This window comes from Eublepharis macularius, chromosome 6, assembly GCF_028583425.1.
Source record: "Eublepharis macularius isolate TG4126 chromosome 6, MPM_Emac_v1.0, whole genome shotgun sequence".
Taxonomy (NCBI): Eukaryota; Metazoa; Chordata; class Lepidosauria; order Squamata; family Eublepharidae; genus Eublepharis; species Eublepharis macularius.
The window spans coordinates 40018875-40089196 of record NC_072795.1 but is presented as its reverse complement, the minus strand read 5'-3'; the positions used below and the strand labels follow the sequence as shown (position 1 = coordinate 40089196).

The following is a 70322-nucleotide window of genomic DNA, read 5'->3' as shown; positions in this document are numbered from 1 at the left end:
CTTTCAAGCCTGATTTGTTCAATTCATGATGCCAGACAGACTGGTATCCATCAACTGATTCCCTAGGCAACATAGGCCCGGAATGTCTGCAGACCTTTTGTTGCCACTAGAAATCCCAGTCTTAGCCCACATAAACTTGATAGGCAGCTCTGCTTGCCAACTGGAGAGCTTCCGTTCTGCCCTATACAGCGAGGAGCAGGGGGGTTAATCCCCTAGGCAACTGAGGAGATGGGCCTTCTGTAGCCATGGGAATGCCAATGTCATCCCTCCAAACCCTGTTAGGCTGGTCTGTTTGCCAACCACAGACCTCCTGTTCTGCTCTATGTATGCATTTGTTATACAAGCCAGAGCTGTCTGTCTTGTGCTTTTCAGTCCCAGTAGGGAGAGGGAGAGGGAGGACCTGTTGCCGGGATTGCAGTGAGAGAGAGAGTAGAATTGAGCTTTTGGCTGCTGCTGCTTTAAAAGAGACTGAAAACATCTTATTTTCAGCTCTTGGCTTGCTGGGAAGGTCTTTTGAGTGAGGATGCCTTTTTCCCTCCATCCTGCCCCACCCTAGTCTCAGGCCTTTGCCTGGTTCTGGGGCTTAGCTTGACTGAGGCATCCCTTATTTTTTCTTTGCTTGTCTTTGTTTCTTCTTAATTCTTTCTCTACTCTTTTGAGAGCTCACACTCTTGTTGTTTCCTTTGGTTTTATTTTGTGCGCCTCTCCCTCCTGGGCAGGTATCTGTGTGGTGGTTTTGGGGCCCTCCCCCCAAGCCCAGTCTCTCTGGGTATGAAAGGGGCCATTGAAGTGCCCCGGGTTCTAAACTAATGAATTGTATCACGAATCAGGACAATTTCATGGAAGTTCATGTTTTGTGATTCATGAAACATGATGAAATACGAAACTCTTGTTTCTCCCCCCCCCCATTTCATGCCCATCTCTATTCTTCACTACACTGATGAAAAGAATGGTTTCAGATTCAATTTCCAATGTACTTTCATTTTGAGTAGAACAGTGGCTGGAGTTTAGTGTTCCTTGGGCTTTCCTACACAATTAAAAAATATGTCTAGTAAGTGGGATAATCCTGCAAACTCTAATCAGAACCCAAAAGCGTATTTCATGTCCCTATATAAACTGTGATAAGGGACTTAATTGTTTATTAGTCAATGTTTGGTGAATTGTGATGGCTATAGACAATAAACTCTTTTGATTGATTGATTGATTGATTGATTGATTGATTGATTGATTGATTGATTGATTGATTGATTGATTGATTGATTGATTAATATTTCATGTTTACAGAATGAAAATGTGTCTGTATGAAAAAGTCTGCTATGGATTGACTAGGATAGGTGAACTGTTGTTGACCCCTACTTTACTATGCCTTCTAGCACTAGAGATGGGATAATATTAGGGATGTTATCAACTTGTGTGGCAACTGTGGTTCCATTTGAAAGTTTAAGTTTCTTTTATACTTTTTCCACACTCTAGATGAAACTCTGGTTATCTTTTCCTCTGATTATATCCATGAAATCTTGCTGCTGATGCCTGTTTTTCTGCCAATGGCATAAAAATGGTACATAACATAAAAGTAACATTAAAATAGTATAAAACAAACAAAAACAGGATATATAGATGGGGTGAAAATGGTCTTCCCAAACAATAGAGTTAATAGAAATGGGGAAAAGTTTATTCATACATCTTTAGGTGGTATGCAATAATTAAGAAATAAAAAACCCATTTGAGGAGTTAATTTTTGACTGAAATAGAAGATAAAATACAACAAAGTATATAAAATAGATCACGACTTTCAATAGTTGTACAGTCAAGCAGCTCTATGTATTAACCATCATAACTGGAATGCAAGCAATATGTGAGGAGAACATGTGCAGACCTGCATATATGTTGCATTTTAAACATTGATTGCATGGCTGCAAAGTCCAATAAGGTGTGTCTTTTTAAATTGCAATAATTTATTCAACCTGGTGGCATGAGCTTTCAGATCCACCAATAAACCACTATTGCAGTGACTGTATGAATCCTGTATGCCACAGCAATGAAAATTTTAATAGATTTGTAAAAGCACTTAAACAATGAACAAGAAGGCTGAATTCATTCAAACAGAACTGCTGCTCTAAAAGCTATTTGCCACCTGCTTCTGGTATCTGGGGATACAACTGCTAACATTAAACTCAACAGTTTTCCTTATAAAAAATTTAACATTCTTTCAATTTCCCAGACTTTGTTCCTCAGGCTTGCCAACACTTATACTGATTTTTGTTTTAATGCAAGCAATTTATGGGACTATAGCCAGTGGAAATGTCTGGAACTGGGCAAGCTAATCCTATGGTCTTGCTATGCCATGGTTACTTAAGGGTTAATGTAATGTCACTGCAATCGTATGTTCAGACAGCAGTACAAGGCAATGGCATAATAATATCTGTAGATAATGAAACAAAAGTCATTTTTGCAGCCTTCATAGACATGCTTGTTGTGTTCCTGATAATTCTGTAGTCATCCACAATTTACGAGGTCATTTGTCAATAATCCTTGGATATTATGTAGAAAAGTCACCAATCACTACAAGCATAATTCTGTCACTACCTAACCAAATACATCTTTCACACACCACCACCAGGCAGCCAGGAAGAGACTACTGTACTAACATCTAAAATTGTGAACTCCAGAGCTCACAGCAAAGAAAAAAATTAATCGCCTGTTGGCAGGAACAAAGACAGTGGCCGTTTCCACACATCCTTAGAGGTACAGTTAACCCTTGGAATGCCGATGGCTTTTCCCCAAGCATGCACACATTGTTTGCCAAATGTATGTGTATTTTTACTGGGTTTTCTGCATCTTTACCGGGACCATACTTGCACCGATGTTCTCTTTTGTTATGACTTTTTTTTTTTTTGCATTTTCGGGCATATGAATTTGAAACGTTTCTGAAGAAACCTCCTATTCTCCTCATTCTCCACCCAGTTCTTCCCCTAAAGCTCCTGACCTTCCTTCTTTACATTTCCGTTCAGCCGTAGAAGCCTGCTTGCAACAGTAGCTGCATGCAATCATGCATGTGCAAAGTTTAAAAAAAAAATTAAAAAGGGGACAGGCACTTTTAGTCTGTTATGACAAAAGTGCCCAACTGCCCCTCCAAAACTGTTTGGAGGTTTTCCTGCAACCTCACAACCAAAGGTAAGCATTTATGGGTATTGCATGTGGAGAACTAAACAAAACACAGATCTCAAGAAAAATAAAGACGGGAACAATGGGCTGTGTCGAAATGGCGAGTGTGCATTAGCTACCCTTTTGCATGCTAAATAACCACAGCCATGTGTAGAAGAAAGAAGTGCCATTCCACTCCTAATACTTGCCGGCTGCATAGCCCATTGTATAGGAGGTATATATGCTTTCTCGTAAGAATAGTTCAAGACCTACTGCAGAAAACAGTGCTCCCTTCTGCCAACTCAACTGTATCAGCATGAAAGGAATAAAATTTTTGTAGGTGAGAAATGAACATGAAAGAAAGAATGGAAACTACAAGAGGCTCACAAGAATGAACACTAGAACTCAGTGGGAAAAAAGTGCACTGAAACAGGTAATTTAGGTTTAAGTCCCATTGTCTAGTAAATCCCACAAGACTCATCTCACCCATATTCTGCCAGTGACATTTATTTTAGAAACAAGACACTCTTGTCCCACAAAACCCAACCTCACCCAACAGCACAACAACTTAACTGTGCAGCCAAAGAAATGGTACACATGATGGGCACTCATGATGAGCAAAGAGACGGCACACATGATGAGCACAGACACAACACTATGATACACATTCTCTCTCCACAGCAACAATAACAATTACAGTACAATGGCTCATTCCTTATTATTTGAACCTTCTGTAGAAGTACTCTCTCTATTAAAGACTTAGCTCTTGTTAGGAACCTTTTATACATATGACCCCACACATATGTATTTACAGCTCAATGGATACCAGGGCTCATTTCGAGGGGGAATGCGCAGGAACGCAGTTCCGGCAGTTTCCCAAAGAGGTCACATGTCAGGTGGCCCCAACCACCTGACTCTCGGCCATTTGGGGCATGTTTCAGCCTGGATTGGGGACAAAACGGCCCAGATTGGGCCTCTGATGGGTGGTGGATCACTCTCCCACTCAGCAGCGGCCCAATCCTGACCATTTGGGGCCCCTTTCGGGCCATTTTCAGCCTTTTTGGCCATGTTGGGCCCAATTTTGGCCCTGAATGGCCAGGATTGGGTCCAAAACAGCCAGGATAGGTGATGTCAGGGGGTGTGGAATATGCAAATCAGTTGTGCTAATGATTATGCTAATGAATTACGCTAATGAGCTAATGAATTACGCTAATGAGTTCCTCCAGCTCTTTTTCTACGAAATGACCCTTGAATAAAAAAGAAAAATCAAATGTTCATAACAGTGAGACAGAAGGAAAAGGAAAACAAAGAAAAGGGAGTGACACAAAAATCTCTGGATGATCTTTAATGTTATATTTTCTACACTCGGTAAAAAGTTCCACATAGTTTCCTATTTTTGATTGACTGATTAGAAAAATTTCTGTCTCCTCTCCAGGGAACCTGCCCAAGGTAGCTTGCAACATGATAAAAACAAACCCCAAAAAGCATAAAAGTGATGAAATTGCAGCATTCAGAAACACATCTGGAGCATAAAAGAACATAAAAGGGAACGGCTTTAAGAATCTCCTCCTTCTTCCCTAGCCACCAGGTCTACTAATCTGATGTCCTGGGCAGAAGTAGCAGATTTCCTCATCATATTGAGTACAGCTGTATGTGTCTGTGACGCACTTGGAAAGACAAAGGAGCCCTGAGTGGATAAAATTAACAGGCTCACAGAGATCTAGCTAGTTCCACTCAGTTGTAGGTTTTGCTTGTTGTTTTCATGCATGGGAAGGAGAGCATCTTTTAATGTGTAAATACTGGAGGACTGCTTGGTTGCCTGTAGAGAGACAGGAAAGCCATTGGAAATATGTTCAATAAAGGTCAGAGTTACACCCTTTTAAGACAAAGTCTGCTTAAAATTCCCAAGTTGGAGCAACCCTATCTTAACCAGTGGGCATACTTGCTTACAGGATCGCTCTGCTAGACTTCAATTATTCTTGCAAAACAAACCTTGGCTTGTATCCAATGAACCACAAGTAGAATACTGATCTTTTTTTTAAATGTCTTGTCTCTCTACACAGTCCCTCTCAACCCCTGGAAAAATTATTATACAAACATACTCTGAATGTTCTGTATAGTTATATCTGTGTTATTTGCAGATCAAGAGAACAAGCCACATCCCCCAAAGTATTTTTTCTATCCAAAAAGTCCAATTGTATTGTTTTAAAATAATGTAATATTTAAATAATGCTTGACACTTTTGATCACTTTGTAAACTGAACATATAGGACAGTTTGGTTTTACCTTCACAGATAACTTCTGAAGTGTTGATTTCTCCTCCTCCCCCACCTTTATGAGAGACACATTAAAAAAGGGGAAAGATGTAGTAGTTTTAATCAGGGGCTATGGACTATAGAACTGCAATGAAGAAGAAATAACTGCTGTTGTGCATCATAGTAACCATAGTAATGTATTCCCAGAGTCACTTAACTGTTCATTTAGAACAACAGCAGCTTTAAGAGAATGCAGAAGTTGCTGTAGCATTTTTAAAAATTGCTTTACAAGAAATTGAGGAATGCTTAATATAGAACAGATGCTTGTCTGGAGGGTTAGATGATAGGCTTCTTCTAACATGGATGAAATATTTGCATATAAGCCCATGTAGAAATTGAAGGGGCAGTTAAGTGTAAAACAGATTCTGTTTGTAGTCGAGAAAGAATTGAAACAAGTCCAGATGAAGACTTAGTTTCCATTCTTTTAACTAACCAGGATAACTTTGATTAAGCCATATGATGTATTTTCTGCCTGTAAAACTGCAGTAACATTATTTATTCCTCTGTGGACCTTCTAAAGTCCATTCAGCAAGATATATGGAAATCTTCTCCATGCCACAAGTCCTGAAGCACTGTAAGCTACAAGTTTCTGAGAACAGACGCATCTGCTGTATGCAGAGTCTTGGATTTGTTGGCTGATGAGTTCCAGAATAAGGAGTACACTATGAGATTTTAAGAAAATATCTTAAATGTGGCATAGTATTAACAGTCCTTTATTACAGTATACCATTCTTGTGAAGTGTAAAAATTAAAGTTGCTTTTTGCTGTCAGTGTTCATCTCTCCTTCCCCCATATACTTCTATTAATGCTCAATAAGGAACAACCGATAAACGTTTTAGGAGGTAAGCCTAACAGAGTTAGTCTGTTGTGTGTAGCTCAGTATTATCAACTGTAACGAGCAGCAGTTCTTGAGGGCATCGGGCAGAGAATGGCTCTGGAGAATGGCTGCAGGAGGTCCTACATCCCATCCTTGCTATCTCTGGTTAAAAGAATTAGGCAGTAGGTGATGGGAAAACATCTGCCTAAGACCCTGGAAAACTGCTGCCAGTGAGAGTAGACAATAGTGAACTGGTTAGGCAAACAGGCTGATTCAGTGTAAGGATAGTTCTTCCATCTGCCTTTCTCAACATCAGTTACCTGAGATCCTTGGAGAATGAGCCCAGGACCTTCTGGATGTGAAACATGCGCTTTGCTACTGAGCTATAGACTCTCTCCTACACAGAGTTCAGGTAGAAATGCCAAGGCTCCTATAATTTATACATGTGTTTGTCCACAGAATCATGTTGATGGATATAGATTTGGAGGTTTTTTATATACTTATTTTTATATACTAAACCTATGCTTTTTCAGTATTACATGCTTTGCACTTTTTCTATGCTCAGGAGCCAAAGTAGTACTTGTAATGTAACCTGTAAGAATTTGACACTTAAAACAAGAAGACTTGAAACTCTGTAAGAACTGATATACTGCTTTTAGGACTGCACTTATATTATATGTTATATTATTCTATAGATTCCAATAGAAATCAGTACCAGAGAGCCTTTTGTAGAAAACTGATTTGATGCAGCAAGCTGGTTTTGGCCACCTGTGGTATTATCTTCCTTAAAGCTGAGAAGAAACTGGGGGAAAGGGCACGCATAAGAAAACATCCCTTCCTATCCACAGATTTCAGTTATCAGAAGATATCAAGGCACCAGATTGAGACTCATTGGCGCCCTTGAAAGTATTATGCCCAGAAGAAAGTAGGTAAAAGGTTAGACAGTGTCCTTCCAAAATGAGTGCAGAGAGAAAAAAACTGTGAAGACTGGAATTCCCCCAAATAGAGGGGCCAGCCCAGAATTGCATCTTCAAATCAGAACTGACCCTAGATATGTTACGAGCCAGTAAGATATCAAATATTAGAATATTGTAATATTGTTATGATTATCTGAAAGTATTAATTGCCTGTGTTTCTATTGTAATTTTGATGAGCTCTGGACACAAGGAGACCACCTACTCCTGTGAAAATGGGCTCCTCCATTGTTTAAATTAAACAATCATATATTGCTTCACTCTACAGGACTCCGTGGTGTGTGTGTCTCTTATTGTGATTGGTGAGAGGGACACCTAAGGCACAAGTTTGTGCATAACAATGTCATGGTTTATGTTTCCCTCCTAGATCCCCGAGCACCCGCAGTCAATTCCACACTTTCCTAAACAAATTAAATATAGCATGCTTTAAATTTTAAATTGTACTTTTCAGCTTTTAGCTATATATCTTCTACACAAAACTTTTTGGGAATACGTATTTTTTATTTAAAACATTAAAACTTACTTGCAAAAGAGTTAAATCCATTATCCTTGGGAGTGTACTTCCTTTTCCTGTGTTTTTTGAAAAAAAAATCTTTAAATTTTTATTAATATCAAATACTGATCAAAACTGTGAACTAGAGAGTAGGAAGATCCTGGTTTTGCAAACCCCTGAGGCCTAGCTGGCTGTCGGGCTGTAGGAGACCTCTCGCCCCTGTGCTCCAGCCTCCTGCTGTTGCTCAGTGGAGAAGGAAGAGAAAAGCAGCATCATGGTGATGCTCCATCAGTTCTGGAGATGTACCTGGAAGTAAATCATGGCAATGCTCTAGCAATTTCCCAAATCTCTATCATTTAGAAATTCCTAGAGCATCGCTATGGGGCTTTGATGTCAGTTCTTGGTACATAACTGCAGGTGATGTCACGGTGTAGTGCACAATGACACCACCCTGCCCTGCTCCCTAAAGCTCCCAGGGGTTGTCAGCAGACAGCCGGCAACCCTAGATTTCTACCATATCATGCCACTTCATAATTGGAGACTAGTTGTTATAGATCCCATTGCAGGAGCTATGCTCTCAGCTCCTTTGAGCTGGGACTTTTTTTCGATTTATTTTCTCTACTAAGAGAGCCTAGAATAGCAACTGCCTGAGCTAGAATCAGTGAAGCACCAGCATCCACAGCTTAGGACTGAGCATGTATTTTTTTCTTTTCTTTACACATTGAAAGTAATCAGACAATTCTTGCAGTGCCTCCAGGTTGCCCTTTTAGTGTTTTAAACAAAGTAGCCTCGTGATATTCATCTTGAATTTTGTTTCAAACTTACATCATTTCAACATAGTTTTCTTTTCTTTCACTGCTTCTCCCATGCTATCCTAAAAGTGCAGCTTGCATGGCATCTAGTTACTATATGTTCTTTGCTGGTGATTCTTACCAATAATATTTTTGATAGTATATCTGATTATACTCATTCATTAACCTTCCCAGTTTTATATTGCACAAAACCACATGTGAACCTCCAGTTATTTGTATTATATGTGATTATTCTTTGGCTTTCCAGTTGCCAGTTTCTCTCTTATCCTATTTTTTTTCTTCTATTTTGTCCTTATTTTTACCTTTTGTGGTTTTTCTCCACTTGGCATATTTTCTCCCACATCTTCCTAGTTCCTGTCTTTCCCTTGTCAGAATGTCCCTGACAGTTCCTCAGTGTGCTACGTATGCTTCTCCTGTCTCCTCTACTGGATTCTAATTAAGCCTCATTCATTACCAAACTTATTATGGGACACTGTCAATGCACTCTGAAGGAGACCTTCCTGGGAGTTCTTCTCTGTCTTGAACTACAATCTGAGCTTTCAGGGTTCACCTTGAACTGGAGGGAAGCATTGTGAGAAACCAAACGATTATATACCAAGCCTACTAATTATAAATACCAGTGGCATTGCTATTTTGATTAGTTTTTTTGTACTGCTGTTTTACAGCTTGGAGCATCCAAAAATACATCTTTTTGCTTTATTATCATTTCAGCCAACGGAATGAAAGTGGTCCTCAGTTATTTTCATCTCCTATGGATTTGCCTGTGCTTTCATAGAACACCCACTCTCTCGTACTATTTCCTCACTAATGGACTCAGGTATTTTTAAGATGGCATTTTTTAAAAGAAAAAACACATTATTTATTCTTTACAATCCATAGTCATAACTTTCTTACAGAGACATTTCTTTGGAAACAATCTTCACACAGCTGGAATTCTTGCCACAGTTCAGTTGCATTTGATAGTTGCTCCAGCTCAGAGATGTATGCAAATATTTTCCATAATTGGAAAGGCATTCTGAAATATGTTTTTTCTTCAATAGCATGTCCCCATTCACTGTCTTCTGCCAAAATACCTCTTTTTATAGCTGCATCCTTTAATGTGTCAGAGTTCACTTCTGCTGTTCTCAAATCTTCAAATGAGTTTGCATTTGAACATTAAAGAGCAAAAGTCTCAAGTAAAATAGCCAGTATCTATGGAGATACAGCACATATTCTTCCATTTCCTTTTTTCAGTTTTCCCTAAATCTTCCCCCATTCTTTAGCTCCAGTGATTCTTTCATAATATTTAGGCATTTTCAGTTGGAATGTCATAACTCTCTTCCAACCCTAAATCTTCCAGCCTTTCCCAACTTCCTACATTTTGTTGATTAAATTTGGAGGCATACTATTAACAAATGATGATGAGTTTTGAAGCATACTGTAAACAAATGATGGTAACAGTATGATGATGTTCTTGCTACCTGTCATCTCTAAAAACTGTTTGCTGTTTCATTAGCAAATATATAGGAAATCTGACTACGATATAAATATTCTCTGTGTAGGTTCAATAGTGGTCTTGGAGAGGGGCCAATACTCAATGGCAGGGCAGAGCATCTGCTTGGCATGCAGAAAGTTCCAGGCTCAATCCTCAATATCCAGATAAAAGTATCAAGTTGTAGGTGACGTGAAAGAGCTCTTTCTGCCTGTGACTCTAGAGGGCTGCTGCCAGTCTGAATAAACAGTATTGACCTTGGTGTACCAGTGGTCTGATTCGGTATAAGGCAGCTTCATGTGTTCAAATATATCAGATTTGCACAATCATATCCTTTGTAAGCATGCGTGCGTAAATATTCCATGAAGATAATGTTTGAACAGACTTGCAAGATTCATGCGCACCTGAAAGTATTTTAATAAACACAGGTTATGATAAACTATATATTAGCTATTTGCATTTGATAGTGTTCCCTGTACTTTTCTTAGGGTCATCTCATTCTACTAATATTTGAAAACTCTTTGGGCATACTACATCTGAATTAATGTCACCATATGAATCTTAATGGATGTGGATCCTATGCAGAGTAAGCAGAGATGTACTGCAGAAATAGTAACTTGCCCTTATCCTTTTCCTGCTCTTGTCTTCCATGACCCCCCAAATTGTCCCCCTATGGATCAGTAGCCCCCCAGGAACATCATGGGGATCAAAGTGTGGAATGACAGAATGACAGAAATTGTCATCTTCCCATAGTGGCTACCACAAATGGAAAATATACTTGAGATATCCAAGTCACATTCCTTCATACATTTGTGAAGTATGGGGATTGCTGAAATTTCTAAATTATTAGCAGTACATAATTTAATCCCAAGCAAAAAAAATGTGAGCATTTGTATCTCCACTAAATATTTTTGATGTTAAGAAATGTAGCATTTCCCTTATATTTGCATGGAAAACATAATATCCAATTTGTGTTCAGGATGCTAGGATTGGGCAAACTTTTCTGAAATTATCCACTATTTTGGATTATGGGTAAAGGCAATAAATAAAAACAGTTTCCAAATTTATATGCCATAGCCTTAGTATGCTGATACAAATGTATGCACTTCCCAAGTAAGTGGATTGCGATGCAATAATACATTTTTCTCTCCCATCAGGGTTTAGGAATAAGCTTGTTTCAAATGGATTACATTTCCTCTTGAAGAATCAAGTCCACAGATCAATGTGTCATTAGATCTCTGCTTTAAAATGGTGCTTCTGGTCTTTGTGACATATAGCACTTTTCACTAGCTTTTCCTTGAAAAGTGTGGTCTGGCCACCATTATCCATGGTGTGATCACATGCAGGTTGAATTACTGAAATGCACCCTACATGGCACTTCTCCTGAAGACTGTTCAGAAACTTTCAGTGGTGCATAATGCAGCAACAAGGTTGTTGATTGCCATGAGATACAGAGAGCTCATTCTGCCAGTTTTAGAAGACTTCAAGTATCTTCCAATCTGCACAATTAGAGATGTTTGTTAACTCTTACTTTTAACTACCCAACTGGCCTTTTCCTGTATGGAACTGTCTACCAATTATGATTAGTATCCTAAATTCTGCTCTATGTGCTCACACCTTCTGAAATAAGTTAGGTGCACAAATAGAAAACAGGACTTCGCTATGCCCCTTCTTTATTTGCTGGGCACCCAGTCTTAGAAGCACTAGACTGAAATCAGGGCAATTTCCAGATGATATTGCTGTTTTGTTCTTTGCTCCGTGTCCTTCATAATTTTATTGATTACTTCTGAATTGTTTAAATTGCTGCTTGGTTGATGCTCCTAAATGTTTTTAATTTTAATAATTGACTGATATTTGAATTCAGTTGTTTTAATGCAGTAGTTTATCCTGATGTAATGACTCTATTGATAAAGTGTTCATTTGTATTGTTTTTTATGCATTATAATTTCTTGGATGCTTACTTCACTGTAAAGTGCTTCAGGCATTTTGGAAGGGAGAGCAGCTAACAAATCTCTACAAAGAAAACTTTGATCATTAGAATCATATACAGAACAGAGGATGACCAAAACAACCTTTTTAACCAAATATCAATAGAAATATATCAAAATGTCATAGATACGAAGAGATCTACACGAAGACAAGTGTTCAGTGAAAAAATACATCTCTGTAGATTGTATAGGAAGTAGTCGTGTGATTTTTGAACATGAAAAGAAAATAAACTTGGTGTGCTGAGAGGAGTTACAGAATTCCCATCAGAAACTAATCCAAGAAATCACTTCCAAGAACAAAATTACTGTGCTTTTACTACAATTTTTTTAAAAAGGAGATGCTACATGTAATCTGAAAGAAAAAAATACTGGCTTTCAAGAACAAAACAACAATGATTTTCTTTGATCTAAGCTTGAAGGTACAAAAGAGAAGAACAAAATCAGAACATCAAATGTGTTTTTGGAGATTGTGAAATCCCAGCCTATTCAAGCAGTGCATTTCTCATTATAATAAAACACAAGTGTCTGGAATGCTGACTACGCAAAATGGCTTTCAACAAAAATCAAACCTGTACAAATTGCTTGGTGCTCAGAAAACAATCTGGAGTTCAGAGGCAGAAAATATTTTGAAGAATAAGAAAAAGTTATTAAAATGCTGACAGGCCAGTGATGCTAAAAACACATACAAATTGGCACTTGGAATATATAGTGTGTATTTGTAGGGAAGAGAAATGATAAGGAAATCCCGTCCCCAGTTCTACAACATTGTTGAGCTTTAAAATATCACAATTGCCTGAACTACTGGACCTTGGTGAACAGGGGTAATTTAGCTGTGAAACTTGAGTGGTACAACACTGGGAAGGGAGAAGTAATATTACCACTTACTCCTTGGTGTGTGTGGGGGGGGGGTGAGTTGAGAATCCACACCTCACAATACAAATTAGCAATCATAATTCCACCCCCATCCATTCCAGGATACTATGAAATGCTAGTGGCCCTGCAATTTAAAGTCTGAAGGATCAGATTAAATAGGAGTCGAGAAAGCACTTGTCCACTGATCCTAATTATCCCATTCATCAGGATTCTTTTAGCTAGTGGTTAGAACCCATAAAAGTCTATAACGTTCTGGACTGATGAGGAATAAGACGTAGGAATGCTGGCCTAATGACATATGCACCCTAACCCTCATCTTGTCTAGATAATGTAAGCATTTAAGGACATGATCAGACCAATACTGTTTCTCCTCCTCACCTTCCTCAACTCCATTTGACATTCCATATAAATTCTGAGGGCAATGAGTACGTTTTTACGGTTCTCCCACTTTTTAAAATTTAGAAATGAATATATTTTTCTATGTCTCTAGATTGTCTGTGGATTTTTATTTTTATCATTTAATGTTTGCTGTTTTGTTATGTGGGGTTCCTGTGACAAGGACCCATATTCCATTTCTTAAAACGACCACCTCAGGGCAACCCCTTCTTAGGTTGGGGGAGAACCAGTCACTAGTGCCTTTCTGAATAATAAAAAGTAATGGGAGCAGGCATCAAGGATGATAGGCAAATTCCAATGGGTAGCCATCTAAACTGCTTTCTGAAAAACTATGAAAAGGTAATGATAGAAAGATGGAACATTCTGCTGATGCAAAAAAGAGTGAGCAGAGGGTCTGTTTTTGGTATGTACCTTGATAACTGTGTTGCAAGGTCCAGTGCATGTGTTCCCAGTTTCCATTGACTTCACCATCACACATCTGTGAATTCATTCTTAATAGCATACTGATGCGATGCCACATCACTCAGTAATAGCAATGGAGTTGCATTTTGGTGTCATTGAATAATGAAAGTTTAAAGAGTATTTTCTACAAGGTGAATGTAAAATGATATCGAGAGAACATCTGAATACAAAAGGATATATTTGTCAATGGTTATTTTATACACAATTAATAGAGAGATTTAAAGCTGATAAAAAGATGTATGATTTGATCAATTTATGACAGTATTTGAAATGGAATTATGTATGAATGATGAACATGTTATAGTTAAAATGTATAAACTTGTGTTGAGATTGGAAACAGAAGAACACATGAAAGTATGCATGATAAAATGGGCAAAGAACTTCAGATAGAATGTTATATGCTCAAAAATGAAAACCTACAATATTACCTAGAATAGAAGATGATGAAGTCTGCTGAGATGACTAAACTTACATCTCTGATTAGGGAAAAGTCATTGGATAAATATACTGTTACCTGGAAGCCCCTTATTGACTGTTTGCAGGAAACACAGAAATGAACAGATGGTTTGTGCATCTGAAGACTGAGAAAGGAGATGTACCTGTAACTTAGGGTTAAGTTGGAGTTAAGGTACATTATTTATAGTAAAGGTAAATTTGGAGTTAAATTTTGAGTTAAAGTATAATCTGCAATATTTATATATCTTTTCACAGATATACTTTTTCTTTTTTCGCTGTACTTTATAAATTTTTTCTCTTTGCTGTTTTTAGTAATCTGGAAAAATTTCTCAATAAAAATGCAAAAAAAAATTTTAAGTAAATGGCGGGAATTTATGCTTATATACATACATATGTCTGCAGAAGGAGCACCTGGACTATTAAAAAAGCAATACAGCTCCCCATAGTAAACACCATGAAAAATCTCCCTTATTATTGGTTCACAAATTCATCTCTCTAGATATTAGCTGGGGCATATTCACAGACAAGCACTTCTGATTAATAAATAAGGGGGAAATAAAACATTGTGGAAGATAATTATTGGACAAGACAAGGATAATTGAACTACTCAGATGATTTTAATACAGTCAAATGCCAAAGAATGATTTCATAATGGTGACATGAAAATTATAGTGAATTATATTAATCTACAAGGCTTTAGGATAAAGAATTTCTCCTGACAATATTTGGGTCATCTAGAAGTAAATATCATTATCACTTTTGTGTGACATATTAGGGTGTGTTTCATCTGTACAACAGCAGAAAACACAGACTACTAGTTTCATCTGAATATATTTAGCCTACTCTCATTTTAGCTGTAAAAAAAATTACAATAATGATTGTCATGTAGCTATTTTGTATGTAAGAAGAGCTATAAAAAAGGACTGTGCATATTTTTAATTTTTTAAAATATATATATATTCAGTAATATTTCAGTAATATTATATATTAGCCATTTCTTTTAAGATGTTACTAATCATAGTATTTTGCCCTTGAGATTCAAATTTCCAGACTGCAACTTTATTTGCTGAAGCTGGAAAGGTAGAATATACACAAATGAACTAAACACTTATTTGAATATTCATAATTAGGGGCCCGCCCCTGCTCACTGCACTTGTAATATTATTTCATAGAGGCTGTACTCATGCATGCTCACTGGGCTAATACCAAAAATAGTGTTTGGTCCTATAATGATAAGTATTTTCAAGACACTTTGTCTGACAACAGATAAGTATTCTTTAAAGGAAATCAATTAGAAACACCTGAATGTAAAGAAAAAGGCAGCATTTGGACTTAATTCATTCTATTAAGAAACAAGAAAATTGTACCCACATACATTTTCTTAAGCAGCATTCTTGGACACTGTTCCAGACACATGATCATTTGAACACACTGACTCCTCTCACAGTTCTTTGCAAATCCTGCAGTGTGCAATCTGAAGCTTCTAATGCAGTCTTGTGAGGCATGGTACATTCATCCCACACTATGAGTCTACTATATTCTTGTAATAATTTGGTTTCTGCTATTTCTCTACTAATATAGCAGGTTTGTTGGCCAGCAGTTAACATTCTTAATGGTAGTTGTAGCTGTAGGAAAGTGTGTATGACTTAAGCACTTTTTTGCTTCTTTTGCAAAACATTCAAACAGGCCGCCTTCTTCTCCTTCTATGTAGCAGTGGCTAAGGCTTCACTTCAGTTTGTGGAAGACTTTGATCTCGGCATGAGTCTGTAAAAACAAATGCCTGGAGGAGTTTCAGTGATTGTCAGGACTAGACATGGGCACGAACAGAAAAAAAAATGAACATGGTGTTTGTTGTTATCCATGAACAACGAACAATGAACATTGATGAATATGACCTGTTCACGAACATGTTCGATGTTCATGGGAGCCAGCAGGCTCTCCTCCAGCCATCAAGATCCCTACCACACCACTCCCAGAAACCCTACCTGAGCAGGCAGCAGGAAATGTACCAATAATAAATAATAGCTTGGCCCCAGAGCCTGGCAGCAGCCCTGGAACCTGAAGGGGTAGATCCCTATCCCGCCACACACAAAGAAAATTCAAGCTCTAATGCACTCTCCCTGTCTCTCTCTCAAAATGCCACAGCAACTGTCTCTCCCTCACTGTCTGCAAAACCAGAGTTGGGAGCCCCTCCCCCCTGCTCTCTGCTTCCTTGTAACAAATTTGGAGCGCCACACTTGAAAGGAAGACCTGCCTATCAAGCTAAATTGGGCTTAGATTGGGGTTCCCAGGGCAACAGCAAGAGTTCAGACAGAGTTCAGGCTGTCCCTGCCTCCGGTTGCCAAGGGAATTGATTGCAGGTGCCAGATTGTCTGGCTTGACAAACAGCAACGGACGAGGCTTGCAACGACCACCTGTTCATTTAGAATGGGGCCTCATAAACAGCTTGTTCGCAAACAGCTGATTGGGGTGTTTGTGGGTTTTTTTCGTTTGTATTGCTTTTCGTGCCCATCTCTAGTCAGGACAACCACTGATTAATGAAGTACACTGTAACAGAGATAGGAGTGGCTTTAGTAGTGTAGCTCAGAGAAGTTAACTGCCTTTGTTTTGTAAAGGAGAGATTGTTCTTCACTCTCCCTGCCTTTGCTGCCTCCATCTTCCTAGTTTCTAGAGAGTGAGCTGTCACTTTCATTGCAAATAGCCAAGGGATGTGCTGAAGACAGTCTGGGCTGGGATGTTCCAATTCCTCTAATTTTTGGCACTGCTATTCCTTCGATCATCTTGAAGCCGATAGCTGGTTTTGAGGCTCCTAGCTCTATTTTCTGATGAGTTCTGCCTGCTGCAAATGGATGGGGACACGCATCCTTTTGTTAGTACAAATTCAATGGACCTACTGCATTTACTGATATTAACAGAAAACCATTATTTTATCTTGGCTTATTCATCTGATCATAACTGTATATTGTCATTGTAGTAAAATGAATGGTTGGTTTGTACGTAATGGCACAATTAAAACATATTTTAACAAGTGTGGGAATATAGGTTCAGCTGTAGCATTATTGACATCAGCCTTAGGCTATTGTACAGAAAGACAAAAGATATACAAAGGTAGAACACTTGCAGACTAACAAGAGGCCAGATGGGTCAAGATACTAGATTCAGATTGAAGCCCAATAACGTTGCAAAAGTACAATTAATAAAGTTTATGAAGAATTGTACAAATGATTACATATATAGAAACTCTGTAAGATAGAAAATAACAAAGTCTGAACAGCTAAAGCCTAAAATATTTAACAGACTTTTGTTGCCTAATATTCCAGATGTTACCTTATCAGGTCAGACCACAAAGTAATTCTGTTTAGGATTGCACTGTTAAGTCATGGATAATATCATAATATAAGGCAGGGGTGGGCAAATTGCGGCCCGCAGGCCACATGCGGCCTGCTACAGAGCCACATGCAGCCCGCTAAGACAGTCACCTCACTCCTGATTTCAAAAAAATTGTAGAAAAGTATGATAGGGTACATTTGTCTCATTAAACTGATTCTAAAATTAAATGTGCTTGCAGCTATAGATGATATGAAATTAGCACAATAAATAAATTGAATAAAACTACCACTATTTAATTTAATTTATATTTATTGATTTTTATGATACAATTTATACCTTTTCTGAAATGCAAAGTTAACTAATGAATGCAATCATTTTAAAAGGTGCGGCCCTCCGCTAACCTCCACTCCCACAAAGTGGCCTCCGAGCCAAAACAATCGCCCACCCCTGATATAAGGTAATGCTGACAGTGTATTCAGAATCCTACTCAGATCTATTCAATGGGCCTTACCCCCAGGAAAGCGTTCTTGAGATGGCACTGCGAGGAAACTTTATTCTTAAAATGAATATGTCAATTCACATATGCATATCACTTGATGTCTTGCTATTGATCATGTGAACGTCCTGTATAGAAAAATATTATACTGAGGGTGATCAGGTAAGCATGAAAGCTCCTAGTGAAGTTTGATCTTTATTGGTTGCTCCACAAGTACAAGGCATCACTTGATGTTGCCATCATTATATGATGAATGTGAACTTGAGGAGTCACCCTTAGAATAAAATCTCCTAGTAAAGAATTTCAGAGATGCTGATATTTGTTTTCTATGAAACCGGCAGCAAATGGAAATATAAAACTAATGTCACAGAAGTGAGATGCACTCTTCAGAGTTAAAAGCTTGTAAAGGTGACTCTAGGATACTAAAGTAGTCAGAAAATAGCAGGACTTTTGCCTGTTCATGTCAGAGCAGGATATAAGACCACCACTCTGTTACCTCTGGAGGAAAATGTAAAAGCTTTCCGTGGGGATGGCCAGGTATGAGACAATGAATGCTATGAATTTGCACTCTATAAAGAGTTGTGTTTTGTGTCATCCACAGAACTCTTTTGATGAAAGAGAACACAATAGAATCCTCACTGCAAAGTAGTTAAGATTGCCTGTCTTGAAACTAGTCAAGAGCAGAGCCTGGTAGGCTCAGAATAAAAAGACAGAAAGACAAGAACAACAACAAAAAGGAATCATGAAGGTAATCCAGTGAACTCCCCTGAATCAAGGTTAAACTTCCATTGTGTATCAGTGGATGCATCTATGCATGAAAAAAGCAAGCTTTCCTGTTTGCCCTCATATATATGATATGATGAAATAGTCTTTTGACCCAAAATGATAAAATATGAGCATTTACATTATGTTAAATTAAACCATCCACATTAGCTACCTAACAAAAAAAAAGAAAATTTTACCTTAAAAATTCAACTAGTCATAATGCATGTTTTCAAAGACAACAAGTTCTGAATTCCTGTTAAGTAATCCCATATTTCCTGACTCTTTTCACTTAGTCAAATATCTAAGTGAGCTTTGCTGAAAGGACTGTGATATAAGCACAGGAAATGATCTGGGTAAGAAGTGCAGAACTCTTTTAAATTAAGTTATGGATACCAAGGAATGTTGCCCAATATTTATAAGTATGATTGGATTTTATGGTTTCACTACTTCGTCAATAAATTCACAAAATTGACGTCTTGTTTAGTTAAACGGCATGAATCAGAAATACAACACATGTAAAGTTATCCTTTGAAGTATAAACATGCAGCAAAAGTAAGAAATGTAGTTAAGAAGCAAGCATGTAGTTAAGAAAAGGAAATTCATATTTGGTGAATTTCTGTTCTCATAGGCAGAAGGGGATATCTCCCATTTCTGAGAAGTGATAGGAAGGTCTACCAAACACTTCTTGACAATGTGGAACCTTGTGGAAGGTTCCAAAGGTTGGGTTGGATGCCACTGAAGATTTTTGTAGAAAGGATTCCCATTTGTTGTGTGCGACTCCCCCCTCCCTCCTGCCACTACAAGCCAAAATGCTGATCCTGGGAAACAGGGAGCCCGATAAATTCAAGGAAGGAATTGGAAGTTTGCAGCAGGAGGGAGAATGAACAAAAATTATCCCATTTCTCCTGCCCAGAGATCCAAGCCAATGAGATTAAAAAATAGGTTATATGAGAGTCTCCCATTGCTATGTCACCAAAGGTGGTGAAATGAGCCTAATCCTACCACTGTTAGTCACCCACTACTGTCACCATGTAGTGAAACAGCCTTTAACACTCCTCCAGCTACCATATTTGGTGAAATGGGCCTACAGTACTTCACTCTGCTACTGACTCTTTTGCTTGGGTAGGTGAAGGGTAATTCTTAGCATGCTCCACTGACCCTTACCCATCACCTACCTATAATTCCAGTTCTGCTGCTACCACTCAGAGCTTTTCTTTAAATTTCATCTCTGAGTAGGCAGTAAATACTTTACTTGAGCTTATTGCAGAGTCTCAGTTTCAAGACAAATCTGTTACAAACTTATCCCTGGCATCTTTTCTTTCAGTTTCTTTTAAAAGAAAAAAATATGAAAAATACATACTATTCTAACCTCTAGTACTATTAAAAACTGTCTAAGCAAGATAAGCAAGTGATTTAGAAGTTAGCACACGTTTCTTTATACATACCTTTCAGGCATTTAATCATATCTTTTCTCAATACTAATGTATCCGTGTGAACTGTAATGATTTATCTTTTTTAACAGTAAACTTCTCTAATTCTCTAGGCCTCAAATGTCAATTGGGAAACATTTTGTTATGATGCCAATTTTTAATGGCCTCTCCTGTTTTTCCTTCCGCCAAGATTCTAACCTTGGCGGAATCTTAGGTTCTCTAAGGGGTCTTCTTACATGGTTGCAGGATCACACGCTTTGCATGCTGAACCCTTAGACTCTTAACTCTCAACCATTTTAAGTGACAGAACTTGAATGTGAATTTAGAATACACGTATCAGCTTGATAAAACAGAAAGAAAAAAACCTCCAACTTGACTCTACAATGTACATACAAAGTTAACTTAACATCTAAGGAATGCCCTACTGTCTTCAATAAGAAAGAAATCCACCAGATAAGAATTTCCTTTTCTCATCTTACAGGGAAAGAAGGCTCTCAGTTGTAACTCTAGCCCTATTTCATTACTTATTGGATGTCTTGTACAGTCTACATAGTCTGTATTATTTTAAATTATTTTACAAAATTTATACTATCTTTCTGCCCTCACAAAGGCTGTTTCTGCCCTTACAAGGGTGATCTGCCTTGACTCTCAGGGAGAATGGGGTAAATAAATAAATAAGCAATACAGGGTAGGCAAGTTCTCCACATGGGCCAGTTACCTGGCAAGACAGGATCCAGATTCTGCATAGCATCATGCACCTTAATCACGTTTTGCTGAAGCAAAAGTATCCATTTTGTAATAACTCAATAAGGAATACAATGAAGCTCAAGAGGCTGCCCTCCAGAAGCACCCCTTCCCAAGATTTACAAGGTGTGGTATAATAAGACTCTGATTATCTTCTTGTACAATACATAGAAACACATCCCTTTCCAAAGAATGTATGGCTATAGTGTAATCCCAACAGGTCTTCATGTCAGGCCCATAATGCAGTTTCTTTGTCACATGTATCAGAGTATGTCTCCAGGGCATGTCTTTTGAGGTTGAGCAGTCCAGCATATACCTGCATTTCACATTCGCACAGTACTCTGATTAGAAGGCAAAATGAGACAAAGAAACAATCTCAAGAATAATCTTTATTCCTTTAATAAGCTACAAGGCTAGAAAAATGAAATGCAAAAACATGAAACAATGTTGTGACACAGTAATACAATCCTACCCTTGATTTTTGCTTGATTGGATTAACAGGGAACTTAATGGGTAATAAAAGGTGAAATTAAAGAGGATTTAGTTCTCTTAGAAACATTCCTGCAGTTTGGGCTACTTTGGGAAGGAGTGCCTAAGGAATTTCCTGCTGTTTCAAGGAACTCTTCTTTGATATCAAATTAGATAATTTTATCCATACCTCTGATGGTCAAGTCAGACCATTTTTTTTAAATGGTGACCACTGCTAGGGTTTTCAAGGCAAGAGATGTTCAGAGGCAGTTTGCCATTCCCTGCTTCTGTGTAGCAATCCTTGATGGTCTCCCATCCAAATACTGACCATGGTCAATCCTGCTTAGTTTTTGAGATCTGACAATATCGGGCTACCTGGACCATCCAGGTCAGGGCAGAGGATCTTTAGGGATACTCAATATAGAGGTGGCCACTCTAGCAACTGCTGAGAGCTCATGAACACAGAGGGACTGCATATTATCTAATGTGCTTGATCATCTCTATGCAGAATTGAAAAATTCAAGAGATCTTTAAGAAGTGCTATTCCTATCCTGTGGAAAAGGGCTGACCAGCAGTAAGAAGGCACAACTGTATCCTATGATTTACAGGATGAACGATAGATATATTGTTATACAGTGCAAAGATACTTCTTCATTGGAAAGGCTCTTTACAAATACCTGAATTTATGCACTTTATTTATATCTTACCCCTATATCAACAATTGTCTTTCAAAGCTGCTCACATCAGTCAAGAAACATGGGACCCTAACGTCAGGAAAAGGGAGTGCAGAGAAAAGCTAGGCTCAAACTTTAATTTTGATGTGTATGGGGAGAAACTACAATCTCTTCACTTACTGCAGCCAAATGTTAGTTTCAGATATTTCTCTGAAACATATCTGTTACTTCCTCCAGTGTCCAGCAGATGGTTCTACTATACCTTTTAACCAGAAGGGGACAGCAGAAAGATAAGCATGAACAGACAGATGGAATCTCTCACCCCTTCTCACTGTTTTAAACCAACTCCCAAGATCCCACTATCTCTACCGGTGGAATTGTTGCAATGTTATATGCAAGAACACAGTAACTTTGACAAATGAAGACGTATTGCAATAGATAGTAGAATAAACATTACAAGCTTAGTTTTTAACATGAGGTAGATATAAAGAAAAACAAGTAATTATTATGAACAAAAGCTTATATGAACATTTTATTCTAAAATTAAAAGTCAGAATAAAAGAGAAAGACTAAAGTTCAAGCCTTAGGCATGTTTTCAGGAATGCCAATTTTAACTATGTTGCAGCAGATGCAGAGGAGCAAACCTAATTTGTATAGTACCAGGAAGCAACAGAAAGTAAAAGATACAAATACAATAAAGGTAAGATAATTATCTAGTCAAACATTAGGAAATCTGCACAGGTTAGTGATATTTACTCAGCAATATCCATTACTGGAGAAGAACAGCATGAATACTAAATTCCCAGTGGAAGTTTGCAAAAACATATTTGTGCATTTTAAATTCACTGAAACAAATTCACTGAAACAGTCTGTAAAATTTACTGAAAATGTATCTGGCACTTTGGGTTTAAATTAGCACTGAAATGACAAAAACCCACATTTTTTAAAAGTTCAACATATAACTCATTTTAAAAAATCAGGTTCAGGTATAGTTTTAACTGCAAACTTGCAGTTTGTACAAGAATTCCATATTTGAGATCATTCTAATGAAAAACAAAATATATCCTGAAGCTGTTTCAAAACTCAAGTAACATGTTAAAGGTCAACTGAAAATGTTCTGATTCTGTATGATACAGATGTAACTGAAATCAGTAGAGCTGCTATCACGATCCCTATCACTGGAGCCAAGGTTGACATATTCTGATTTTGAGTGAACTGGATTTACTTATTTTTTTTTTAAAAAAAACAATACAGATTATGTATTTGCTTTAGTCAATTTACTGATGCTTAAAGTATTTTAAAATGATCATCATGGCACTGATTTTCTGATATACAAAATGAATCTACAACCATCTATCTTGGTTTCTTTACAGCCTTGTAGTTAAACGTGTTTGTTAGGTAGGCAGTCAGTGGTTGTTTGATGTCCCGAACGTAACTTAAAATCAAGGTTTTGCTAGACTTAAGGTTGAAACCAGTGTTCCGCCTTGGAATGTTAGAGCCTGTGGGGACCACAAACCGTAGTAAAAGAATTTGGCAGAACAGTGCATATAACTTTTATATAAAGTTATATGCAGGACAATGCCAATGTTTCTGACTTTCAAGCTCCCTACTGACAATAAGGGAAATGTGTGCCCAGGCTGCACATAACCTTGTCCTCAGGATTATTGTGTAACACAGCCCATGCAAAGCTGAGATGTGCAAAGAATCATCAACCATAGGAAAAGGACTTCTACTGGCCATAATTGAGTATATTTTTCAAGCAGTTTCAGAGTTCCACAGACCTGTCCTGCCAAACACTCTTAAGATTTCTTTCAAAAGCAACAATTTCCTAGGATAAAAGCACTTCTGTGGAAGAAATCAACTTGAATCACATCCTAGCCCTTTGAAGATGATGATTGCCCAGCACAAGAGCTGGTAAAAGCTGCTCAAACAATGTTGCACCACCTGATACTGCTGAGGATGGCCTGGATGGGAAGAGCTAAAGAAGGGGCATGCTGAAACCTGCTGGGTTAACAGGATGGAGCAGGCTATACTTCTAGTAAAGAAGCCAAAAGGCTGAGACGATCTTAGGCAAACCAGTTTTTCCATTTTCCACTTCTATAACAATTACATCACCCAGACTATTAGGCGTTCTTCCCATTGCTTGTGAAAATGTGCTTAGGATTTCTAACACTCAGCTGCTAAACTCACAACGTTAAAGCCAGCTCTCTCAAAATGCTTTTATGTAAAGGTTCTAGAAGTCAACCTGGACATCAAAGAGCGGTTACTAGCAACCCTAAAGAAGGCTTCCTGGGAGTAAGCCTCACTAAATAGACCGGTGTAGGATTGCACTAAGAGACCACCCCTAATCTTAGAACCCTACTCAATGGACTCACTCCCGGGGAAGTGTTATTACGATGGCTGAATATTCTCTGAGAGTCTAGTTCTCAGAGCCTGATAATCTACTCCACTAAGGCCAAAGAGCACCCCTCGTAAAAGGGCTGTTATCTTCCTCAGACTTTAATTAGACCATAAATCTAAAATCAAGAAAAATGTCTTATTCCGCCGCCCTCCCAATCCCGAAATCCGCTTTGCTTGTCAACCGCACACTTTCCCCTTCAGCGTGGCACAAAAGCGAGAGCCGCTCACGGGGCTTAAGCAACAGCTCCCTGGTGGGCAAGAGGGGCAAGCGCGCGACGGCATTCAGGTCACAGCACCGTCCCCGGCTGCGGCATTTCTATCCCCCACACGGCTCTCTGAGGCGGCTTCCCGACGCTTCACGGAAAGAAGGGCTACCGAGGATGGGGAAAGGTCTGGAAACCCCCTCGGGCTCCTTTCCAGATAAGAACCTCTTTCGGCAGGCAGAGCTGAACGCAAGCCCGAGCAGCAGATTTCCTCAGGAAGGCGCCCTCCCCTCAGGAAGACCCAATAAAGGCAACATGGCGGCGGCAGACCCAGCGCCGTCTCCCCCACTCCGACTCCCCTCTCCTCAACAAATCACTAAAAGACACGAGACCGCCCGACGGCAGCTTACGACTATAGGGGAAGGGGAGCGAGCAGGATGGGGTGGGGGGAGAGAAAGACTGACACCGAACCAATCAATTTCCTAGGCGGCGCGCGCGCGCGCTCACGAAGACCACGCCTGGCCGCCCTCCCCCCTTCCTTGCAGGATAGGGGCTCTCTCGCCTGTGCGGCTCCGCCTCAATTCCACCGACACCTTATCGTCACCGCAGGGCTGGGCGTGCCTTAGACGCTGCCCCGCCTACTCCCTCCTTCTCCACGCAGGTATACGAGCTCTTCAAAAGAGCGTGCCCGTCACGCGCCTTCCTGAAGCTCCACAGGCACGCGCGCGCGCGAGGCCCCGGTGGTTGGCGGCGGTTATTGTTGTAGCTCCTCCCCTCCGGGGGGGCGGGGCCGTCCTGTCCGGCGGACTCTCCGCACCGCCCCCTTTCCCCCCTTGCTCCCTCCCTCAGTAACTTGGCTGCCTTTTATCAGGCGAGCCTCGCGGAGGAGAGTTGATCGTTGCCGGAGCTGCAGCGCGGGGAGTGCAGAGCGTGAGGGGGGCGGCGGGAGGGGGGAGAGCGGCCGCGAGGGGCGTCCCCCGCCGGCTGGCCCGGCCGGCGGCGGACGGACGGACGATGCTCCGGTTGGTGTCGCTGAAGTTGGGGCGGCTGTACCGCTACATGAAGCTGGCGGCGCTGGGCATCCTGGCGGCGGCGCTGGCCCTCAACTCGCCCTCGCTGCTGGCCTCGCTGCAGCGCAACGAGCTGGCCGAGCGGCGCTTCTTGCAGCTGAACAAGTGCCCGGCCTGCTGGGGCACCAGCTGGTGCCGCAAGTTCCTCAACGGGCAGCTGCGGCTGGAGAGCTGGGGCCGCCTGCGCCTCCTCGACTTCCTCAACGTCAAGAACGTCTACTTCGCCCGCTACGGCGAGCCCCGCGAGGGCAGCCGCCGGGTGGTCCTCAAGCGCCTCGGCTCCGCGCGGGAGCTGGCCGACATCGACGCCAAGATCTGCCGGCGCGCCACCGGCAGGGGACGCTGCGACCTCCTCCAGGCCCTGCACGCCACCGAGTTCGCCAGCATCAACGGCGACGTCCGGCTCCTCACCCCCGACGTCGTCGAGGGCTGGTCGGACCTGGTGCACTGCCCCTCGCAGCGCCTCCTCGACCGCCTCGTCCGGCGCTACGCCGAGACCAAGGACTCGGGCAGCTTCCTGCTCCGCAACCTCAAGGACTCGGAGCGTATGCAGCTCCTCATCACGCTGGCCTTCAACCCGGAGCCCCTCGTGCTTCAGGTAAGGGGCACCTGCGGGCACACCTGGGGCGCCTCCGTTCCCACCCCCGCCGGGGTTGCGAAAGGGCGCTTGAGTGCGTTAATTTCAGGTGGGTAGCCCGGTTGGTCTGCAGCACACCAGCGGGATTTGAGCCTAGTGGCTCCTTAAAGACCAACAAGGATTTCAGAGTATAGCTTTCGAGAGTCAAAGCTCCCGTTTTCAGATAAGTTTTGAATCTGGAATGCTTATTCTCTAAAAATCTTGTTGGACTCAAATCTTGATAGGATTAATTAATGCGAAGCCTGGTAGGTTAGCACTCCTCCCCAAATACCATTTCCCTCACATGCCTTCCTAGGTGCTCTGATTGTCCACCTGTGGTTGAGAGCCAGGATCTGGTATTTAGAGAGACCCTGTCCTTGTATACAGAAGCACTACTTACTGGTTGGGGCTTTAACAGCCTTTGTGTAGTTGTTTAATCTGTTGTCGTTAAAGCTTTGCATTGTTTTTCTTCCCAGTTCCCACAGCTGTTTAGTTCAATAGCAGGATTGGAGTCCAATGGCATCTTAGAGACCAAGGAGATTTTCAGAAGAAGGGAGCTTTGACTCTCTATACCCTGAATAAAATCTTATTTATCTCTAAACTGTCACTGGACTCAAATTCTTCTGTTCTGCTGCAGATGGACACAGCTACCTACCTGAAACTATTTAGTTCCATGTATGCTTTGTGTTAGAAATGTAACATTCAGTACTTAAATGCTTGCTAGTGTGTAAGTAGTTGTTTCAGACCATCATGGAATGAAAGGGCACATATGTAGAATTTGTACGCTTGTGCTTCTTCCCACGGTTTCTGCTTTGCAACTCATAGGTTTCCCACTCACTCCTTTCATTGAAATTTCCTGTTTCTCTAGTAACTACATTGCCAACATCAGCTCTTCCCCATGCTGCCTGCCTATCTTACTTTCAGAACCCAGTGTTTTACTAAACACCACTTCTTTGCTCTGAGCGCAGGTCCAAAACTGATTTAAAGCCCTTGGCAATCATCTGCATTAAATCAACTGATATCAGACTGTCAGTTGCAGTCTGTTGTGGATTGTCCTGTGTTGTGGTGTGTCAATAAATTTGCCATATGCACACCAACATGTTAACCTCTAAAATCAATCTCCCACTGAATGACCAGGAATCTCTGGAAATGCCTAGAAGTAATACTTGAAGTGGGAAATTGCTGTCCTGAGTTAGGGTATAACTTCTGTTTGGGGGTTACTTCTGAAAATATGAACTTAAATTTCACAGTACCTTTTAACAGCACTCTTCAAAAGCCATGTGAAATAAAAGAAAATTTATTTCCTCCCTCTTCTAAAGAGTCATACCTTGAAATACTTTCATGCCAGATTTGGTCAATCAGATTAGGGCTTTTTGACCCATGACATGTTTTCTGTATGAATGTGCCTACTGTAGATTCTTCAACTCCTTCAATATGGTTGGAATTTGGGTAACTTTTTATCAGTGAGAAATAACAGGATCTCTATATCTACATTCAAATGTGATGGCTGTGTTAATCTACTGCAGCAAACAACAAAGATCTCATGGCATCTTCAAGGCTGCTAAAGCATTTGTGAGCTAGAGTCCAGTTCCTCAATTATGCCTCAAAGCCTGTATAAACTTATATTTCAGTAAATATGTTTTTAAGGAATCTTCCTCTTTTTTGTTGTATTTCTCAAGACCTGTTTTTTTGTTTAGTGACCTTTCTAGCAATCATTAGTGGGTGAAATTGTTGTTTCTCAGGTAGCGGGCTTGGTGGCACTGTAACTAAAGACCAGGAGCTTCTTGCTATAGTTACTTTGTTGACTCATAAACCATGGTAGGCTGCTAAATTTAACATTGTTTTTATACTACTCATCAAATTCAGCTATAAAATATTTGTCAGAACTGCTCCAGTTACAGTTCAGAATAATACTATATTTAGATTTTTATGAAAGCTCAAACCTGATATTAGGTTAAGTTGTGAAATAATGTGTTTTGGTTTAAAGGTCACCTGTAAATGAACAGATGCTGGAGATTGGTAGTGTAATCAAGCTGAAATAATTATACTAAGAGTATAGGCATTTGTGTTGTCCATGAATCTATATTGCAGTCTACCAAGGTCTAAAAGTGTGGGTAGCCACAATCTTAGTTGCTGCATCACTGCATCATGAAATATAAATGAAATTCTCTGAATAAATGCAATAAGATGAGCAGCCCTGCGTTTTGATGCTGAACTTCTGTCTTTGTGTTAGAAATATCCCTGAAAAGTTTGCAAATAGGCAAAAAGATGCTTAAAAACTGAATTGCTTCCACAAGTTAGAATGATTGACAAAGAAGGATCAAGTGGACTGTTGAAACAGCTGGTGCTGTGTTGAACTGCTTAGTGATTTGACATGTACCAGCTGGTGTATAAATGTTAACTTTACTTAAAACAGCGCTATCCATTTGAAATCAAGTCAGGTTTTTGAAACATTGCTGACAGGAAGGCTTTTTTCACTTGTGGTTTCAGTATTTGCTGATGTGATTGATCAGTGACCTAGATTAATATTGTAGTGGCTAAGAGAATGGTTAGCTTCACTTATGTGTAATATAAATGATATTAATTGGCATTTAACTGTTTTTGAATCTTACATCCACTGTAAGGGGTGAGAGTGTATGCAGTTACAGTTCATTTAGAATGTGTCACCTGAAATATTAATAAATGATGTATTAATGGGGTACTGATCAAACCCCATAGTTTGGATAAATATAATTCCTAGAAGGCTACAACCTCCTCATAGTTGTTTTTACATCAGCACCATGAGCTGTTGTAAATTAACAGATTGTGATTTGTCAGAGTTCACTGAGCTAGCTTTGTTTATTGACTCTGATTTCCCCTGTCCAAACAGAATATTCCTTATGCAATACACCTTTGTACATTAACTTGAAAAGAAGTTTCAGAATGAATTAAAGTCATATTTATACATTCATATTGTGTGCAGGCCCTAAATAACACAGTATCCAAACACTTAGCTGTTCTGTTTGGCAGCCAGCAAATTGTTTAATGAGATCTGATTGTATAACTATTCAATATCCAACTTGGTTGGGTGGAAGAGCAGGTGGCCTTTCTTGGTCTGTTAAAACTTTTAGTATAAAGTGTAGGTCTCTCACACCCAAGTAAATATTTGCAATAATGCACCTGTTTGTAATGCTGCTTTCAAAATTAAATGATGCTCTGGATGCAGCCATCACTGTACCTCATTCTTATTACTCAGTCCTTTTTTATGAAATGACATTTCCAGAAATTGTAATACTAAATAACAAAGATGGACATGAGTGGATGTGTGATTCTATAGTTTTAGTTAACTGCCCAGTACTGTACTATTTCTCAAATATAAGCAGACCTTTAAAAACTGTATACTTGACTGAAAAAGGTAGGGCCTTCACAGCTGAACTAATTTTTAGGTCATCTTGTTTCAGATACTTCTTAAGTATGCTTGCATGTTTGGACTTTGTTTCATGTTTATTAAAATAAAAGTTCGTGGGCTTGTTACTGAAGCAAGCACTAACTTCAAAAGCTCTTACTGAAATAAATGTTAGTTTTTAAGCTGTCGTTGGACTTTTGTTAGCAAGTGCCACTTAGTGTATGAAGATCTGTATATAATTAGTCAACTTCTTAGTAGATTATCAGCTTTCAATTACATTTTATAGGGAGGAAATGAGTTCTTATGTATAGTGATAGCTTATTGTGATACTCATAAAACTGATTTCCAGATGACAGCAATGCAGTTCTCTACAGCTAACAAGGATGGTTTCTGAGCATTTGCAGGTTTTTTTTCTGACCTGAAAAATGTATGTTTTAAGACCAAATAAGCATAGATTTAATGAACCAAGAACTCAGTGCTGTTTTCTACAATAACTAACTAATGTTGGTAGGGAGCAAGAGTCCTGTAGCATCTATAAGACTAACAAAATTAGTGGTAGGCTATGAGCTTTCGTGAGCCACAGCTCACTTCTTCAGAACGTCCTCTGAAGAAGTGAGCTGTGGGTCACGACTCACGAAAGCTCATACCCTACCACTAATTTTGTTAGTCTTATTGGTGCTACTGGACTCTTGCTGTTTTCCACTGCTACAGACAAACTAACACAGCTACCCAACTTAATCTAATGTTGGTAATTTTGCTTTGTATAAATTAAAACTGCTGAATACAATGTATATATTAACATGCTGATGATTGAGAAATAGGGTAGATTGTATTCAGCAGATTGTGGTGGTATTGAAATGGCATATGAATAGTCAGTAGCTAGAAATCTTGAACTTTGTTATTTTTTTAATGGGAAATGTATCTTGAATAATCCAATAAACTGTGGTGATTCCTTTGTCTGAGATTGGAAGCTTAGTTTGAAACCTCTTTTGGGTATGGATTAAGTGGTAGTGTTTATGAAATGTACATTGCCAACACAGCCTTATTTTATCTGGTTTTGAGATTATTTAAGCTTGACCTACATTTGATGCTAGAGGAAAAGCTTTATCATGGTAACATCTACCAACAGTTCACTTTGTCTTTATTTTTAAATGTTTAATGATTTATCTACTTGTTTAATCCTTGACATTCTGGGCGCCTAAATACATCTCACTCCTACTTATATTGCTAAACAGTATAAACTTATTTCAGTGAAAGCTGTCTTTTAATTTGCTGGATGTAGCAATCAATGATAATTCAGGAATGTCTGTCACAAGGGCCTACAATCAATCAATAGTCAGACATAGATAATAGCTAGGAATGTAAAACTGAAACAAAAATACAACTTGTTACAGAAAACTATTGCGCTTATTGCTACTTTGACAGGCCAAAAATGTTTGCCTTGATGGGATCTGTTTGCAGAAATGCTTGTGCATTCTTTCTTCATCTAAATGCACTATTGTCATAGTAGAAAAGTAATTCTGATTACTTGTTTCTGAGCACTGAAAATCTGGTTGTCTGGTAGGAAAATGTATTCTCATAGAGTTAAAGCTAAGTACATTTAAATGATATAGCTGCTTTGAATTAAAAATGCATTTAAGGCAAACAGGGTTTTTTTTGGCTTGGAGTATTGATTCCTTGTTAGTATTTATTCTTGATTTCCCATTGGTTAATTTCTTTTTATGCCTCGGATGTCAGTGGTTCTAACATTCCACAGTAGTGGGTACTGCTGCTGTGCTTATTACAGCAGGCACCGTACTAGGGTTGCTACGTTCCCTGACTTCCCCAGTGGGAGATCAGGGGCCTGGCACTTACAGCGCTGTGTTCCTGAGTTCCTGTTTGCGTCCACGCTTCTGGCTTGTGTGATGAGGTCATTTTCGGGAAGGGGCAGCCTGGGAGCGCTCCCACGCTCACCAGGGTACTGAATGGGCCAGCTGTGGGCGCGATTCAGCCTGAATTTGGCCCACTGTGAGTGTGGGGTGTGTGCCACGCTACCTGGGGGGCCCTGGGAAGTGTGTCTCCTGGCGGCCAAGTAAGTGCGGGTGGGGGGAGGGTGGGAGCAGGAGATCCCCTGCCTAGGCGGGGGAATGGCACCCCTACTCTGTGCTCTTGTGGAACTTTGTTTCAAGATTTTATCACATCACTAAGAGTTCCATTTCATAGTACATTGCCAAGAGTAGACTTCACAGGCGTACATTTCTTGGGTGGGTACATGTCAGTACTGGGCAAACTGGTAAATTTTATATAATAAAAAAATGTACATTTTTATAATTCAGCTCTGAAACAGAAGTACATACTAATTAGTTAAGAGAAATGCAAAATATTTATTATCATTTAAAGTCTTTTTATCCTGCTTTTTCATATAGCCATCAACTGAGTGGCCCCATGAGGTTGCATATGTGGATTTTCAACTAAATAGTTGCTAACTTTTGGGAGTGGGGGAGGAATCCAGACTTTCCTCATGCCCATTTCTCTAGAACACTGCAGTTAACCCTCTGATTAGAGACTAGAAAGAAAATAAAAATTTACGGGGCTTCTCTTTCTTTGAGCTCAGCCACTGGTCCTTTTTGCACTGGGCTTTAAAGCATTTCAGTATCTGTTCTGCCTCCCATGTTTGCAGAAGTTTCCCAATTGCAAGGTAGTCATGGGACTCAGTACTGATGTTGGTTGGTGGTATCCTCAATTTTTCCCCTGTGGACATACCACAATTTGAAGCTGCTGCCATGTCGGGTCTGGCCCGATTAATGTCAGTGTGAACTCTATACTCCCCTTCTGCTTCTCATGTCCTCTGTCTCCTTTTCCCTGGGAGCTGATTGGTCTGTGCAGAATTAACCACTCCCACCCACCTCAGGACTTTGAACTCCTTTTCCACCATTTTTATCAGTAAAGCAAGGTAAGGGTCGTAAGGCTGCTTCTTCGTTGGCTTCCTTCCTCCTGGATATGGATGCACTCATTTTTTTTTCAAAGCCAGGAACAATTCCTGATGTTGCTGCTTATTCCCTACTGGCTTTAAAAATCAGGAAAGGGTTAAATGGCCACTTTCCCCTTCCTCCCTTGGGGTATGCACACACACTTTTTTTTAAAGGCAAAAATGGGTTGTAATGTTGTAACATTTTAAAGTTGTAACATTACTGGACATTCCTCCTTGCTTTAAAAGCCAGGAAAGGGTTAAATTGCTGCTTTTGCCTTCCTCCCAGGCATGTTTCGGGCTTTGCCAAAAAGAAAAAAAAACCAAGTGTTTTGCACAGCCCTTTGGAAACAAAGCAGCTGGCGGGGGGGGGGGGTTGAAGCAACAGCATTTTAACCCTTTCCTGGATTGGCTTTAAAAAAAAATAAATGAGAGTGGAACAAGCACCAAAAGAACATATTTTCCCCCCAGAACTCCACCACCAGTTGCCTCTCCAATGGGCATGGGACAGCCTCATCAGTAAATGGGAGGGGTTCCAACATTGCAACATTACTATGCCCTCTCAAAGTTAAAAAGAAAGTGTGACGTGAATTGTGAAGCTCTGAAAGACTGAAACTGCACCGAAACTTCAAAGCACATCTAAAATGAAAAACAAGACGCCAAATCAAAACTTCCTTGGACAATGTGGAATGTGGAGGTCCCATGCTGAAGCCATTATGATTGTGGTGAATGCTCATAAATGACAGTTTAAACCGTAAGTGTGAAAAGGGCCACTTTTCAAAAAAGGGTTTTGAAAGCTCAGTGCTAAGAAAATTCTAAAAGCAAGGGTCAGTAGTAGTTACTGGATGGATAGATTTTTTTCCATGTGATGTATGTTCTTGGTGATAATTTGATGTAATTATCAATAGTTAGCAAATTTGAACAGTTATAGGAATAAAGAGATTGATTACAGAAGGTTGCAGTAGGTAAGTATTTATAAACTTTTCAAGACCTGCAACGTGCTGAACATAGAACCCACTGTGCTGCAAGCACTTGACAGGAAGCGAGGGAACCAGATTTATGATCTCACAGGTCATAAAGGTTAGTACCATGGGCAGCAGAAGACCAAGAAAGTCAGGGACATGAAACACTACCTAAGTATCAGGGGGTTTAAGATAAGAAACCAAGAGTTTCTTGGGGTGCACCCAAGAGTGCTGATAAAACTTTCCAGAGAACTTGCAGAACCCCTGTCCATCATCTTCAAGGCCTCCTGGAGGACTGGGGATGTGTCACAAGATTGGAGAAGAGCGAATGTTATCCCAATCTTTAAGAAAGGGAGGAAGGATGACCCGGGAAACTACAGGCCGGTCAGTCTGACTTCTGTTGCGGGGAAGATATTAGAACAGATTTTAAAGGGATCAATCGGTAAGCATCTGAAGGACCACTCAGTGATCCGGGGAAGTCAGCATGGTTTTGTTCCTAACAGATCTTGCCAGACCAACCTGGTTTCCTTCTTTGATCGAGTGCCCAGCTTACTGGATCGGGGGAACTCTGTTGACGTGATTTATCTGGATTTCAGTAAAGCTTTTGATAAGGTCCCCCATGACATTCTGATGGGTAAACTGGAAGACTGTGGAGTAGACTATAGGACAGTTCGGTGGATAGGGAACTGGTTGGAGGACCGCACTCAAAGAGTGGTGGTCAACGGTGTTTCATCAGATTGGAGGGAGGTGTCCAGTGGGGTGCTGCAGGGCTCGGTTTTGGGCCCGGTACTTTTCAATATTTTTATCAATAATCTGGATGAAGGAGTGGAAGGGCTGCTCATTAAATTTGCTGATGATACCAAATTGGGAGCGGTAGCAAACACCCAAGAAGATAGAATTAAAATTCAACAAGACCTGAATACTCTGGAGAAGTGGGCAGCTGTGAATAGGATGCAATTCAACAAAGACAAGTGCACAGTATTATATCTGGGCCACAAAAATGAGAAGCACAAATACTGGATGGGGGATACACTTCTGGGCAGTAGTATATGTGAAAGGGATCTTGGGGTAAGAGTGGACTGTAAACTGAATATGAGCAGTCAGTGTGATGCGGTGGCAAAAAAGGCTAATTCAATCCTGGGTTGTATCAAAGGGGCCATAGCATCGAAATCGCAGGAGGTCATAGCCCCTCTCTATACTGCCTTGGTCAGGCCACACCTGGAGTATTGTGTGCAGTTCTGGAGGCCTCACTTCAAAAAGGATGTGGCCAAAATCGAGAGCAGAGGAGAGCAACAAGAATGATCAGGGGTCTGGAGACTGAGCCCTACGAGGAAAGGCTGAGGGCCTTGGGAATGTTTAGTTTGGAGAAGAGGAGGTTGAGGGGGGACATGATTGCTCTCTTTAAATATTTGAAAGACTGTCATTTGGAGGAGGGCAAAGAGCTGTTCCTGTTGGCAGCAGAGGATAGGATGCGAAGCAATGGGCTAAAACTACATGCACAAAGGTACCGGCTGGATATTAGGAAAAACTTTTTCACGGTCAGAGTAGTTCAAAAATGGAATCAGCTGCCTAGGGGGGTGGTGAGCTCCCCTTCACTGGCAGTTTTCAAGAAGAGGCTGGATGAATACTTGTCAGAGATGCTTTAGGCTGATCCTGCACTGGGCAGGGGGTTGGACTAGATGGTCTGTGTGGCCCCTTCCAACTCTATGATTCTATGATGAAGAGTCAGAGCCTTGGTGAAATCCTCTCCAAATGCTTAATGATGTTTTTGTGTTGGTATACTGCTGCTTCTCTTGGAGTGCATGCCAAGCGAGGCAGGAGGTATGACTTGATATCTATGTGTGAGCACTAGCAGGAGGCCATTCCAAAATGGTAGTTGTGCAGGAACTTGCAACCCAGAACATGGGGCTTCTTGATCAATGGATTGAAGATTATTGTGGTAGATTATGTTAGATGAACATTGTGAAGGATGGTGCTCATGGCGCTAGGGTTGCATCTTTCCAGCCCCTGCCCCCATAATACAATAAATAAATAATTATTAATCAACAAGTCCATAAAAATATTTTATATCATGTCCATATAATTTATCTTCTGCCATATTTATACAACTTGATGTCTATACTAAGTTTTCCATATATTTCAGGATTGCTTCTACTCAGTCCCTTGTTTGTATGGCAGATCTATGATGTTATTGGGCAAATGAACTTGGCTTTAAGATTCATAAGAGCACTAATACAAAAAGCTGATATGTAAAGCAAAATATGTGTCTTATATAACAAACAGCCTTTGTTTAGGTGATCATCAATCTTAGATTAGAAGTGCAAGTTTTGACACATTTGACACTTTTGATTTAATTTTTAAATCAAGTAATTCGAAGACTGAACTTTAATAGAAATAAAAAAATAATAATTATTAAACTAATAGATCAGAATTTACTCTTATGGTTAACATATTTTAATCTTGTTCTGGTTCCTGGGTGAAGTCACAATTAAAGATTTCGATGATAGCCATTGTTGTGCTTGCTACAGTTGTAGGAGATAGTTGGCATGTGGTCCTCTTTCACCATACTTTTAGTGTGTTGTGACTGAGTAATAAGCTATTGAATAATTGTTTCATTCCTGGGTGTTTAAGTGGTAGTTGTAAGCGTACCTTGAATCATAACATTTTTTTTAAGTCCTGGCAAGGAAGAACCTTATAGGTGGTATAAACACTTTCTTTCCATCCACATCTCCTGTTAAACATTAATTTACTCCTTTTGTGACTCATGCCTCTTGCTAGCTCTTCTGTTTAACTCATCCTATGTAATAAAAAAAACTACTGACAATATTGACTCATTGTTACTGTCTGAGTTTAAGCTCTACTGAAAAAGTAGCAGTAATTCACATTGCCTTGGTGCACTTACTATATGTACATTGCTATAATAGATGCAGTTATGTAAAATTGTGTTTACTGTGGAAGAATACTTTATTGATTGACGGGAACCACAGAACAGCCAAGAAGGCTGCAGTTCTAACCATCTGAGGTAGCCTCCATTTGGTTTGTCACAGAACTTTCTGCAGAGGTATGTGAGTTTCTCTGTAATACAGGCTAGTGAATTAACAAGCTGAAGTATTATGAGTTTATTTTCCCCTTCCAGTACATCTTTGTGTATTTCCTTGAGACATAGGGACGAAATGGAAGAAATTTACAGTGCAATCCTAAGAAGAGTCACTCCATTCTAAGACAGTTGAAATCAATGGGTTTAGATGGAGTAACTTTGCTTAGAATTGTGCTGTTACTGGGTTGGTTTCTTCAATCATAAGAACAGCAAATCAACATATCAGTCTTGCGGGGGAATTGTTCTCCAGCTCTTACAAGTTATTTCTTCTACAAAGAAAGCTTGTATGTCTAAAATTAAAATATATGAAAATGAGATTCTTTAGTTTCTTATTATTGCTTACCATTCTTGAGGGCTGGCGGTCCCAAATATTGTTATATTATCAAGCAGCTGGCTTGGTTTGGATTATTGATTGGATACTAAACCCTAAGGATAGATTAATAAAATCAGAGGCAGTGGATTTAGTAGATGGGCTGCATAACTACCTTTGGGTGGCAAGAAGAACAAGGAGACAACAAAAGAATCATGTTATAAGGGACAGCCTCATACAAATTTGGGAATCAGTTAGAAAGAGAATGAGTCCATTGATACCACCAATATTATCACCAATTGAAGCTTTTTGCGATAAAAAGCAGAGAAAAGACAATGACTTAATAACATACAGAGATATGATAAACTCTCAAGGGAAGATAAAATCATGGCAAGAAATCCAAGATGAAGGAATAAAAATACAATGGCTGATATACTTTCAGGCTATCTCTAGATTAAAAGAAGCTCTTAAAGTTCACAGAGGACAATTAAGAGACCTTTCAGAAGTCGAGAAAATAATCACACAGAAGAAAGAGCACATTTTTGGTCACATCTACAAACTTTTACTTCAATATGATACAGAAACAGAACAAGTTAAAATCTGCATGGTAAAATAGATGCAAAATTCTGGTGAAGAAATAACATTTCGACAGTGGGAGAATCTTGGGACAAAGGGTATAAAGTTTACGGCAAGTCAAACACTAAGGGAAAACTGGTATAAGATGTTCTTCAGATGGTATGTCACGCCAAAGGATATTGAGAAAATGGACAAGAAATATATAGGATCATGTTGGAAATGTAAAGAAGCGGATGGCTCTTTTTATCACGTTGTGGACATGTAAAAAAAGTAAAAAATTCTGGAAAGACATTCATGCTGAGATGCAAAAAATCTTAAAACTAGATTTTGCCTTAAAACCTCAGACTATGCTGCTGGGAATAATACCAGAAAATATCGATAAAACATTACATGAATTATTCAGATATTTGTTGACGGCGGCAAGAGCGACATTTGCGAGGAAATGGAAAGAAGATGAATGCCCAAACAAGGAAATTTGGAAAGACAAGATGGCAGAATATGCAGTGATGGCGAAACTGACAAGTTATATAAATAGAAGACCAATAAGTGAATTTGAAGAGAAATGGGGGAATTATTTTGCTTATAAAGAATAAAATAAATAAGAGGTTGCAGTTCTATAAAGTACCAGTTTATTGTATATAGCTTATTAGTGCTTATAGTCTAACAAGGGGAGAAAGGTATGAATATATAATTAAATATTTTATTGTTAATTGCTAAAATAGTTTGAAGATCTGGAAGCATTGATAACGTTAGGGACAAGTAGAGAGGATGAAGATCACTATATTAATCAGTTATATAAAGAGATAAGATGAAATAGTGCAACAATTATGGAATGAGGTTTATATATTGATAAATTCTGAATATAAAGCTATGATAAGATGGAAATGGTCAAATATTAGGGACGAGGTAGACTGCATAATGTATTTAGTTTGTGAAGATAAAGGTGAAAATAGTAGCTGGAATAGTATGTGTATTCTTCATTTTAATATTGATTAACTCTGATTAAGATATGTTTTGAGTGCTCTGTATTTTAATAACTCTTATGCAAAATCCTACCCCTTCTTTGACCCTGTAACTTCCCCTGTTTTTTCTGTACCCTTTTTATTTTGGAAATACTAAAAAAAATTATTGCTTACCATTCTCATACTTTGTGACTGTTTCTTTCTTTGTTGCGTGTCTTAATTGTTCTAGAACACCTGTTTACATGACCATACATCAAAATGATATAGTAAACAAGCTTCACCTAGTTTACATGACCACACATCAAAATGATATAGCAAACAAGCTTCACTTGGTGCAAATAACAGTTCTTTACAGGTGAGCAGCTTAAAGGCCCATTCTTTATGCTCCTCTCCAGCTAAAAGGTTTTTGCAGACTTTTTAAAGATGGTAGATCCCTAGGAAGCATGTATACTAAATATTAGAAGTGTGCATTCTGAATGCAGTTAATGAAAGTATAATCCTAATAGCTTAACTTTAGATGGGTATGTAATCTGAAGCTGCCTCTGACATTTGGAAGCATTGCAAAGTACTGAAATTTCCGAGGCTGTAGCATCTGCCTTGTTGATGATGTTTCTGTTTGCCTGGAATGCGCAGGACAGTATCCACCATTCTTTGAGATGGGGGACAGGGAGCGACTCAGTAGATACATGCCTAATAGGCACACAACACCATCTAACCAAAAGAGTTACTTGTTGCTTCCACCACACACCAGTATTCTTAATTAGAATACCTGCATGACGTTTCCCTTGAGACCCAATTATGCAAAGTTAACCTGTTCATATGTGAAGCAGAAAGGGGTTTGGTTATATTTTGTACAAAAATAGAATGTGTGCCAAGAGGTAATGTATGTTCCTTATCATGCTGTGCTTTGAACCACTTAATTTTCTACAGCAAGTCTGTCAGTTCCTCGGTAGATGCTGGGAAGTAAGTTGAGTTTGGTGTAGGTTGTAAGAAAAATGTAGCAGTGACTCTAGCTCAGTGTGCAGTGTAACACCCTTAGCATGAAATACCCTTTGCTTTTTAAAGAAATTATTTTCCCTCCCCAGTTGCTCTTTGTTGAGGGAAAGATGGATATAACTCATTATTCCATGTGCCTTCTCTGCAGGGTTTGTAAAATAGGAACCCTTTCTCTTCTCTATCTACAATTTAGCAAGGAGGTGATACCTATAATTCCTTGGATATAAACTATGGGAACTCAGTCCTGGTTGAATGAAGGTGTGCTGTGGTGGAAGGTTCTGTCATATGTTGCTTCTAGAAAAGGGTTGTTTCTCTTTTCTGCATGACATTTAAAAGGGAGGATCCTTTGTGTAAGAAGTACAATCTCCAGGGATTTAATCCAGGGGTGTGGTGGGGGATTGTAAATCCAAGCATGTTTCTCACTGGAAACATCTATAGATATATTGCCGAAGGCTTTCACGGCCGGAGAACGATGGTTGTTGTGGATTTTCTGAGCTGTATAGCCGTGGTCTTGACATTGTAGTACCTGACGTTTCGCCAGCAGCTGTGACTGGCATCTTCAGAGTTGTAGCACCAAAATACACAGATCTTTCAGTGTCACAGTGTGGAAAAGATGTTGGCAGGTAATTTATATCTACTCAGGACGGTGGGGTTGGGCTGAGTCATCCTGGAAGAGTTCCCCAGGGTGTGGAATGCTAATGGAGGGAGGCTTCACTGTATCCTGAGGAGCTTCTTTTGCATATGGATTGGTGCTTGATATGCTGATCTTCTCTGCAGGGCTATTGTAGGGTATAGAGTCTTTTGTTAGCCTGGTGTTTTTCAGGATTGGAAACCATGCTCTATTCATTCTTAAAGTCTCTTCTTTCCTGTTGAAATTGTGCTTATGCTTATGAATTTCGATGGCTTCCCTGTGCAATCTGACGAAGTAGTTGGAAGTGTTGTCCAGTATTTTGGTGTCCTGGAATAGGATACTGTGTCCTGTTTGAGTTAGACTATGTTCAGCCACTGCTGATTTTTCCGGATGGCCAAGTCTGCAGTGTCTTTCATGTTCTTTTATTCTGGTCTGGATGCTACGCTCTGTGGTCCCGATGTCAACTTGTCCACAGCTGCAGGGTATGCGGTATACTCCTGCAGAAGTGAGGGGGTCTCTACTGTCTTTTGCTGGTCGTAGCATCTGTTGTATTTTTCTGGTGGGTCTGAATACTGCTTGAAGGTTGTGCTTTTTCATAAGCTTTCCCATCTGATCAGTGATTCCTTTGATATATAGCAAAAACACTTTTCCCGTGAGAGACTGTTTTTCCTTGGTTGTTTGATTTATCAATGGTTTAATTGCTCTTCTGATTTCATTTCTGGAGTAGCCATTTGCTTGAACTGCGTGGTTTATATGATTAGTTTCCTCGTTGAGAAAGTGCGGTTCACATATCCGTCTTGCACGGTGTACTAATGTGTTTATTATGCCTATTTTCTGTCGAGGGTGGTGATTGGAGTTTTTGTGTAAGTACCGATCCGTGTGAGTTGGTTCTACAGGACCACATCAGAAAAACCACGTCTTACATCAAAGATTCAGCACATTTCATCAACAAAATCAGTTCTCTGAAACTCAATCCACAGGACATACTCGTCAGTTTTGATGTTGTATTCCTGTTTATTAAGGTTCCAGTAAAAGACACAATTGCACTTATTAATCAGATTTTTCCAGAGGATGTAACGGCCTTATTCCACCACTGTCTGACAACCAGTTACTTCGAATGGGATAACGAATTCTATGAACAGATGGATGGGGTGGCCATGGGAAGCCCTCTCAGCCCAGTTATAGCAAACTTCTACATGGAACATTTTGAAAAAACAGCTGTAGAATCGGCACCCCACAAACCTACAGTCTTGTTCCGGTTCGTAGATGATACCTTTATCATTTGGAGCCATGGTGAGGAAGAATTGATGGAGTTTTTAAACCACCTCAACAATATCCACCTGAACATACAATTCACCATGGAGAAAGAAATCAAGGGTAAACTTCCATTTCTAGATACCTTGGTCATCCGCAAAGCAAACTTTCAGTTAGGTCACAAGGTCAACAGGAAACCAACTCACACGGATCGGTACTTACACAAAAACTCCAATCACCACCCTAGACAGAAAAAAGGCATAATAAACACATTAGTACACCGTGCAAGACGGATATGTGAACCGCACTTTCTCAACGATGAAACTAATCATATAAACCACGCAGTTCAAGCAAATGGCTACTCCAGAAATGAAATCAGAAGAGCAATTAAACCAAGGATAAATCAAACAACCAAGGAAAAACAGTCTCCCACAGGAAAAGTGTTTTTGCTATATATCAAAGGAATCACTGATCAGATGGGAAAGCTTATGAAAAAGCACAACCTTCAAGCAGTATTCAGACCCACCAGAAAAATACAACAGATGCTACGATCAGCAAAAGACAGTAGAGACCCCCTCACTTCTGCAGGAGTATACCGCATACCCTGCAGCTGTGGACAAGTTTACATCGGGACCACACAGCGTAGCATCCAGACCAGAATAAAAGAACATGAAAGACACTGCAGACTTGGCCATCCGGAAAAATCAGCAGTGGCTGAACATAGTCTAACTCAAACAGGACACAGTATCCTATTCCAGGACACCAAAATACTGGACAACACTTCCAACTACTTCGTCAGATTGCACAGGGAAGCCATCGAAATTCATAAGCATACACACAAATTTCAACAGGAAAGAAGAGACTTTAAGAATGAATAGAGCGTGGTTTCCAGTCCTGAAAAACACCAGGCTAACAAAAGACTCTATACCCTACAATAGCCCTGCAGAGTAGATTAGCATATCAAGCACCAATCCATATGCAAAAGAAGCTCCTCAGGATACAGTGAAGCCTCCCTCCATTAGCATTCCACACCCTGGGGAACTCTTCCAGGATGACTCAGCCCAACCCCACCATCCTGAGTAGATATAAATTACCTGCCAACATCTTTTCCACACTGTGACACAGAGATCTCTGTCTTTTGGTGCTACCCCTCTGAAGATGCCAGTCACAGCTGCTGGCGAAACGTCAGGTACTACAATGTCAAGACCACGGCTATACAGCTCGGAAAATCCACAACAACCATCTATAGATTTAGTTAATACAAACCCTTGCCATTAAGATATTAAATCTAAACAAGATTATTAATGAATAGAATGAGCTGAATCCAAAAATGAATAAAACGCTTGTCCACATCATTACTAAATATATTGCATCAATCTAACATATAAACCACTGTTTATGATCCCCCCCCCCAATATGTTATCAGTCCAGCTGTCTTTGCTATTGAGGGGGGGAAAGCATTAGATATATTTATAAAGCATGTATAAATTAACATGGTATGCTTTTTTATTTTTGCTACAGAATAAAGTTCACAAAATCATATCCAACTTAATTCTTCTGAAAACTTTCTCTTGCAATTGCCATTGCCATGAAGGAAAAAATGAGATAAACTGTATATCATGCCGTGGAATATCAATCTGTGCTCCAGTTTTTCAAATCGGACAAGGCCTTTTGCAATTAGGCAACAGTACAATAACTTAGGGGAGCAGATGAACAAAATCAAGATGAAAATGATTTCATTGTAGAGATGGAGTCTGTGGCAACTAATTTTCAATGAAGCGTGCATAGTCCTACAGATTCTTTGCACTCTGCCAGTGTCTGTGAAAGAAGCTGAAAGAAGTTTCAGCAAGCTAACCCTCATCAAAAACTGCAGGTGTTTTCCACACATAATATATAGTGGGGCAAGAACAGTTAAGTTTCCTAGCTATCTTGTCTGTTGAGTGCTATCTTGCAAGAGAAATTGACTTTGGGTACTAGATCATGATTTTGCAGTGAAAAACACCAGAAAAAATAAAGCTCTGAGTTAATTGGACTAATATTTGCTGCCAAGTTAGCCCTTTAGATTTTTTTCAAAAAACATTTTTAGTGACCAAAATGCTATAAAATGATTAGCAAACCTGTTGGACTCCTAGGCTTGATGTTATTATCAAACAAATGTAGCAAAAGTGAGCATTTTTCAGAAATGTAGACAAAATTTTATAACAGACTTTTTTACAGTTCATAGGATTGTATGTATGGGATGAGGGATTGTAGAGCTGGTGTGTGTATGTTTGGGGTGCATTTTACACGTTTGTATTGGGCTTGAAAAATTAATGCTTGGACCCTGGGGGGGTGGGGCAGAGAGACAGTAGAAGAATTGCTAAAAGTGGTGAGGGTTGGAATGTGAATAGAGTTTGAATTTCAATATGAATAAAAGGGATAAGAAAAGAGGGCACACTTGGAGAAGAATTGCTGAGAAAAAATGTTAACATGGAAGAGTGCTATAGGGCATTTTTGTGAAAATGTAAAACTCTGGCAATATTGTATTTCTCTTCAAATTGGAAGAGTGCCACTGGAGTAGGATGGGATGAAAGTAAAAATATACATACTTTTACTATAAGTGGAAATAAAAATTGAGTGAGAATCTTTTGTATGCTCACTTGGTGACAGCTAAACTGGAACTTGAGCATGTGTCTTTTGAACGAACCAAATGGGCAAATGAAGATACTGCATTGTCTGCAATAGTGACAGTAATGAATGCAGATTGGCATCAGTTCTAGAGCCCTGACCTGTCACTTGCATTGAAGAGCTCATCCATTCAGATAAACAAGCTTGCAGGAACTAAAAATCTATTCTGTGGCATTACTACTACTGAAAACATAAACGTGAGGTTTCTGAAGTTTTAGTTTTGGCAGTATAGAATGAATGGGAAAGGTAAATAGTTGCTGATTGACAGTGCAGTTTCATCTAATTTTGTGATTTGTAGTTAGTTGTTTAGGCCTGGTAGCTAATAAACTTAGAGTGCAAGGATAAGGGGTGAAATGACAAGGCAAGATTAAATTCAAACAGTATTATTTTGATGGGGGAATAAGAAAGTAAGGCGAGTTGCATATTCCTGTGTCACAGATGTGTGTTTCGTTTACATTATATGTGGAATCCCTTAGAGCTAGAGAACTGGACTCTTTCTCAAATAACTAAATGTTTCTAATCTCCACTTTTTCAGATTGTAAAATTATTCCTATTTGTTTCTTTTAAGTGTCTCTTCTTAGTTCAGCATTAATAAATGTTTTTTTTTCTTTTGCAGAGTTTTCCCTCCGATGAGGGCTGGCCATTTGCAAAATATTTGGGTGCGTGTGGAAGAATGGTGGCTGTAAACTATGTGGGAGAAGAATTATGGAGTTACTTCAGTGCCCCGTGGGAGAAACGAGTGGACCTGGCATGGCAGTTAATGGAAATTGCAGAGCAGCTGACAAACAATGACTTTGAATTTGCACTCTACCTCCTTGATGTCAGCTTTGACAACTTTGCAGTAGGCCCTAGAGATGGGAAGGTCATCATTGTGGATGCTGAAAATGTTTTGGTGGCAGATAAAAGATTAATAAAACAAAGTAAGTTGCTTTATTTTCACCATACCTCTTAGTTCTTTGTTTGCATTTCACAACTTAAGCTGTGGGGTTTTTGTTGGTGCTGTCGGAAAGATAGTAGAAGAGCAAAGTTTGGGTTTAGTAGCACCTTAAAAACCAACAAGATTTCCAGGGTATAAGCTTTCAAGAGTCAGAGCTTTCTTTGTCAGATACCACTTCAGCTAGTACAGTGATCAGTCCTACAAGTTAAAGTTCTCAAATACCAATTATCTGAACAAGTCAGAACTGGAAAACTCATTATTACATCAGCTCTTTAAACAAAACCAAACTGGATTTTTGGAATTTGCTTACTATGCAATAAATATAATAGACTGTTAAAGTTGCTGTAGCAAGCATATTGGGTATTCTTCCTCATCATCACTGTTACTTCAAAAAGTAGTTTAGATTCTAGGTTTATAACTCTTCTCTAAAGAACACGCTTAACCATTAAAAACCATGCTTCCTTATATCACCTTAAACTGCTTTTGCTTTTGTAACCCCTACAGTATCTATCCAAAGCATTTCCCTCCTAGTACTGGCAGATACCAGTGATTCAGACAGCACTGAAACCAAGACTTTGTGGTCATCATAAGCATTTATTTTCTGATACTCCATCATCAAACTTCTAAAACCTGTGAAATAATTAGAATAGGAGAATATGTTGCTTTCCAACCTCTTAACTATTTTCACTTTTTTCTTTATGAATTTCACAGATAAACCTGAAAACTGGGATGTATGGTATGAAAGCAAGTTTGATGACTGTGATAAGGAAGCATGTCTGTCTTTCTCAAAGGAGATTTTGTGCACTCGTGTCACTGTGGACCATAATTACTATGCTATTTGTCAGAACCTTTTATCAAGACATGCCACCTGGCGTGGCACTTCTGGAGGACTTCTTCATGATGCTCCAGCTGAAATTGCCAAAGATGGTCGACTTGAGGCCTTGCTGGATGAGTGTGCCAATCCAAAGAAGCGATATGGTAGATTTCAAGCTGCAAAAGAACTACGTGAATATCTTGGACGACTGAGTAACAATGTGAGGTAGTTAATGGTCAGAAATCTTATTATAACAGTGAATATGCTTGGACAAGAGACATGGACAAGTGAGTTCTGAACATCACTCAAGGTCAAACAACCAGAAGAAGAGACTATACACTTTTAAGGAACTTAGATGATATTTTGTTTCAGCTGATAAGGTTACATATCCCAGTGATGCTTGAGTTACTTTTAACTGGGAAAAGACTGAGAAATTGACTAGCATGTCAAATAGTACTTAACACAGCCTGTGTTAGTACCACCATTTTGTGCGGCTGATGCTCTTACTTGGAAAGTCAAGTTATATTGGCCTGTTTTAAAGGCTTTATTTCTGATGTCCTTTCAGATTTTTATTTTCATTCTTAAGACCTACTAAAGTGATGCTTACATACATGCTGGTATGGCCTATGTGTGACTCATTATTCCTGAAACTAATAGGTTTTCATTAAATGCTGTGCTGCACTTTCTGTGAGTACAGGATTCCTAGGCTTATTCTAATGTTGAGTTCTTTCCACTGTTTCTTACTGTTTGTATGCCTTATTAAGAATGCTTTTATAAGCATATTCTTAAATATTGTGTGAACATAACCTAGACACTTCTGAATTCTTTGTAATTCTGCTACAGGTAATGCTTCACCAGTTGGATTGGTGTACAATTCCATCATTATTCCAATATGTAATCATGTCCATTCAGCAGGGAATTGCTGACTAATTTTGAACCAAGATAATTGGAAGTTTGGGGATACATCAAGTGGAAAAGAAGATGGTTTTACAAGTATAGAAAATCATAAGCCAAAGAAAATGGTTGTGCATCAGTCTTTAGTTATTTAAACAAAATTATGTACTGTAGTGGCACTAACCCAGTGAAACTCAGATTTCAGTGGGTTTGCAGTTATTAGTTTGAAGAAATTTTGCTACTAGTTAAAAGCTTCACATGAGGATGAGAAAATGCCTAGCAGGCTAGCATTTGTTCTGCATTATTCACAGTTCTGCTGAATTTGCAATGTAATGATGTTTACGGAATTTTCAACCATGGGGTTGACTAATAATACTCTTCATATTTTCTCTAGAGGCTTTTCATTGCATTGAATATTTCAGTTGTAATTCAAACAATCTTGTGATGGTTACTGTGACCTTAAAGGCCCGGAAGTTGCATGAGAAATTGAATCAATTCTAAAACAAAATCCTTTCACAAAAGCTTGCTTTACTTTTCTTTATGCATGGTGGTAACTGCAAAGGTTCTCCTGGCTGCAGTGGTGAAATTCTGATCCTGAATAAAGTTTGGTTGCAATGTCAACAAAATGACAACAGGTCAAAATTATCTTTCTGTGTTGGAATAAGATAGGGGTTCTCATTATAATGATCAGTGTGGTGCTAAAAAAGGTATTGTAGACAGATGTAAGCAGATGCTAGAGAAAAATAGGAAAAAGTTGAAAAATCCAGTCTGTTTCAGAGCTCTGAAAATGTGGAATATCAGAAGAGCTTTTTTTAAAGACAAAACTTCCATCCACTTCTGTTCTGCTTGTGTAGTGAAAAGGTTCACCAGCTTTTTTGCAAGTAGTCTCTCAACAGAGTTGCTTTCTTCTTAGTTATTGGGCTGGACTCGGCTCTGTCTCCTGCAGAAAAAAAAATACTTCTTGCTGTGGCACAAACCCTTTCACTTCAGGTATTGTGGGCACAATCTAGAGCCTCTTAGGCATGCTTGGGTCCCCTGAAATAATTTAGATTTAAGTCCTTAGGTCCCAGTTATTTCAGGAAGCGTAGGGTTGCCTAACTATATAGATTTTACCATATGTATTTATATAGGATTCAAGTTGACTTTCTTAGCTCAAGTATTGAGCAAAACCTAAATGTGAGACTTAAACACTAGCCTGTCACAAAAAGGCCTTGTTTTACATAATATTTATTTAATTCCCACTGTTTTAGATGAATGAAACGTATGATTGCTGTAGGCTTTAAACACCACAAACACTGCCAGCTATAGAGGCAACTGCTAAATATTCCTTGTGAGGTTTGGGTTAGAGTTCATTGTTTCCTCTTGAAAGTGCTGATAAGCAGGATTCTAAATACAAAAGGAGTCCATAATTCTCAGTCTACAGGGAAAACACCTATGTAGAAAGCAATAAGTTCTCTTCAATTTGCACCTATCAAGTATTTATTGTACAAGGACAATTTATATTTTTAGTCATTGCCCACAAATAATGGTGAATATTTTTGAATGAGATGTTGGGGTTTGTATGTGCATAAAATTGTCTTTTGTACTGTAAGTTACTGTTTAATTTGATTATCAAAACTGTCTCCTGTGCCTTTATACTAAGGTTGTTTTTACAACTTCTCTTGACTCTTAATAAAAAAGTACTTTTAAAAACTCTTCTTGGCTTCATATTTAATGCACATTTACACTGCATTAAGGGGGTTTATTCTGCTATGATTTATGTTAGAGGTTAGGATGAAGCAGCACTGGTATCTGAAAACGTTGCATTTATTCACAGCCTTATAGGCCTATTTCTTTTTGTTTATAAAGTTATTATAAAGTCTAACCACTGATGAATATAGTTGGGGGTTACAAGTAACTAAGGGACTGCAGAACAATAACATTGGATGCTCCTACATAATAGTTTGAAACTTTATAATCCTTGTCAGTTAAGCATTCCTGCTTATACTATTAACATGGTGCAGACATAATAAATTTATGAATAATTGTTAGAACAGATTTTGTTTTTTAGTCTGCTGAAATGATGACAGAGATGAACGCCTGAGCAAGCTATATCTGTTCTGAGTGTGTTCCCTTTGTAGAGCTATTCATAAAGTGCCAGATGCTTCTTGCTAGTTGGTCTGATTCTATTGCTCATTTCTGTTTTGAATATAAATAGTACTGTGGTTAACTACCACAGTATTTGTTGCTTCAAAAATGGTAAACAGTAAACCAAACCCTACAAGTATTTAAATATTCAACTTTGGTTGAAAATAGAACAAGGCTTATTTTGTTATTCTCGACAACTAACTTGGGATTGTTGTTGGAAGTTGTATGCCAACAAATTTACTATACCCTCTTCTTATTGGGTAAGGTACTGAAATTCTAGTCATTCTTGGCTCTCTGTTGTTGTTTTTAAAGTTACTATTGCTATCTAATTTCATTATTGGACTCAAGGCTCGCTAACCCTCTGCAGCTGCTTAGGTTGGTAGGATTGTGCTTATTACTTATTACAAGCAATTATAGGATCTTGGCTCTGCTGCATGCTATTTGTGGAATTATTGGCAGCTGCAGAGTATTCTCAGTCTGCCTTGATTAAAAAAAATGGATGTTACTTTGCATTGCCTAAAATGCATACAAGTCAAAACTGTGATTAGGTGCAAGCTGAGCACTGTACTTTGGAACACCTGATTTCAGCATGCTTTTGTGGCGCTGTGCAGAGTGCAGAGCTTATTCAATGTATCAATACTATGTACGTCAAATGAGATATTTACAGTGCCTTGCTTTGAAAGAATAAGTGGTAGTCCTTTGAAGACTAAAGCTTGCATTTTAACTTCCATTTTCAATATAAAGATCCACAACTTAAAGAAAGTGTAAACAAGGAAAATGATGGCTCTGGTATAGGTTTGGGGGACATCCCAGTTAAGGGTTATGATTTTAACAATTGAAAACCATTGAACTTAGGACACAGCAAGGGGGAGAAGTTGTCATTTTAAGGAGGGATATGGGAGCAGGCAAAAAGCCAAAAAAGGGGGGGCATCCCATGGTCAGTGATGAGAGATGAATCATTTTAGCAGCAGAGTGCTGCGTAGCAGTGAGGTGATCAAGGTGCAACAGTAGAATCCCTGAAAGGAGGAGACTGCTTTAGCTGAGGCATGTGATGACCAGATACTTTACAAAGTATTAGAAAAGATGGCCTGTATTTTTGCAAGGAGAAAAGCAACATGACAATGGATTTAAGCATATTTCAAATATTATGTAAAATCATGATTTCATTAAACCAGTTATGTTCGCATGAATGTCTAAATGTGAGTAATTTCATTAACTATAATTAGTTTCTGTAACACCAGAATATGAAATGATGGTTTGAGCTCAGTTTTATCAACAACACCTAGAATTAGTATTACCCTTTCCCCCAAACCTCTAATTTTTCCACAAGAAAATTTGAGGAAAAAATCTCAATAATGGAACACTTTCCTCTGAACATTTGTGATAGACCTTCATATTTTGAGCCAAAACATAAAATAATTATGTTAAAAACTAGCAAGGCAAAACAACTGCAGTATGAAAGGAGCCAGAGGAAGGGAACAAGAAAATCATATTTTGTAGAGGGAAGACAGAGAGCAACCACAAGCTTGGAAGGGACAGGACTAAGGCAAACTTGAGGAAGGTCAAAAGGGTAACCAAATCATTAAAAGTGTGTGTGGGGGGGGGGAGAAGCTGGGAGAATAGATGAAAGAAGAAAAACAATGAAAAAGGTAAAGAAATCAGTGCTGTAGTTTTATCACTGAAGGAGGTAAAATCTTGAGCTAGGTGTAAGTACACTAGCTGATGAGAAAAAACATTTATAATGGACAACATTAGTCTTTAGTCCTTTGGAGATATACAGTTACACAATAGTATGAATGGAGATGTTGAATGTTGAGAGATCCATGGCTGGGAATAAGGAAGGAAATATTGCTGGGAAATTGGGGTGAATGGATCGAGATAAGATCGTGGGTCAGTTGAAGGAATAAACAAGTGAGCAGAAGAGAGAAAAAGGAACAAAATCTCAGTAAAAATTACTGAAACAATCAATTGCATATTGCAAAACACAGCAGAATGGATTACATGCAGCACAATGCCAAAGAAAGTGGAGGGTATTCAATAACAGATCTGAGAGTGCAGTTCTTGGTGAAGACCCAGATAAGAGAGAGCTTATGGCAATATTCAGGGGAATTGGTCCTACTGGAAATGGGAAGCAGCTGGCTCCGAGGGATTATATGAATGTTGGCCAGCAAACAAGATAGGGAGTGTTATCAGCTGGAAAGAAGGTGAAAGAGCATAATGTCTGAAATAAATGCTGAAAATGAGGAGGGACAACCGTGGAGAACCTGAACATGCAGTTGTAGAGGGAATGGAAAGTGTGCATATGACAAAAGTTTATTTGGGAATGAGATCATACAATACAATGAGATCATACTTGTCAAAGTTTAGGCATGCTTTGCCTTGGCACATTCTGTGACAATCCACTCTTTGTTGCAAGTAATATTTTGGTTTAGGGAAGGATGGAGGAAGGTGTGTGTGGTTCTTGATGGCAGTATTTGCTGAGAAACCATTTCCTCCAGCCCTTTGTGGCCTCTTCAACAATGCATTGATCATTGGACAATGCATTGATCAAATTCTTAAGTCCTTTTAATTGTTGGTTCCCTTTTTATTCCAATGTCAAATCACTTGTAGGGTTAAAGCACACTGACCAAGTCCCTGGGTTACAGATCTGTAAAAAGATTCTAGACATAAAAGGTGAAACTACAGACATCTTGAAATTTTATTCAGATTCCTTGATGTTCTGGGCATCAGAAGACATGTACCATTTTAACAACAGGAATATGCCTGTCAAATTTAGCATGTTTAACATACAATCGTAAGTTAAATGTATGTGTCTGTTAAATTGATAAAGTCAAGTATCCAAATCAACATAACATTTAAAAATAAGATTATAAATAGAAATGACCAAGATAGTTTAATGTTCGTGCTTAATGAGTAAGAAGAAAGGGTATTTATGGATTTCAAATTTATGGACGGATTTATGGATCTCAAATGTAGAGATGGGCATGAAATGGAAAAAAAAACTGAAATGAGAGTTTCGTGTTTCATCAACGAATCACAAAACACAAACTTCCATGAAATTGTCATGTTTCGCGATACGATTCAATAATTTTGTGATTCATCAGGACCTGGGGCACTTCAACAGCCTCCTTCATAGCCAAAGATTCCAAACTTGCAGGGAGACTTCAGCAGGCTCTCTTCCACCCACCCTCCCAGTTTGGCCAAGATTGCAAAACATTGACCGGAACCCACAAAGCTGGGCCCCAGAGCCAGGCAGTGGCCCTGAGACTGGGCTTGGGGGGGGAGCCCCAAAACCAGCACACAGACACCTGCCCAGGTGGGAGAGGTGCACAAAATAAAACCAAAGGAAACAAGAGTGTGAGCCCTCAAAAGAGCAGAGAAAGAATTAAGAAGAAACAAAGACAAGCAAAGAAAAAATAAGAGAGGCTCAGTCAAGCTAGACCCCAGAGCCAGGCAAAGGCCTAAGACTAAGATGGAGTTGGGTGGAGGAAAAAAGGCACCCTCACCCAAAGATCTTCCCATCAAGGACAAGTGTGGAAAATAAGAAAGAGTATTGTCGAAGGCTTTCACGGCCGGAGAACGATGGCTGTTGTGGGTTTTCCGGGCTGTATTGCCGTGGTCTTGGCATTGTAGTTCCTGACGTTTCACCAGCAGCTGTGGCTGGCATCTTCAGAGGTGTAGCACCAAAAGACTTTTGGTGCTACACCTCTGAAGATGCCAGCCACAGCTGCTGGCGAAACGTCAGGAACTACAATGCCAAGACCACGGCAATACAGCCCGGAAAACCCACAACAGCCAATAAGAAAGAGGCTTTTCAGTCTCTTTTGAAGCAGCAGCAAATCCAGCCAAAAGCACCCAACTCCACTCTCTCTCACTCCAAATCCCAGCAACAGATCGTCCCCCTCTCTCTGTCTACTGGAACTAAAAGCACTAGGTAGAGAGAGGTGCTTTATATAACAAATGCTCGCGTAGAGAGCAGAACAGGTCTGTGGTTGGCAGACAGACCTGCCTTACAGGGTTTGGAGGGATGAGATTGGTGTTCCCATGACTACAGAAGGCCCATCTCAGTTGCCTAAGGGATTAACCCTCCTGCTCCTCATTGTATAGGGCATAATGGAAGCTCTCCAGTTGGCAAGGAGAGCTGCCTATCAAAAGTTATGTGGGCTAAGATTGGGGTTTTCAATGGCAACAAAAAGTCTGCAGACATTCCAGGCCTATGTTGCCTAGGGAATCAATGGATTGGTGCCAACTTGTCTGGCATCACGAATCGTTCATGAACCAAACGAATCGGGCCCAAAAGTCATGAATTTTGTGAAAACTGCGGCCCTACAAAACATGTTTTGCAAAACATGAATTGGTGTGATTCGTCACAAAATTTGATTCGTAATTCGATTCGTTCCCATGTCTAATGTCAGAAAATCAGCTTATGCAATAACTTCTAAATAGGACCAAACTAGATAAGAGGATGATGAGATCCAATAATAGGTTTCCTGATTGTTTTTAGTCAAGAGAATCTGAGCCCCCCCCCCCTTAGAAATTGGGATTTTATGTATGGGTATAGAGCTATGGCCAAAAAAGACAGGTAAGTGGGTTCTAGATCAAATTAAACCTAAATTTCCCTGGAAGCTATAATGACAAAACTGAGACTATTGTACTATAGTCACCTTGTGACAAGACTTACTTGAAAAGACATTAATGCTGAGAAAGGTAGAAGGCAGTAGGAAAAGTCGAAGACCCAATATGAGATGGATTGACTCAATAAAGGAAGCCATGGGCTCCAGTTTGCAAGATCTGAGCAAGGCAGTTCATGATAGAATGCTTTGGAGGTCATTAATTCATAGGATTGCCATATATTGGAAGCAACTTGATGGCACGTAATGCACACAGAGCTAATTGTTTCAATTTTCCCAACTGGCTAACTGTCTTGGTTTAGATTTGAGCAAATCTATTATCAGAAGGCTTATTTACAGGTCAAATTCCACAGCTTTTGCCTAATCAGTAATAGCATTTCGGCTTTTCATGCTTTTTAAGCAAGTTTGTTTTTCCAGTGACATAGGAATTAATAGCTTCAGGTCACTTGCTGAGATTACTGGTGTTGACAAGGAAAGTCATCATGTAATAGAGCAGAGGGTGGAAGCATGACAGAGTGATGCCAGTTCGTGTGTACAGGTATATACTTCCACATCGCTCATGTGAATTTTCTAGCAATGTTGGCTTGGATCCAGAGAGATGAACTATGTGTTATAGCATTACTTGGTGCATACAATTCATTTCTTGCTGCTGTCAATGTTTAGTTCTGCCTGAAGTCTAATTTCAAACAGAAGAAATATAGCTTTATTTCAATATAACCTTTCACAATTAGTGCATTGATTTCAATGCTTTATCCCCTTCTGTCAGAAGTGAGGCGGGGGGCTGACAAGCAGGGGACCAACGGGCTCATGGAGGATAGCTTCTTTTCCACCCCTGAGAGCTTCTTGTAGCTCTTTTCCTGCATCTTTCTTTCTCATCCACCAGCCAACCTCTTTTTCTGTCCTCCTGTCTTCAACTTTTCCTGCTTCCTTCCTCCTAGCAATGTCTCCTCAGGAAAACTTTAAGCAAATTGCACAGTGCCAGCTGAGTCTGGCCCAGTTGCTTGGTGAGGAAACCACAAGGACTTGGATAGGGCACTTTCTCCTGTATAGCCTCTTTTTCTCTGGGCAACCTCTATATCCTTATCTTTCCCTGCTTCCTTCTCTCCTTCCCACAAGTGCCAACATTTTATCTATCCCCCCATTTTCATTTTATTAATTTATTTACTTCATTTGTATCCCATTTTTCTCCACAATGGGTACCCAAAGCAGCCTACATTTTCTTTCTTCTATTTTTTCCTCACAATAATGTGAGGTAAGTTAGGCTGAGAATGTGTGACTGGCCCAAAGTTACCTAGTGAGATTACATGGCAGAGTGGAGATTTGAACCTTGTGGGCTGGTTGCTGTTTAACAGTAGCAAGCAGCTAGCCCTGACTCATGGAACGTATGTGGTACTAAGTTTAGTAGCTGCCACCAGGCCTGGTCCCAATAAACCATTATTCAAAGGCCAAAGCAGCCCTGGAAAAGGCCCTGCTGTTCCCCCCTGCTTTTTACTCAAAGAAACCAAGGCGTGAATATTGTTAGGGTTGCCTGCAACCTGACCACTGAGTGTTAGAAATCAAAAGTCAACCCAGGGTAGAATTAACTAAAGTGTAGCTATTTTGCCTCACTAGGTCTATCTTACTTTGTGCTCCTAAATACTGCTTATATAATAAGATGCCTGTATGAGCCGTTTGCTCTTGGAATGCAGATTAGAAAGGAGGCTTATCAGAGGTAAAGGTCAATTGTCCATGAGAAGAGCTGTGTTTTGGAATCATTAGGCACAGTGAGTTTGTACTGGTACAGATACATCCAGATAATGAGGTTCAGATAATTAGAAAGAAACGTGAAAACTGATAAATATCCTCTCCAATATCAGCCAGCTGTGCCTAGAAGGAAGAGGGGCCCAGTTTGAGATATGACAAGGCAGTGGGAAGGTGACAAGTTTCTTAGGAACACCATGAGGGTTTATGTCACCTCTCATATGATTCAAAACAATAATTGATCAGAAGAAGGAAGGGCCAAAATTTAGAATTTAGAGAGATAAAAGCTAGAGCACAAGGAAAGGAGGATTGGAACATGTGTAAAACTGGCACCCCATTCCATCTAGTTAGTTTAGTTAGGCCTCTCTGTTTTGGTATCTGTTGGGGTAGCTGGGCCCTTTAAATTAATCAGTTTTGATTTTTAAAAGCTAGTTTCTTGGGGTTTTCCACATTAACCAGGTCTGTCACCTCCCATGAAAAGATGGAATAGGGATTGTGCATTTTTCATCAGTCCAAAATAAAATTGTGGAATTCTGAGTGATGCTGAGATCTTCTAAGATGCTGTACTCAAACCTAAAACTCATAATGGGCTATTCATAGCAGCCATTTTCCTCTTGATTTGTTTGAATTGCTGCCATGTTTTCAATTTAAAATATTTATTTTTCACTTGTGTGCTGCTTTATGTAGTTAGCAGTGAGGCCTTTGAACAAAAAGGGGGTGAGAATATTGCTAAAGGAAGGTGGGGAAACTGTTGTCTATGCCACAGGAGCTATTTTTAGGAGTTGTGGGAAAGGAACTGAATCAAGTAGAGGTGATGAGATGAAGTTCTAAAGCTGATGGACAAATTAAAATCTTAACAAGGCATGGGATTTGGATGGCACAAATTTGAAGTTTCTTATGTAATTTAAATGCCAAAGTGTTAATTTCTTAACAAAAATATGCAACTTCCAGAGGATTAGAAGATTGTAAAGACAGTAAATGTAATGCCTATATTTAAAAAATAGAGAGCCAGAGGAAATCCAGGAAACAGGCATGATATCCCAGTATCTCTTTTAGATAAAATAGATGGAAACTGTTATTACAGATAGAATTATTAAGTACATAAAGCCTGTATGTCCGCCCCTCCACCACATTAACCTGAGAAAATGTTAGTGTGCTGGCAAACAAATGGATAAATAAAAGTTGCACTTGGCCAAACACACTGGGCACAAGCCAAACCTTAGTGGAACTACCTGAGCATCAAGGACTTGCCTCAGATCTCTTTTCTGTATGGGTCTGGGCGGAAGTGATGAACAGGAAGCCATTCAGGTCACACTCTACCACGCTGTCTGCCCAATGGTGTTATCAGTGTCTTAGAGCCAAACTACACGAGATGACTTACACGCATAAAATACATGAACACGCTTACACATTTCCCCATTGCTTTCCTGTTTACTTGCTCACCGTAGCCACACTGCACTTGATCCCGTGGTCAGACTGGCAAGTGTTTCTTCCTCATTCCTCCCAGATGAGAGATGCTATTCCATGATGCACCTTCTCTTTGTGCATGCTCAAACCTTCCTCTGCAGCTTTTCTGAGAGGGAGACTTGTTTACTCAATTGAACGTATGAGGGGGGGGGGAAACCCACCAGGTTTCCAGGAGAGGTGCTAAACATGAGGGTTCTCCACCTCTGCTGAGATCTTGCAGCTCAGCCTGCCAGGAAGGGGGAGGGGCATCTATGCAAAGGTGGTTGGATGAACCAAAGCAGAATTTCTTGCTGTCAACAAGAATAAATTTTATGCCCCCCCATAGTAGGTGCCCTCAGTCACCCCATTTTTTCCTATTGTGGAGAAAAACTGACAGCAACTGGGGAAAACCATAGATCATGCCTTTCCTGGGGTCCAATCTCTCTGAAACTTGGGAAGATTTGTGCCATCCAACTCCCATGCAAATTTTGTGGATTTTGCTTGAAAAATGCCCCCCCAACCCCCTAGATAACTCTCCTAGTTTTCCCCATAGGAAATACTGGAGATTGGAGGTGGCTGGGGGCACCTTCTTTGGGGGCCCATAAAATGGCCCCTGAAGTCCAATCTTCATGAAACTTCGGAATCTTTAGAGAACAGCTAGGAACAGGTCTGCAGCAAATTTGGTAAAATTCGGTCCTAAAATCCCCCCCCCCCCCAGACCCCTGGAAAGCACCGAATCACATTTCCTATTGGAAGCAATGGCCAAATTTTACTCAATCTGCTCTTAGGGACACTGGGCGAAGAACCAGCCCTGTGTGACAAATAAAATGGTCTGCCATACCACCATTCAGCATGCATGCTGGGGGTTGCCTATCCTTCACATAGAGGAGCAAGCCCTGTTGAGGAAAAGTTAGTATGATTTTTGTAAAGTGAAGTTCTGTCTTGGCGGAAGGAAGAATACACATGAGGATATTATATTAGAATTGTATGCCTATGAAGAAGTGGTTTCCCCACGAAACGGGTATATTTAACATATGCTGGCAAATCTCTGATTTGCCAGCAGCCTGATACTGGCCATTTTGCCCCCATCTGGGCCATTTAGGGCCGTAAATGCCCCCCAAATGGCCAAAACATCCTGAAACAGCCCAGATCGCTGCCCACCTGCTGCTGGGTGGGGAAACCCTCCTTTGCCTCCTTTGGACGGTTGCTGTGATGAAAAGTGCCATGGGGTGTATATGCAAGACTTCAGTCATGGGCTGAAATTCTAAAGACACTTCTCTGGGAGTAAGCACAAGGAAAGATGAAACCAACCGGCAACAGCAGGATGAAAATGTAATAATTTATTGGCACTATAGAAAAAAGTGAACATAAAGCAGGATTGTTCTTTATGTCACTGCTGCCCTTCACCTGCTACTTGTTTGCCAGCCAGTTTCTTGCCATAGTATGTGCCTGGCCACCAACACTTGCCTTGTTCAGGGTTCGTTGTTGTTGTGTTTGTTATAGTGTAACGGAGGAAAAACAGCATGGATCAATGTTTTAGAGGGAGAACTGTGTTCTATGCAATTTTGATGCTGTTTTTCAAGGGCAGCTGTATCCCAAAGCTGTCCTGAGGTCAAGCACAAAACACTCAAAACTGGAAACGAGTCCTCACTTCCAGGGTAATAAGCTGCCACCAGCCTCTCTTGACTAAACCTTCAGCTCTGGAACTGGGAGGCATATTCCTAGCCCTAACGGGTTTTAACCAAGGTCAGCTATGCAGAGTAGGACACATGCAGACAGAGTTCCCAAACAACTATTTTGGTAACTGTGATAAAAATGGACCGAAGTATTGGATTGGGATTGAAGCTGTCAAATCCCCAAAGAATACACAAGGTTATACTCAAAAAAGTTTATTAACAGAAATGCAAAAGGGTACAGGCGCAGATCTGATCATTCTGGATACCTAAACTAACAGATTTCTAGTCTCCCAGCCAGAGATTACCTTTTAGGCTAAACCAAAAGAGTCCAAGCAAGGTTCCAAAGTCTCAAAATCCAGTGACAGAAATCCTGAGCTGGCACCAATCAAGGAGAGCAGGTCCAGAGTGCTAAAGAGGGTATCAGAAATCCTTTGGCAACTACACAAATGCTATTGGGGATGGGTAGGTGCAAGCTAGGATGAGAACTAGGGTTGCCAGGCCTCCTTGATCTCCCAGCGGGAGACTGAGGCCTGGCTCTTACCTTGGTGGAGCTTGTGTGTGTGCGCGCGCGCTCCTGCAAGCGTGATGATGTCACTTCTGGGAGTGATGTCATCACGCAGCCCCCTTTTGGGCGCTGATCGGGCCTGTTGTGGGCCCCTGCGGAGCGCAGGAACGCTCCCATGCACCACAGGGGCCCACGACGGGCCCAATCCACGCCAAAACAGGCCCAATCTGTGCCCGTTTTGGCACAGATTGGGTCCGTTTTGACGCGGATTGGGCCCATTTTGGACCCCTGTGGAGTGTGGGAGCATTCCTGCGCTCTGCAGGGGCCCATAACGGGCCCAATCCATGCCAAAACGGACCCGATCAGAGCCAAAACAGGCCCAATCTGTGCCCGTTTTTGCATGGATTGGGCCCGTTGTGGGCCCCTGTGGAGCGCAGGAACACTCCTGCACTCCACAGGGGCCTCGATCCAGGACAAAACAGGCCTGACGCTGGGGCTGCTGTGCGCGGGGGTGCACAGCACTGCAGGGGGACGCGCATGGAAGGTGCGCCCCCCCCGCTGGCCAGGTAAGTGGGGGTGGGGGTGGGAGGGTGGGGGTGGGGGATCCCCCACCCCCACCGGGGGTCTGGCAGCCCTAATGAGAACCCTTGTTTTATCCCAAACTCTAGCAACCGGCGAGTCAAGGACAGTGCTCATAGTCTGACCCAAGGTCCTTTGCTAGAATGATGCCTTGAAGCTATGTCCTGCAACTTCAGAGCTGGGATTGAACTACGCAGGTGCAATGAGGTCATATCAAATCTCATCAAACCCAAAGTTTCATCTTGGTGATGTGTCATCATAGAGCAAAAGGCAAATTTTATTTGCATACCTCAGTCAGATTATCTACCAAGTGTATCTTTAAAAAATGTGGCTGCAGGGTATTCTAAAACATGCTGTCTCATCTCCCATGTTGAAAGAGAGAGGCAAAAAGAAGCACACTTGGGGCAGTCTTGCTGATATTTCCTGTTTGTTTGTTTGACCAGAAATGTGACAAATGTTAAAGGAAGAGAACAGAGCAAAGAAAAGATTGAAAATGTAACATAAAGCAATTGTAGAACTATTGCACAACACCTTTATACTGTGGCCAATGTCCTGAGGACAACCTGTTGTGTCCCCGTCTCCAGTACTGAATAATTACAAAGTGTGAAGAAGCTTCTAGGAGCTTGATTTTCAATTGTTTTCAGAGCAGTTTCTTCTTCATGTTTGTGTGAAAGAGTCTCTCAGCCTATGGAAAGTTCTTTTTAAGTGAGATTTTATAAATGAGTTTGAACCTTACAGTGACAGTTCAGTTCAGTGATGACTAATGCATCTGTTACACCACTTGTCTAGGAAATGTATTTTTTGAAAATCAGAGACTATAATAGTATATGTGCATTGCAAATACCTACTCTTGTGCATAAGTCAAATTATTCACCTGTCTTTTTCTCCTGTGGATAACAAATAATGAGTTAGTCCCCCCTCCCCCAACTTGAAAAAGCGTTTGTAACAAATGTTCCTGCATTAAAAGCTTAATCTCAGGGTTTCCAGAGCTAGAGTGAAAGTGACATTTTATGTATTGTAATGTAGCATGTCTAAGAAAAGGTGATTAAATGCTATAGTATATTCGGTACTTAAGTATAACTAGCAGCGGGAGACCCAAAGAGAGAATGAAGGCACCTGCTTCCTAGATTTTTGTGAAGTGAGAGAACTTTTTAAAATGTGTCATTATCTCTTTTTCAAATATATTTTGTGCTAAAAGTGTGCACTCATAGGATCCTTTATCCTCGTGTTTGTTACATTAATGAATAAGGAGCATGGATTCACCTTCTAGCACATGTTCAGTCTGACTCCAGTGAACCACAGCTCTGTTGCAGTGACCAGAGATACTCTGAAACCAACAGGCTTTCATTTTGATAGACCGGATACATTTAAAGATTTAAAACTTCTGGAAATTTTGAAGCCATGCTGGGGGGCAGGGGAAGGGGGGCAGTGATTCTTTTTGCAGTGCTTACTTTCCTATCAAGCTTAAACTATTTTTACAGATTGAACAACGTATTCTTTATAACTTAACCAGCATATAAAATTGTACTATGTGGTATATTTATAGAATTTTTAATTATGAATATCTTCATTTTCTGTAAGAAAAATAGCAAGTATACCCATCTTACATAGATAATTATGTAAACACATAAATAATTAGTATTTCTATTGTATAATTTCTTCCAAACATACTGCCCATATTATTTTGCCAGGATAATGACAAATCTACTCTGTCTTCCACATCTACAAATGCCACATAGTTAAGCCTGGAAGTGAAAGATTAATATCAGTGAGGTCAAGAAGGGGTTTACCTTGGTATATTGTTTGATTTTGTGTCTAAAGACCACTGGAGCTGCAAAGGAAAAAAAGTGAGATTTAGTGTAGTAATCAATTATTTTTCCAATCCTGATTCTGTTTAAGATTGAATTGAAAAGCCAATGATCATTGAAAGAAATATTAGTCTTTTGTCTTTTAAGATGAAGATTCCCTACTAATTTAATGGTATGATGTGATATACAGAGAGACATCTTACAATGATTTTTTTACTTAATTTCCTTAATACATTTATATCGCACCTTTCTCCCCAATGGGGACCCAAAATGGCTTACATCATTCTCAGGGCCGGATTGAGGGGGGGCAGGGGGGTAGTCTGCCCCCAGTGCCCCCAGGGAGGGGGCGCCGGGAGCAGCTGCCAGCTGCCAGAGGGTGCAGGCAGCCTCGCAGCCTCCCCGCGCTGCCTTTCGCTTGCCCCGCAGGACAGGGGGCGGCCGGCTTGCTGCGCACCCCCTGTCCTGCAGAGCAGGCAAAAGGCAGTGTGGGGGGCTGCGGGGCCACCCGTGCCACGCTGCCTTTTGCCTGCCCTGCAGGGAAGGGGGTGCGCGGAAAGCTGGCCGCCCCCTGTCCTGCGGGGCAGGCGAATGGCGCGGGTGGCCTTGCAGCCCCCCGCGCTGCTTTTGCCTGCCCTGCAGGGCAGGGGGTGCGTGGCAAACTGGCCGCCCCCTGTCCTGAGGGGCAGGTAAAAGCAGTGCAGAGGGCTGGGAAGCTGTCCGTGCCATTCGCCGGGAGGCGAATGGCGCGGGCGGCTTCCCAGCCCTGCATGCTGCCTCTGTTCCGCCCTGCGTGATATCGTCTCCTAAGTGATGTCATCACGCAGTGCGGGGACTGTGTGCGCGCTGTGCGCGCACGTGAGGTCGCCAGCCTAGGGTGGCCCCGGGTGCTGGCAACCCTAGATCCGGCACTGATCATTCTTCCCTACTTCATTTTGTCCTCATGACAACCCAGTGAGGTAGGTTAGATTGAGAGTGTATGATTGGCCCAAAGACATTCAGCAATCTTCCATGGCAGAATGGGGATTCAAACTTGGGCCTCCCAGATCCTAGCTCGACACTCTAGCCTCTATATCCCACTGGCTCTTTTTTACAGGTATATAGTGTGCCCTATTTGTTGTATGTAGAAAATACTGGACTAACATTGAAAACCCAAGTGTTATGCTTAAAATAGGCAAACATCTCATATGTTCTCTCATTTTCCAAGTCAAAAGAGTTAATGAAAGGTCTGTTTTACTAAATACATAATCGCCTTGAAACACCATTTCTTCCTGCATAAATAAACGTCAGTTATTACATAATAGCAGGGCTTTTTTCCTGCTGGAACGCGGTGGAACGGAGTTCTGAAACCTCTTGAAAATGGTCACATGGCTGGTGCCCCCGCCCCCTGATCTCCAGACAAAGGGGAGTTTAGATCGCCCTCCGTGCCAGCGGCGCAGAGGGTGATCTAAACTCCCCTCTGTTTGGACATCAGGTGGCAGGGCCACCAGCCATGTGACCATTTTCTACAAGGGCAACCCACTGAGTTCCACCACCTCTTTTCCCAGAAAGCCCTGCATAATAGTAAAAACAAACAGAGACCTGCAAAACTTGCAAGGGGGAATCACATCCTCCCTCCTTTTCACTCACCCAGCCACCCACTTGTAGTCTGGCTACTTCTGCTAGCCTGACTACGGATCATCCTCCCTCCCCCCTATGTACTCATGGAGGAGGGAGAATTTCTAGCATGTGGCAGCAATCTAAGTAAAGGTCTTTCCCAGTACTTTTGCCTGATCTGATTCCAGCTTGTGTTGTCAAAATTGAAAATAACATCATTTATATGCAAATTATGTGTTCTGTGATGTCTACTAAGCTATGACTTTGGATTTTTACAATCAGATCAAATATGCAATGACCTGTTGTTCTTGACTCTCATTCTTGGCAAAATGAGTCTATTCCAGAGTGAGAGGAAAGTTCTGTATTTTCCTAGGGACATTGAATATAGCTTTGTACTTTTTAATGTATTGATTGGGATTTTTAAAAATGGCTGTTAATAAATTGATTATGAAGTAATGTCAGAGTAGTGTATATTTGTGCTTTTTTATAATTAGTGTTCATGCCAGTGTACCAGTGGTGGCTTGGCAGAGCTGCAGTTTATTACATACACAGGAAAAAATATACCAAACACCACTATTATGCAACCTGTTCTGACAAAGTAGACCTAGAAAACTATGCTTTATTCTCAACAGCACAGTAGCAATGGAGGGCATCCAAAGGATCTAAAGCCTACCTCTGTTTCTGAATGCAATCTAACTTATGCAAAGCTTCCAGCATGCATCAAAAATAATTACTATTGCAGCAGTACTTGAGGAAGCTGCATCATATTTGGGAAAAGAAATGGTGAAACATGGAATAAACATTCAGTACTTGTTAATGTGTGAAACATTTAAAATCAGATGTACAACATATATGATGAGATTCATTCTGCTGATTCAAATGCTGTCTCTGATATCTTGTTATCTGAACATATTGTGTGTCTCCAGAAACTACCTGTATAAATAGCCCTGTTGTTTCTGGTAGTTTGAGCCTATAATTATCTGAATGCTAAATGTTGTAGTACAACATGTATACATTTTCAGTTGCATGCATATTATTAGTTGTACATGGCTATGTGGTTACTGAAAATGCTTTATGACTATTGTACAATCTCCCTCAGTTCCTTTCTTCCAGCTAAAGAACAATGCCTTACTCCCTAGAATTTCATATTAGAGGTACAGTAATTGGATCTGTATTCTACATATACCTCAGGAACCTTGCTGCAGGTTAGAGTGGCAACAGGGAAAGTACAGGGAATGAGTCATAATTCCCCAAGCACAAAGCACTATGGTGCTTAGATGTGCAGATGGATCTGACCAGAGCGAGACAAAAGGTCTACCAGCTAACTCATCAGCTAGGTGTCACATCTAGGGGACAGAGACTGGGGAAGCCAGAAAGCTAGATAGTACCTTTTCCTTTGAGGCTAGGAAGAAATGGAATAAGCCCAACGGACTCCCACCAGAGGATATAAAATCTCTGGACACCAAGAAGTAACACTCATGGCCATTTTGTCTTAAGCCGTGAAAGGATTGAGCCATTCTTGTTTACACCTGGACTCCATCTTGAGCACATATTACTGCGAATTGCTATGGGGAAAGACCCCATGCAAAAGATCTGAGGTAATGACCCAATTCTTACTATTTATTATAATAATAAAGTACTGTCAAGTTGCAGTGACTTAATAGCAACCCCTCCAGGGGTTTTCAAGACAAGAGATGAGCATAGGTGGTTTGCCATTGCCTTCCTCCTCCTAGTAACCCTGCTCTTCTTTGGTAGTCTGCCATACAAGTGCTAACTATGAATGACCTACTTAGCTTCCAAACTCTAATGAGCTTGGTGTAAGGATCTGTCAAGTAACTTTCAAAAGACTCCACAGTTTGATAGTAAGAGCTTTATTGACAAGTTACTAGCATCATGATCTTACTAGGTTCTTTGCCAGGAATGAGAGTACATGCAGGTATCAGGCATATATATCATTCAAAGGCTAACACTCCCCCCTGGCTGGTTAATCCCCCCCTTTCCCTAAAGGCTGGCTAATTCCACTGGGAAACATCTATGCAGGGGTGAGACACAGGGAGAGATGACACAAAGGGTTTCAAGGTTATGTAGGCTTCCTTTCCCATAGCTCAGATGTGAGAGCACACTCTAGCAGAAATAACTTCAGAAACAAATAGACTTACAGTTCAGGTACAGCATAACCATAACTAGAGATGGCCATGAACAGCAATACGAAGGAAAAAAAGCCAGGAACAGGCCAATTTGCTGTTTGAGAACAAGTTGTTTGTGAGGCCCTGTTTTAAACGAACAGGTGGTCGTTGCAAGCCTCGTTCATTGCTGTTCATCAAGCCAGACAGTCTGGCACCTGCAATCAATTCCCTTGGCAACTTAGGCAGGGATTGTCTGAACTCTGTCTGAACTCCTGCTGTTGCCCTGGAAACCCAAATCTAAGCCCAATTTAGCTTGATAGGCAGGTCTTCCTTTCAAGCGTGGAGCTCCAAATTTGTTACAAAGACTGGGGGGAGGGGGGCTCCCAGCTCTGGCTTTGCAGACAGCGGAGAGACAGTTGCTGTTGGCATTTTGATAGAGTGCATTGGAGCTTGAATTTTCTTTGTGTGTGGTGGGATAGGGATCTACCCCTTCAAGTTCCAGGGCTGCTGCCAGGCTCTGGGCTAAGCTATTATTTATTATTGGTACCTTTCCTGGTGCCTGCACAGGTAATGTTTCTGGGAGTGGTGTAGTAGGGATCTTGACCAAACTTGGATGATGGCTGGAGGAGAGCCTGCTGGCCCCCATAAACATCCAACCACAAATGTGTTCGTGAACAGGTCATGCTCATAAGTGTTCGTGAGTCCCTGTTTATGGATTGCAATGAACAATGAATATCATGTTCGGTTTTTTTCTGTTTGTGCCCATCTCTAACCATAACATCCAGCACCAGCATTTGACACTTGGTTTTATTGCTTTTTCTGGTTTTACTGCTTTTCTTTGAATTTTTGCTCAGTTTGTTCCTATCTGCTCTTTCCATTTCATTAATAAACTTTCTTTTATTTTGAATGCTGTAGTTTGATCTCTGTGACACACCATTTGTCCCAACCAATCATGTTTACCCAGAGAGAAACCCAAAGGGGGGGGCAGAGGTTAAACCCCTCAGTCCTCTAGTACAGAAGTAAAGGTGCTAGTCCTGAGAACTGCCAAGGTTAGAAGAGTGGGGAAGCACCATAGCAAAACCTCTAAAGGCAGTGGAAGAAAGGAGCCTGTGATCAAACAGCTATGGTGAGGAATTCCTTTGATACTGGCAGTGGTGGCAGCAGTTATTCAGAGAGAATGGATTTAGGGTAGTTTCAGGTAAGAGACCTCATGGTAATTGGTTATTTTATTTTATTTAGAATTCCCTCATAACCAAAGGCCTTGAGATGTAACTTGCTTAGCTTGGGCATAGATGTGGCTTGGGTTACCACTTTGGTTGCTGAGTGTCCTCTAAAATCCTAAGCCATAACTATCAATACATGGCTACTCAGTCTGCAAAGAATTTGTCTCTGTTGCCCACAGGAAATAGGAACAAATCTTCTGTTAACCAGCTGTGCTTTGCCTTCCTCTAATTCCCTAGGTTCTTCCAGTCTAAATGTTTCTGCTATGGAATAGTCTAGCCTATGTTTTGGAAGTCTGCCAGTTCAAAGGCCAGGCAGTAGAGCTTCTTGTTCTTGTACAAAATTTTGTCACTCCATCTCCTATGGAGTATAAATCCCTATCAAAGACATAGCTGTTTAATATTGTAGCGGGTTGATAGTTGATATTCTGTATGAGATCTGGGTTCTTTTTCAGCAAATAGGAGCTTTGATTCACTTCCTTGAAAAGTATCAGTTTCACAGTGCACAGTAAAGTGACTTGTCAAATGCATTCTTTTAGTCTTGTTGCAATTTATATATTATCTCTGTTACATACCTTGATTTTTTTAAGGGCTGAAAGCTTCAGATTGATAGATCTATCCATTAAATTGATTTTAATTGATAAAGTGAATGAGTGCGGTGCCTCAAGATATGAGTCTTTTTATTTTTTAGGCTGATTTGGTTCCACTAAATGAAATAAGGATTTGATGAAAACATACTGAAGCAAGCATGTGAAGCTCATCTAGCCATTCTCAGGCCTATCCCCTCACATGCAAAGAGATTCCTGTATCAGTCACAACCACCACATATGCATAGAGCTCAGCAAGCATACACATTACTGGGATTAAGTAGTCCCTATGATTAGTAGCTGTTGTTCATTCAGTTGTAATTTATATTATGCTTTCTTCAGTGTCTCAAAAAGTCGCCTTTATTAAGATTTCAATAATATAAAAAACAAGCAGGGGACCTGCAAAGATTTGTGGAGGGCATCTCATTTCCCCCTCTACCACTATTTCTTCTTTTTCTTTCTGGAAAGCTCTCATAGCATCCTCCCGTTTCCTCCTCCTCCTCTCCTTCCTACTCACCAGCCAACCTACCTTTACTTGTCCTTCTGTCTTTAGCTACCCAGTCTTCCCTGTCCCAGCATTCTGTCCCTGGAAAACGTCTGGCCAAGTTACCTGGTGGTTGCTTCTAGGCCTGCCCTCATATCCTTATTCAAAGGCCAGAATAGCCGTGTAAAGTGACCTTCCCCTTCCCTTCCCTTTTACTGACAGAAACCAAGACTTAAAGGCTTGTAATGCTGTGGTTGCAGAGGGTATTTGTTCCTTAAAGTTATAGGCGTGGCTTCTATTATTTTGGAGTTTTTTTAACCAAGGTTTTTTCTTTTTAGATTTCAGATTTTTCTGTGAACCTGGCACTTTCCTCAGATTTGTAGAAATATCCGTCTTGTCTGTTCACGGCTTCAAGTCTCTGGATTTAAGTATCCACAGCTTTGGCAATGTTGAGGATATATTGATTAATTTAAATATACTTGATTAAAAGATGGATGCTCAGTTAACTAAATAGTATTGAATGGGTTGACAGCTTTAGTTATTTTACTTATATTTACTTTTTTTTTGCTTATTTTCTTCAGCTCAAACCACAACGTATATATTACTTTTTTGACAGTATTTTTATTTAAATGTTGCTTTTGAGCACTTCAGGTAGGCCTTCAGATCCCCATGTCCAGACAACTAACAACTGATTTGTGCAAATTATTAATTGGATAACTGTCACCTTCTTGTTCACATATTTGTAAAAAACGAAAAGTAAATCAAGGGTTAATCAAATACAAAGAAAGAAGGCAAGTTCCAAAATAAAGAATGCCCTCCCTTTCAATGGAGAATATGTCTGTAGCCCATCACATCTCTGTTGCTCAGTAGTAGAGCTTTGCCTCTCATCAGGCAGAGCATATCCATTGTATGTTCTCCATGTAAATATATGAAAACAAACGGCTATGTTGGCTACCAGAAGTGACATCTTCCCCTATCTTTTGATACTGTTTTGCCCCACTATACCAAATAGTTTGGATTTTTAAACATTTCTGCTGGTTAATATGCAGGGTTTGTTACTGTGCATGTTTCTAAATTGAGAAAGGGGGGGATGGATGGGTGAGCGAAATGTGCTGTGATTAGATGGTAGTTGTATCCTAGGGAATAGAGTGAACTGCAGTTTTTCGTCTGAGTTCTGAGGGAATGTGTGTAATCTGTCAGAGCGTCTAGTTCAGTTCAAAAGCAAGGTTTGAGTCCAGTAGTACCTTGAAGACCAACAGATTTCCTGGGTATGAGCTTTCGAGAGTCACGGCTACTTCTGATATGAGGAGTGGGAAAAGAAAGAGGTCCTTATAATCCAGGCAGATTAGAGTGTCTGGAAGCTAGCTATGATACATGTTGTAGTTAACTGGATAGAGCCTTGCTGCGAAGTGCAGAAAATTAGCATCTGTAATTCAAGAAAAATGCTATGTTCCAATTCAATCCTGGGGGATCCATTGTTCCAGATTTGCAAATAAACTCAATGTCAGCGTTCTCGTGCTGTAATTTTCATTTGAAGTCTCTCTGCTTAAGAACTGCTATTCTTAGGTCAGCAATGGAATGTCCTAGCAGACTGAAATGTTCTCCCAATGGTTTTTGGATGTTCTGATTTTTTATATTGGCCCACCGCCTCGCCGACGTGGGGATTAGAGGGACAGCCTTGCAGTGGCTTGTTTCTTTTCTCCACAGTCGGGGACAGAGGGTGGCACTGGGGGAGAGGTTGTCCACATGCCAGCCTTTGGTGTGTGGTGTCCCTCACGGGGCGATACTCTCTCCCCTGTTGTTCAGTCTTTATATGCGCCCCCTCACCCAGCTGGTTTGGAGGTTTGGACTGGGTTGTCATCAATATGAGGATGACACCCAGTTGTATCTGCTGATGGACGATCGACTTGATTCTGCCCCTGATGCCCTGTTGAGAGCTTTGGAGGCTGTGTCTGGATGGGTGGCACAGAGCAGGCTGAAGTTGAATCCCGTGGAGACGGAGGTCGTGTATTTGGGCCGTGAGCTGTTGGAGGAGAGGATCCATCTCCTGGCCTTGGGGGGGGGGGCATCACTTGTGCCTGTACCATCGGTCAGGAGTTTGGGCATGATCCTGGATTTTTCCTTATCTATGGAGGCCCAGATTGCGACGGTTGCCTGGGCTGCTTTTTTCCATCTTTTGCAGGCCATGCGGCTAGCCCTCTATCTCTCAGCCCAGGACCTAACGACAGTGATCCATGCAATGGTCACCTCAGGTTGGATTATTGTAACTCGCTGTACGCAGGGCTGCTCTTGGGTATGATCCAGAGACTACAGCGGGTCCAGAATGCTGCTGCACATGTTTTGACGGGTGTTCCTTATAGGACACATATTACACCAATTCTGCAGCAGCTCCACTGGCTCCCCGTGGAATTCCGGATTCTGTTCAAGGTGCTGGTTTTGACCTATAAAGCTCTAAACATACTGGGACCAGAATACCTAAAGGACCGCCTCTCTCCGTATGTGCCCCAGAGAACTCTCCAATCAGCTGGAAAACATCTGCTGGTGATCCCTGGCCCCAAGGAGGCTTGGTTGGCTACAACCAGGGCCAGGGCCTTTTCAGTCCTGGCCCCAACGTAGTGGAACTCTCTTTCTGTGGACTCCTGGGCCAGTCAGGATCTTCTGTCATTTCGGTGGGCCTGTAAGACGGAGATGTTCCACCAGATGTATGGTTGAGGCCAGCATGAGATCCTCACTGAACCTCCCACCAGTCTCCCTCTAAGTGTGAGGTTATACAGTGTCCACCGGCCAGCTGCCCAATGTATGGGTACAGCACGGGGCTATGTAGTGCCCATTCATTAGCTGACCCACATATGGGTTGCAGTCAGGGCTTTTTTTCAGCAGGAACGCAGTGGAGCGGAGTTCCAGCACCTCTTGAAAATGGTCACATGGCCAGTGGCCCCACCCCCTGATCTCCAGACAGAGGAGAGTTTAG

General features: G+C 40.5%; 1 protein-coding gene across 1 annotated transcript; it reads left to right on the top strand.

Annotated features, from left to right (window-relative positions):
* The first annotated feature begins 25587 nt into the window (after positions 1-25587).
* Positions 25588-48513, top strand: DIPK2A (divergent protein kinase domain 2A). The gene is made up of 3 exons (XM_054984260.1): positions 25588-26379; positions 44801-45104; positions 45833-48513. Exons 1-3 carry the CDS (start codon positions 25726-25728, stop codon positions 46162-46164), a joined length of 1290 nt encoding a protein of 429 aa, XP_054840235.1. The 5' UTR covers positions 25588-25725; the 3' UTR covers positions 46165-48513.
* Positions 48514-70322: the final 21809 nt, after the last annotated feature.

Excerpts from the sequence above, each read along its gene's own strand:
- DIPK2A (XM_054984260.1), top strand. The coding sequence starts at position 25,726 with ATGCTCCGGTTGGTGTCGCTGAAGTTGGGGCGGCTGTACCGCTACATG. Across the intron at positions 26,380-44,800 it reads CGGAGCCCCTCGTGCTTCAG|AGTTTTCCCTCCGATGAGGG; the intron begins GTAAGGGGCACC and ends TTTCTTTTGCAG. Across the intron at positions 45,105-45,832 it reads TAAAAGATTAATAAAACAAA|ATAAACCTGAAAACTGGGAT; the intron begins GTAAGTTGCTTT and ends TGAATTTCACAG.